Source organism: Ursus arctos, unplaced genomic scaffold (assembly GCF_023065955.2).
Source record: "Ursus arctos isolate Adak ecotype North America unplaced genomic scaffold, UrsArc2.0 scaffold_2, whole genome shotgun sequence".
NCBI lineage: Eukaryota > Metazoa > Chordata > Mammalia > Carnivora > Ursidae > Ursus > Ursus arctos.
In genome coordinates, this window is record NW_026622874.1 from 33,776,619 (window position 1) to 33,846,828 (window position 70,210).

General features: G+C 47.5%; 4 protein-coding genes across 5 annotated transcripts in view; 3 read left to right on the forward strand and 1 right to left on the reverse strand.

Annotated features, from left to right (window-relative positions):
• FCAMR (Fc alpha and mu receptor) overlaps positions 1-2,423 on the forward strand; it is a 10,293-nt gene extending 7,870 nt beyond the window's left edge. Inside the window, exon 6 of the mRNA XM_048225335.2 lies at positions 494-2,423. Within this exon, the coding sequence (XP_048081292.1) occupies positions 494-675 (182 nt within the window). The 3' untranslated portion in view covers positions 676-2,423. The remainder of the gene's footprint in view (positions 1-493) is intronic.
• An 8,849-nt stretch (positions 2,424-11,272) lies between these two features.
• PIGR (polymeric immunoglobulin receptor) lies at positions 11,273-29,479 on the forward strand. The gene is made up of 11 exons (XM_026480734.3): positions 11,273-11,445; positions 18,450-18,544; positions 19,320-19,664; positions 21,279-21,932; positions 23,189-23,521; positions 24,089-24,412; positions 25,290-25,467; positions 25,838-25,959; positions 26,812-26,943; positions 27,069-27,127; positions 28,180-29,479. Exons 2-11 carry the CDS (start codon positions 18,502-18,504, stop codon positions 28,273-28,275), a joined length of 2,286 nt encoding a protein of 761 aa, XP_026336519.1. The 5' UTR covers positions 11,273-11,445; positions 18,450-18,501; the 3' UTR covers positions 28,276-29,479.
• A 5,752-nt stretch (positions 29,480-35,231) lies between these two features.
• On the forward strand, positions 35,232-58,099 carry FCMR (Fc mu receptor). Of its 2 annotated transcripts, XM_026480731.3 has the most exons (9): positions 35,232-35,407; positions 42,004-42,339; positions 43,075-43,206; positions 44,171-44,393; positions 46,250-46,380; positions 46,760-46,915; positions 47,164-47,222; positions 49,494-55,469; positions 56,100-58,099. In XM_026480731.3, the coding sequence occupies exons 1-8, from the start codon at positions 35,371-35,373 to the stop codon at positions 49,668-49,670; spliced, it is 1,251 nt and encodes a 416-aa protein (XP_026336516.1). In that variant the 5' UTR covers positions 35,232-35,370; the 3' UTR covers positions 49,671-55,469; positions 56,100-58,099. The 2 variants fall into 2 exon arrangements, with proteins under 2 accessions (XP_026336516.1, XP_026336517.1); XM_026480732.3 differs by lacking the exon at positions 42,004-42,339 and having other exon boundaries at positions 35,242-35,407.
• On the reverse strand, positions 51,472-56,497 carry IL24 (interleukin 24). Its single transcript, XM_026480733.2, has 7 exons — positions 56,459-56,497; positions 56,048-56,103; positions 55,240-55,438; positions 54,028-54,090; positions 53,011-53,169; positions 52,499-52,573; positions 51,472-51,624 (listed from the first exon to the last, which is right to left on the reverse strand). The coding sequence occupies exons 1-7, from the start codon at positions 56,495-56,497 to the stop codon at positions 51,541-51,543; spliced, it is 675 nt and encodes a 224-aa protein (XP_026336518.2). The 3' UTR covers positions 51,472-51,540.
• Positions 58,100-70,210: the final 12,111 nt, after the last annotated feature.

Genomic DNA, 70,210 nt, shown 5'->3' on the forward strand with positions numbered 1-70,210 from the left:
CTGAGCCGTGTAATCGCTCCTGGCCTTGGTTTATCAATGAAATGGGAGAATCATCTCTGTACTTAGGCCTCAGTGACATCCCAGAGCTGAAGGAGAAGCCCTTGAGAGGATGGCGAGACGCTAACTGTAGGCGTGCGAACCACGTGAGCAATCCCAGCCTCGGATTGCAGGAGTGCTGGGGCTAGAGGTGGGAGCAAACTACGCTTGCGCCCTCTACATGGCCCGGCTGAAAGCCTCTTCTCTTAAAATGAGTGCCCTGTGGTGGTTAGCTCTGATGAAGAGAGGGTGAGATTTGTGGGAGCAGGTGGAAGAGGCTAAGATGATCACACCCAGGACCCCAAAAGCCTGGCCCAATCCGCTTCAGTCAAAGGGCTCCATGGCAATTCTTCTGTGACAGGAAGTTCCCAACGTCTTGTGGGGGTTGAGGGGTGGGATTCTCAGGGAATCAAATTCAGTTCCCGGTCCCTTCACATCATGCTCTGTGTCTGTGCAGCTCAGGAGACAGAAAGGATGGCAGAGGTCACCTTGATTCAGATGACATGTTTCCTAGAACCGAGCCACCCACCAGACCAGCTGGCCCACATGGGAAGGAGTATGCTCCAGGATGACTGTCCTCCCCAGGCCAGTCTGACTGTCCCGGAGACATGCCCTGGACCCCGAGGAATGGAAGCATAAGCCGCTCAGTCACCATGGAAAGACAACCAGGACGAAAACGCCACAACTTCAGCCTTTTCTCATCCTTCCTCCACCTGTATGAAGGGAAGCTAATGGAGCGGGGCTCCATCTGGGGAAGCAGAGGCTGGCCATCCTTGGGCCCAGGAAGGTTAAGCATTTCCCACAGCCAAAGGTGATGCATGATTCAAAGAAGGCTTCAAGAAAGGATTGATTAAACCCTGATGGAGATCACCTAGGAAAGTGTGGAATTGCCCTTCCTGGGGGTAGGAAACTATAAGAGGCTTCCAATTACCATAACTTCTTAGCCATCGTGCTTAGCCCTTGCTAGCTGCCCCCTTTCCTGAAATCTGTTAGCACTCAGCCTGCTGCACACATTTAATCATAATCACATACTTGCCTTCTCAAGTACATTCTAAGCTCCTTTAGGGCAGTAATCATGTTGGATCCACCTCACTAAGTTCCCAGAAAACTTCCAACTCAGTGGGGTCCTCAATAAATATTGAAAGGCTGCCTGGAGGGCATGGGCTCAGTGGCCTCTGAGATGCTCTGAGTCGCCTTCATTTGGGAGTTCCCCTGGTTGACTCCACCGGCAGGTGCATTCTCCATAGAAACCAAAAAGAACAACCCCCATTCTTCAAATTATCCCCCCCATTTGAGCCTATACTTGTTATGCCATAGACCTTTTGACCCAGGCAAGATTTTCTGGGATTTTCCTAAACTCGTGGATGAGGAGGGTATTTTTCAGTAGATTCTCACCTTCTTCATAAAGCTCCTGTTGTTCAACTGCTTATAAATCCTTGATATCAAGGACTGTTGATGAAGCTGGGAAATGGTCATTTTACGGGGAGGGCAGTGTCAACAGAGAAAGTGGCCAGAGGGAATTTTATGTGGATTCTGCTTTATAAACACTTCATTCCATGCCTATCGGGGAACTTTCACTCCACCCTTGGTCCCACTGTCTTTTCAGGGGTCACATCTGCTCTTTTGTTTTGCCAAATCTGTTCACCAGCTGTCTGAACTTCATGTTTGGGCAAAGCAGCCTTTGAGCAATGGGAGAGAAAGAAAGGAAAGACTCCGATGTCAAGTTGAGAATTATCAGGTCAACATTTCCAGAAGGATCAGCCTTGGGTCCTATGCTGTCAGCAACACTAGAAACCCTCCAGCTGGTGCTGGGCACAGACAGTGTTCCCAGAAAATCATGGAGATTTAGTCTTCAAAGTTGGTGAGAGAGACCCCATTGTTTTGGATAAGTAGCGAAGTTGAATGTATCTAGCCAAATGGAATCATAGACTTTCAGAGCTAATAGATCCTTAGAGTCTAGGGTGAAGTAACTGAGGCCCTGTGGGGAGAAGTAATTTGGTTAAACCCAGTTATTAATAGAGTAAGGATCAGAAAAGGGAACTCTTTTTTTTTAATGTTTTTTTAATTATATTATGTTAGTCACCATACAGTACATCCCTGGTTTCTGATGTAAAGTTCCATGATTCATTAGTTGCGTATAACGCCCAGTGCACCATGCAATACGTGCCCTCCTTACTACCCATCACCGGCCTATCCCATTCCCCCACCCCTTCCCCTCTGAAGCCCTCAGTTTGTTTCTCAGAGTCTATAGTTTCTCATGTTTCATTCCCCCTTCTGATTACCCCCCCTCAGAAAAGGGAACTCTTAACCTCGATCTAGTGCTTTCTCCACTCGGCCATTGCTGAACAATGTATCAAATCAAAACTAATAAAAAAAAATCAACGACACCGCAGTCATCTTGCTCCGGACCATTTTCGTGAACACTAGCACAGTGACCGGCCTGAAAAGCCCGTAAGAGAGATAGAGGAGCTAGGACAACCACATTACCCCCTTCGACTAATAAGGAAGAAGGCCCGGGGGTGGATGTCACACCGCCAAGGTCACTTGGCCCATAAGAGCAGGGTCAGGCCGAGGACTCAGTCAGTACAGGATCATTCCACCCAAGTAGTGTTTACCGGGGGCGTCCACAGAATGCGAGCTTCTCAAGATTGTTAAGAGGTGTTCTAAGGGGAAGAAAAAGTTTCGGTAGATCAAACAAGTTTGAGAAACGCTGGTTAAACAATAAACGGGTTCTTAAGTGTACGATATTTTGGAACCTTTAATACACAAAGGTGCCCTGTGACTAGCTCTGGGGTGTGGCGACTCGGTGAGTGTTTCCCCAGCATTTCGGACTGTGGCGTCTTGGTGAAGCAGTCTCACCGGACTGGGCTCCTCAGATGGCTCTTTGTCTGGGAAAGCTGGTACCACTACAGCAGGGGGCTGCAAACCCGTTCTGTCAAAGGCCCGACAGTAAATGTTTTAGACTTTGTGGGACACGTAGCCTCTGTCACCACTACACAGCCCTGCCGTTGTAGCACCAAAGCGACCAAGGACAATACGTAAACGAAGGATGCTGGCTGTGAGCCAACACAATTTTATTTACAGAAGCAGGTGTTAGGCTGGATCTGGCTCTAGAGCTGTGATTTGCCAATCCCTGAGCTAAGCCATGAAAGCATACAAGACTGTCCTGTTCCCACTCTGACATCAAGGATCAGACCCCACTCTTCCTCATAAACTTCCCTGCCTCCCCCTGCCTCCCCAACTACCCCTCTCAGGGACCTCTCCTTCCTCTGAACTCCTGTAACACTTTCTGCTTGGGGTTCAGCAGGAAGGATGCCCAGTCTGACAACCCCATCTTGGGGAAAGAGGGGACCAGCTTGGCAAAGGTGTTGGCCAAGTGGCTGGAGTCAGGGGTGACATCGAAAGTAGAGCCGGCTGCCACGTCATGGTGCGTTAGGGGAAGCTGACGTCTGCCAGGGGGAGGGGCCAGTACAAGTTCAAAGGGTCAGAACAGAGTCAAGATAAGAGTCTGGGGACCTATAGTTTGGAGCTGGGCAGAGATAAGATCTGAGGGAAGGTCTGGAAGGAAATGGGGCAGCCCCAAGTCTTTACAGCTCTCTCCTTTATGGGCTAACGGATGCCCGGAGTAGGGCAGGAGTCAAACAGACAAAGTAGGCCAACTCCATCACTTGGGATGGTCAGGGATTGGTTTTTTGTCTTCCATCCCCAGCTAGCATGGTAGTCACATCCCTGGGACGAGGGGCAGGGGAAACAACCATCACTAGGCTGGAATCGGGGAAGTCTCCGTGGAGATTGCAAATCCAAGATGCAGGAGCCCTGGCTTTCCCATGACCGAGCGGGTCCTGCCCGCGAGGGCGCAGCTCTTGATACCGCTGCTCCTCGCTGCAGTACCTCCACGCAGCAGGCGCTACCCTCGGTTTTCACACTGCATTTGATGCAACCGTTCTGTAAGGCAGACAGGAGAATTCTCGCGTCCCAGACGCAGAAGCCGAGGTCCGAGAAATGCAGTAGACTCCTAGGGAAAGGGCAAGCAGAGACTTGAACGTGAAGCAGTCTGCCTCCGTGGTTAAACCCTTACCAGTGCCCCACGCTGCCTTCCTCCGCACTTGGGCTTATGCCCTGGCGTCCGATCAGGTCCTTCTTTGTTTTCCTCTGTTAGGCCCATGCACAGAAGCTTTTATAATCATTTCCAGTAATTTGTTTTCTTTGGTCACCTAGTGGGCTGATTCCTATCCTGGCTAAGTGAAGTAGAAAAGGTTCACAGAGAGCTAAAAATTTAAGTCACCACCCCCAGGTCCTTACTGGCATTAGCGAGCTCAGATCTTTTATTCCCTGTGGGGATGTCCGTCCATCTCAGGTAACCCAGGGCAAATGCTTGACACCCCCAGCCCCGGAAACTTGTGATTGTTTTCCACTAAGATCTGGGGGGTCTGTTCCTCTCCTCCAGCAGCCAGTGCAGTCTGGGAAATATGGAATCAGCTTCAACACAGCTTCAGTCCGACAAAAGGGAAGGTGTTTCCATGGAACAATCTGTCATGCTCTTAAGCCAAGGAGACAGGAGTTGTGTGGTTATTTTCCACGGCTACAGATACTCCAGGGCTAAGAGCTTGACGAGATGGAGGGTCTACACAAAAGCCAGCGGACCCTCTGGCAGGGCCCAGCACCGCCAAGCTCTCCACTTCCCGTGAAGGGACGCCACTTGGCTCGCGGGCACTGCCCCCACCCCCACCCCCGGGCCAGCCTGCTCCCTTCACTCTCAGCAGAAGGACGAATTGTCACCCCCTGGCCTGCTCCCCAAGGGGTCAGCGGAAACCAGAAGGACAGCAGGGAGGCAAGGGAGGACACTATGCCACACTTCCGGAGGCACGTAGAAATCATCCACACTGGGGCACTGGGCCAATAAGCCACTATTTGTCCCTTGATCCCATTCTGTTGAAGACGCACATTCCCTTGTTAGCATCCGGAGTCTTCTCTGTTCCGCCTTTTCCAACCTCTGGCCGAGTTCCCAACCTTTGCTTATTTGCTGACTCGGTCTAGATCGACCAGTTCTGCTCTGAGAGTAGAAGGTCAAAGAAGGGCCACTTCTTTCCCTAACGTTACAAATTCCTGACTCCTCCAAGGATCTTAGCTAAGAGGAGGAGAGCCAGGACTACCACGACCAAAGGCGTTTTCCACGTTGCCCCGCAAGTGCCGATGTTGCACTTGAGACAAGAGTTCAGGAAAAGGGCTTCGGGGAGTTTTGCTTCCGTAGAGCCTGGGATGGTAAAGGGCAGACCGGTTAATGAATATAACTGGCCTAAACTCTTTCATTTTGCCAGCGCACAACTCCACCTGTGTTGTGCAGACAACTAAAAATTAATGACAGTTTACATCACCTGAAAAAAAGCAGATTGTACACCATTGCACAGATGGGAATGTTGAGGCTCAGAGGGGCATGGGCTGCATTGGATCACAGAGGATATTGTTCCAGTGGCCATCTGACAAGCAAACCGTGGGCTGAAGTCCAGGCCAAGACCAGGAACAAGGAAACGGCACGTCTGCAGAAGGACCCCAGTGGCTTATGAGAGGGGCTGGGCCCTGTTACCTGACACCCTGCCTATTGACTTTGGATGTCCACTCTAAAAATCTTCCTCCTTCCGCTCCTCCCTGGCCAGGGTATGGAGGTAGGAGAGGGCAAGAGAGCAGTTTGGTAACCTCAGAAAAGGCTGGTTCATTTGTTCCTGCCTCTAAAAGTCTCTGGGGCTCTGGGATTGGCCCCGGGGCAATTGAGAGAACCTTTGGACCAAGGCCAATTTTCCAGTCCAGCTTCACTACTCCTTGCTCTTCACAAAAGCCCCTTGGGGCTAGACACCGCCAGTCTTGGGGGGCTCCCCCCAAAGTCTCTGCCTTCACTGCTTCACCTCCCAAATGACAAACGAACCCCCCACCCCCACCCCAGGAGTCCCCGAGGAAGTGTTGTTTTCACTCCCTGATTGGGAGTGAGCAGAACTAGGAAAACAGGTGGGGGGTGGGACATGTGGGCAAAGACACAGGGAGGCAGGTGATCAAGGAGAAGGAGGTGGCTCGGTGAGTTCATGTGGAAAGAAGAAGAGCCCTCAGGCTCTGGTAAGCTGCCCTCCCCGACACTCTCCAGTGACCAGAACCACCTTCTTCCCCACCCTCCACGCATCCACCACCCAGCTGGTCATCCCCCGACTTCTCCCTCATTCGGTTTGTTCCTGACATTGACGTGATACTGCCAGTCCCAGTCCCAGGTGTCAGGCTCCGAGCTCCTTAAGAAGGGCATGGGGAGCCTCTATGAAATCACTCAATAGCCAGGCAAATACAGAGTATTTATAGCTAATTCTCCCCCCTCCTACTCTGTAACAGGAAGGCTCACCTGGGAAAAGGCTCAGGCCTCTGAACATACGTCTGGGCTCAGGAACTCCCCAAAAGCCTACCTGAGCTCAGCCAACTAGACAGTTGTAGTGCCCACTTTCATGGTGGGATTCCAGGCAGTGGCCACACGAGGGACTGCCTTCCCAGCCCCAGCGCTCAGCTGAACACCCACGGCAATAGTCCCCATCCCGTGGCTCTCTCCAGCCCAGGACAAGAAGAGTACACGCTGTGTTCCTGCCAGTGGAAGACAGCTAGGGGCAAGAATTACTAGACTATTACCTGCTGATGGCAAGGGAAGGGCTGCTTGGACATGATAATCCTACATAGTCAATATCTTTAAAAAGGGGAGAGGGGGGCTTGATATTTAGCCTTGGTAGATTCACGGCCACACTTCTATTTTCCAGTGATTGACACTGACATGACTGTATGATTGGTTTGCTGAGGAATGCTGAATTCCGGGGCTGGCTGGCCTGGGATTAAACATTGACTCTAGATGGGGTTAAACATTGACTCAGCCCGAGATCTGCACATGGGAGCAGAGACCTGGTGGTCAAGAGCAGTAATAGGCTGTTTCATCTGTCCGCTCTTATCTCACTCGGCTGGCAAAAGCCGCATTCATAAGCGCCATCTGCAGGGAGGGCTGCCAGAATGCCAGAAGGGCACGGGAGGGCCGGGGAAGGACCCTACATCTCAGGCCGTCCCTTCTCTGTGGGTGGCTGGGCCAACCCAGGGTCTTGGATCACCCAGCTGATGATGCCAGCCTGTAGGGTCGGACCTGAGTAGGCCTGAATGCTTGGTCCTCTCCAATCTTCCCTGAATCAATTGAAGATACAAATTGAAGTCCATTGCTGCCCATGGAAACACAATTCAAAAAATTCATCTGGAGAGTAAAGGCTCTGGGAAGTGGAAGAAACTTCCTAATGCTGGAAGACCTTGGTTCTTGACCCATCTCTGTCATTAACCTCGTCATGTGAACTAGAACAAGTCATTCCACTTCTCCGCCCTTGGCTCCTCATCGATCAGTGGGAATCACTCTTTGTTCTGAAAGTCTATGCTGTCCCATTCATTTGAAACTGAATCATAAGCACCTGTAAGATGCCAGCCACCGCACATGTTATACTTAATATTCGTAACAAACACACAGGGTAAGTATAATTAGCCCCATTTTAAAATGAGAAAGCTGAGGTCCAGAGACCCTAAGAAACTTGTCAAGGGTCCCCTGGGCCAGCAGATGGCCGGGCTTGGATGTGAACCTGGGCATTCTGGGTCTGGAGCCTGTGAGCTTTCCCCAAGACTGCACTGCCTCACCACGCTGACTACTGCCCAGCTGCTGCTGTTCCTTGGCAGTGGTGTGTGGGGTGATGGCTCTTCAATTGGACCATATGCCCTTGGGAAACAGGGAGGCACACTGCTGATCTGGAATCTCCTGGGACCTCACTCAAACTGGTCATGGGCATAGTAGATGCTTGTGGTGGGCTATGAAGTGGCCCCCCCAAAGACATGTTCACCTCCTGATCCCTGGAATCTGTAAATGTTACCTTATTTGGGAAAAGGGTTATAGCGGATGTGATTCAGTCCAGGCACTTGAGAGGAAGAGATCATCCTGGATTATCCAAATGGACCCCAAATGCCATCATAAGTGAATTTGTAAGAGAGAACAGAGAAACATTTGAGGCACACACGGAAGGCAATATGAGCACAGGGACAAGACAGGAGTGATGCAAACACAAGCCAAAGAATGCCCAGGGATCCAGCAGCTGCTGGAAGCTGGAAGAGCGAGAAACAGAGGCCCCCCTAGAGCCTCCAGCAGGAGCACAGCTCTGTCCACTCCTGATTCAGACTCTTGGCCTCCAGAACTGAGAACCCATTTCTCTTGTTTGAAGCCAGCAAAATTACAGTAATGCATTACAGCAGCATAGGGATCAAACATAACGCTCACTCAAAAACACGGAACCCTAACTCCAGAAAAGCCTTGGCGACCCGTGGCCCAGTCCTCCCATTTAACAGAAGAAACAACCGCAGTCCTAAAGAAGGAATCGATTTGGCAAAGGTCACTCAGCAAGTTAGAGGCAGAGCCAGGACCAGGACACGTGTTCCGAGCCCATGTTGAGTCCCAGGGTCATGCAAGTCAAATGAGAAGCCCTAGTTCTTATTATTAGTATATTGTTCTCATATTATTATTTCAAGGGGAGGGAGTTTAAAGTACATGATGTGACATAAGGTAGGTACATTCAGAAGGTATGATTACTGCTCTCATCATCATTATTGCTGAGTTGGGCAGTTGGACCTTCTTAACCAGTCCCTCCCCTCTCGGGACTGCAAGGCAGGGTCTATGCTTTAGGGCCACTGAGTTCCCGATGGGGAAGCCACAGTGAGAGAGGGGAAGTTGGGTGGCTCCAATCACACCACTAGCGTGTGGCTGAGCCCAAAATAAGATGCAGGGTTTTGACTTCCTGACTCCTCCCTGCGCTCTACTTCTTGTTTTCCCTTTCCCCTAAGCTGGATCGGTAGGCCCGGTGGGCTGTGCACATGTGCGTGTCTGCTAAGATAGTTTTGGGGACTCCTGGGAGCCCACACCAGGATGGAATCTAGGAAATTCTCAGTGCAGAATAAGGAAATGGAGTGGGAGATCTCGGGCCCTCGAGGCAGCCAGAGAAGCAACCATTTCATGGGGGTGCTTCCCTCCCTCCCTGCAAACATTTATTAAGTTTCTGTCCTAGTACTCAGTGGACCTCCCTTAAACCCTACCCCAGCACAGACAACTAGATACAGGTTAACCCCTGCCGTGGGGAAAATGAGTTAACATGAAACAAGAGAACAAAACCTACAGATATCTGACGATTGCTTTTGAAAGGAGAGAAGCGTAAGAAGGAAAACCTTTGAAAGGAGCTGTAACCTGGCAGAACCGGGCTTGTCCTACCCCCATCCCCACACCATCTCCATCTCCCGTCCCATCCTCCCACTGATAGCCACCCTGAATCCAGGCAGGAGAAAGACTGCTTAGCTCTTGATGCTCCTGTGTGACCTCCCGCTCCCCACGGGGGGCTTATTCCAGGGTTGCAGTTGGGGCGAGGAGACGGACAATGGTGGAACTATCCAGAACGGTTTGCAGGTTCCAGACCCAGGGGAACTGCACCTTGCTTGTCCTGTATAGCACTTCAGTGGTCTACAGGCTTGTCGACATTCACCGCAGCTCCAGTTACACGGGAACAATGGGGCCCAGAAGGCTACAACGGGTGTTGGGGGAGAATGAGGCTCGGCTGCAGAGGATCTCCCAAAGGTGTTGGAGGATGCTGATGAGCCCAACTTACCCTGTATCCATAAGAAAGGCAACGAAAGGCTGAGAGATTGCAAAAGTCCTACCTGGAGGAGCCCAGAGGTAAGGACAAGGAGAGCACAGAGTGGACCATAGATAGTCTCAGGATGAGCAGAGACAAGGGCCACTGACCAGCAGGACAAGTCACATCTCAGAAGACAAGGCTATTTCCTGCCCCAGGCTGAAGCCAGCATAGAGCCACAACAAAGCAAGGTCAAAATAATAGGGCATTCCTTCTTCCTGCCTCGACAGTAACGTTGACATAAGCCACCCCCTTGTCCGTGCTCCACTTTCCCCAGACTTAACATAAAACCAGAGGAGAGAAAGGAGACAAACAAGAAAGTAAGTCCTGAATGAGACTGAGTTTTAAATCGGGAGTGAAGTGACGGAGAGCTAGTTGAATGGCACCGAGCTTGCCCGGAAGTGACTAGGTAATTTTATTTTCTAACATTAGTCAGATTGTGCATTTAGGGTCTGAAATTAAGTACCACGCGAGAAAATGCATTTTCTTTTCTTGCCATCCACACCAATAGTTGCAGGTTGATATCCACTCCTGAGTGAGTGGTGAACCAAATAAGACTTGGGGCTCTGACCGCCTTGTGTTTTCTGGGACTCTATTTCTCCTTTCCTCCTTCTCCTTCTGGACTTGGCCTGCAGGACGTTGTAGGGAGAGCCTGGGTCGGTCCTGCACAGTAGGATGGGACAGGATTCTGTGGGAGCAGGTGTGTGGTGTGGGGTGGGGGGACATATGAGAGTGTGTGGGGAGTGGGCTTCACTTATGTGACACGGGACTGCTAAGGTCATTTGGGGCACCTCTGGGAGTCCTAACCGGATCATCTCTGGGAGACCACCAAGGACTAACTGAGGTAGGGAAGGAGGTTCCCCACCCAGCTCAGCAGATAAGTGCCGGCTTTGCTATGGCGCAGAGCCCGGGTCCCAACATGGCTCCAAGGTCTGCCATTTTCAGGGGAGCCCAGAAGCAGCCCGTTTTTAATCCCTGTAGGGAGTAAAATGGGACAAGCCATGGTCCCCCAAGTTCCTGGAAGCACTGGGGCTGGTAAAAGGGGGTTCTTCAGAAGACGTGTAAAGGGCGGACTTCATCCAGGCTAAGTATCCTAGAAAGTGGGGGATTCCCAAGTGAGTGGGGAGATGAGGCCAAGGACTGTGAGCCGTTCCTGCCACCTGTGTTCCAGCAAATGCCTACGAACCTCATACCATACCTGGACCGGGGTTTTACATCTAATAACCAGTTATTCCCTCAACCTGTAGGTTTGGGATTACTATCCCTACTCATCAGATGAAAAGAAATATAAAGATGACTTGCCTAGGATCTTGCAGCTAGAGAAAGGCAGAATAGGCTCTTCATGCTTCATACTCTGTCTCTCATCCTGCAGCTGCAATGATGGAGAGTTCCCTGGTAACAGTCTCTCCAAGGTCAAGGGGAGCGAATGGAACCAGTCAGAAAAGCTAAAAGGAAAGGAAAAGAAAGGAAAGCAAGGGATCTGTGAGAGTCACGTGCCCCTGGCCGGCTGCCAGGGCTACGGGAGAATGTCCCTTTAAGAGCCCAGGTGTGGGTCAAGCACTGCACACAGTTTCAGTTTTGGCAGCACCATCCAGTGTCCTGCTGGCAACTTTTGGAAAGCCCCAGGCTGTGGACCGGCCAGCAGGCTGTGCCCCCGAATCTGAGTTGCTGGGAGAGAAGAAAGTGGCTTAAAGTAAGTGTGGCTGCTTTGGGATCTGCAACGGGATGCCATCTGGGAAGGACCTGGGATGGTGGCTCAGGCAACCTTCCATATTTACAGCTCCCAGCCTGCAGACAGTAGGGTGAGGAAGACAAGGGCTGCAACCTGCTTGGCTGAGAATGTAGTTGGGGAGCAGAGGTCCATGGCCCAGAGAGATGAGCAAGCGCGCACGTGTGTGTGGAAGCCCCCACTCCTTTTCTGTGAAATATCAGCCGGTGGGAAGAAGGAATGTCTGTGGTCAGCATGTGCAGTTTTTCTCTAAGTTCATCCCCTGAATTCTCAACTAACTCCTCCATAGTTTAACTGTGTGACCATAGGCGAGTCACCTCATTGCTCTCTGAGCCTCTGTTTCTTGATCTGTAAGATGGAGATCCAAATAATATCTATCACTCAGGTATGTGGGGTTCAAATGAGAAAAGTTGCTTTGCAACCTCCAGAGCAAAATAACAATTGTTTGGTGTTTTTCAATCTAGTTCAGTTACTCAAGGACTTAACTGAGCACCAGACAGACCTGGATAAGATAATGCATACCAAGTCCTCTAGTCTTGGAAGCTTTCCACCTCCAACTTTCTGGTGAGGGCACCTGCAGCCCCTTTTAAGGGCTTCAGGGAGGCTCTGGGATCCTTTCCTGTTTGAACCTAGTTTTGATCCAGTTGATTCCTGCCATAGAGAGGCATAATTTGTACCATCTTATCACCTGCCCTCGCTAAGGAGGGAAACATGAGATCCTCCCGGGATGAGTCAGGTGGGCAGAGCCCCCTCCCAGGCACAGACAGCATTCTGAGTCCTGATGCTCCCCCTGCCTCTGCAGCCAGGAGGCCCCCTTCCCTCCATGCTCTCCCCTTGCCCATCCTGACAGTATCCCCAGCTGGCCACAGGACCCTCGCCCAGAAGTGCAGCGGCTGCACAAGCTCCATTCCCAGGGCTCCCTCGCTTGTGCAACTGTCCCAGGCCTGGGGCCAACTGAGCTGCTGGTGGTTTTGCACCAAAGCCTCCACTATTGCTCTCCCCCTTCACGAGGGGAATTACAGGTTCTTGAACATCTGGAGAGGGGATGCGCCTGCTCATGGGTTAGGGTAGAAGGCAGCTATCTGCCCACCCAGAGCCAGCTCTGGAATTCTTCATCCATCCATCCTTCTCCTTGGCCCTGGATGTGGTGATGTAGCAGAAAGAACAATGAAGCAGGAATCAGGAGAGCCACTACCTCTGTAGTCCTTGCCTGTCTCTTAGAGTCTCTAGACCTCTGTGGCCTTATTTTATCAATAGAGTGAAGACAGCAAATTCCATGCTGTGAATTCACTTACCCCAGGCTTTCACAGCATCATCTCATTCCCGCCTGAACTGAATCTAGGAGGTAGGCAAGGTAGGTGTCACAATCCCATCTGTGGGTGAGGAAGCTAATCCTCCATGGGTTCCTGTGAGTGGTGTAAGGTCACTCAGCAAGTATGGGCGATGACATTTTGGTACAGCCATTTTGACAGGGTCATGGGGACCTTTTGACATCACCTAAAAAACAAAATACCCAACTTTTAAAAAAAGTAATATTATCCATGCCTGTGCTCGGCAGAGACCCTCCTCAACTATGTCTTGCCCTCTCTCTGGGTGGGCTGGGGCTGGGATCCCAAAGTCCCTGGCATTGACCATGTAGAGAGAAGCTTTGGAAGCGTTGTGTCCAGTTACAGGAAACATACATAACATGCCTTCCACGTGGTAGGGGCTACATAAAGAGCAGCTATTATTATTTTTCAGGAAGAAATTTCTCTGTTGGCACCTACTTCTGGGTTCAGGTGTCTCTTTACAGGAATTATCTTTCCTGTGAAAAGTGAAGAGGAGAGAACTGGACTATCTTCTCTAAGAGTGGCTTTCCTGCTCCCTCCTCTCCTGACCACTTCCTTTCAATTTCAAGACCCGCCTAGTACAGCTTATCCTCTGCTCTTGGTTCAGAGTACCTGAGTTGGAATCCCATGGCAGTCACTGATCAGCTTTGTAACCCTGGGCAGATTTCTTACTCCTCTGTGCCTCAATTGTCCTATCAGTGAAATGGGTTTGCCCATTTTATTCTCGCTCCTAGGGTGGCTGTGAAGATTAAGTGAGGTAAATACACATAAAGCACTTGAAAATAACTCCATATGCTCTAACTATAATTATATCTCCCACTTCTAATCTACTCTCCTCTTTCAGATCATGCTGGTCCAATCTGAGTAGCTCACCCCCAGTCTTCAAAGGATGCCCAGTAAACAGATTTCTATTCTCTTCTCACTCTAGGACAGGAAAAAGAGAAGACCGTGCTGATTTCAGAGAGGAGATGGGAAAGGAACTAATATTTTTTTAAGACGACACCATACTAAGGACTTTACATATGTTGCTTCATTTAATCCTTATAGTGATTCTCCATAGTAGGTACAATTGTCTCCAGTTTACAAATGAGGAATTGAGGCTCAAAGAGTTTACATATCCAGCCCCCAAATCACACAGCTCCCAGGTGAGAGAGCTGATAACCAAGCGGCAGAACCCATACTCTGTGCCATTCTCCAAATGCACAACAACCATGAAAGCCAAGTGCACAGACCCCCACTCCCTCGTGCTTAAGAGGGATTGTAGCCTCCTACACTGGAAAGGCACTATATACTATTTAAAGTACTTCCATATGCATATTCCATTATCCCCTCCATATTTTCCCATCCACAGAAGCCCTTCTCTCTAGAGGACTCAAGGATCTGTGATCATTTTACAGATGAAGGAGTTGAGCCAGCATATTTTGCCCAAGTGATAGAGCTCTTCCTCTAGCCTGTGACAGAGAAGGACTTGGGACCTCTGGCTTCTCTTCCATCCTCTGGGCTCCTCTTCATGCAACTGCCCCTTGAATGCCCAAAACTGAGAAGGCATTTGGCAAAGTGAAAAGAAATCAGCTCTGACTGTCCTTCCCAGAGAGGGAAAGGAAATGTAACCGTTTCCAATCCCATTTGACTTTGGTGAGCAGCTGGTCCTTGCCAGATGCTCTCATGTAAGCCCCTCTGGGTTGTAGAGACCGATCTCAGTTGGCCCCTGCCTTCTAGGAGCTAGCCATTTGGTTGAGTGGATGAGATAAGTATCTACGGATCAAGGTAGAATGGGATAGAATCAATAACAAGGTTCAAAGTTTTTGCAGAAAGGTCATCTGGAAATCCACGAAGCTTATTCCCAGAGCTTCATGGAGCTGGTATTTCAAATGCTTAATTTCTGCTTAAATTTTGCATTAATGCAGGCCACTTTTGACAGGGATGGGATTAGAAAGTCTTGGATCTTTCTAGGTCATACATTCTTCAGACCCCTTGACCATTATCTCTCCATCTTCTTGCCCTCTAGAATTCTTACTCCCTTCCCCCAACATTGCCTTTACTTGGAGACACTCCCACACTCTAGGACTTGCATAAACTACATAAACTCTCCTAAGCTCCCACCCGTCATTTCAAGTCTGAGGCCCTTCCAAACCACACAGACTGCTCTCCCTGCCTTAGTGATAATGCAGTTTTCGGGATCACTCTAGTATGTGCTCTGCTCCTGCACCCGAGGGAGATGGAAGGGATAGTCCCAAATGGACTCAGGTGGTGCCTCTCCTCAAAGTAGGGGAAGGTGCCGCTCAGTCCAAACCAAGGAAAGCCCCAACACCAGCCAGGCCAGCCATGTCCCACTCCTCTGAGCTCCAAGTTTCTTGCTCTTCCGAGTTTGCACTCACAGGAAGATGTCAGAAACTGCCAACTTGTCTTCACGTCCCTGTAGTGCATACTCTGTCCTTTTTGAAGCCCTTGGGGCTGTGAGAGCCCTGACTGACCCTCTGCTGTGTACCAAACAGATAAAGAGCTCAGAGTGGCTGAAGGCCATATGGTTCACCAGCAGTCATGCTAGGACCTGGTTCAGGAGATCCCTCTCCCTCTGAATTAAAAAGGAAACTAGAGATTCGATGGACAAGGGTTTGGATTCCAACCTAGTGGAGCTGAAGTTCAGTCACTCTAACCGAAGGGTAGATTAGTTTTATAAGGTAATACACTCTATTCTCCAGCACAACCTACAACCCTGCCCCAATCCACAATTGTGTAGACATATTATAAACGTGTCAGAAATAACACTGGTAACATGAGAGTGATTTAGAATATCCCAGCCTAGCTGGGAAAAAGAACAACTCCTGTTTTAAGGACAAGAAAATGTGCCTTCGTGCATGATACCGCAGCCTATGTAGATTCTAAAAGGACAGGTCCTTCTGCTCATCTAAGGTATGATAATAGAGTGGTGATCTAATTCTGCTGTGGGTCTTGGGGCCAAGAATCTCTCTAACCTTTAGCTCTCTCATTTACAACATGAAGATAATGATATCTACGTCTTGGGTTGCTGTGTGGATGGATGAAGTCATATAAGAAAAGCAGTTAGCAAATCAGCTGGTGCCCTAGTAGCTGCCCAATAAGTATTATGGTCTTTCCTTAAGTGAATCATGTAACCAGCTCCAGCCACCATGGACTGCGACCTCCCAGAGACCTGAATTTGGGAGAAAAGTTTGGTTTTGAGAGAAAGGGATCATTAGTGATTTTCAAAGCCCAGGGTCCTTTCAGCTGCTAGCAGAGAAATTATGCTTCAAATTTAGCTTTGGACAAAGAAGATTTCCTGCTTCCAAGAGTGGGGGTGCCCTTGCCCTCCTGTCCTCTCCCCTGTAGGTAGACTGTGTGTTCCTCACCAAGGTCACTCTCTGCCAGGTTTGCCTTTCCAGCTGAGCATGCCTGATGCTCTCATCCCTGGCCCGAGGCTGTGCAGAGGCTAATGAGTCCATGTGCACATCTTCTCCCCAGGTGGACATTCAGGCCATATATGCTGTCACGAATGAGAGGAAGCCCGGGCCAGAAGTTAGGACCCCCTTGGGAAAGGCAGGCATCTGCCTCTCTATAACCCAGAGTGAATTACTTCTATCAATCCAGAGGAGGTACCCATTCCTGTGTCACAGAAATATTGCGTATCTAAAGGTGAGAATAGGAACCAGAATCAAGGAAAATACTGCTGGTGTGGCTTTTAAAAGCATGTGGCATTTTGTCACTGCACCCAAGGCCCAATTTACCCAAGATAATTTCTTTGGGACTCTGCAGCCAGCCCATCCCCAGTCTGCCAGAGAAGACAGACTTCCCAGCCTTCTGACACCTGGTCCCACCTGGAAGTCTCATGGTGACCCGTAGTGACCACTCAGATGGTTCCTGTATCCAGCATCTCCTGAGTGCATCCAGTTTGGGGCTGACACTGGCATTTGGCTAAGAACCTACCCCGGAAGTTAATCATTGGCCTGGTGTGAAAGGCCTGGGGAAATTAACTGGAATAAAAAGAACCTCAGGCTGCCACCTGACACCCATATCTGTCCCCTCCTTCCCTATCCCACTCCCCTTACTCTTCCAAAGAACTGGAGAAACAGAATACCTTTATCTGTACCAGGAAATAAAAAGGTTCCTTGCTGGGGAATTCCCCCCGGAAAAGAAATAACCAAGATAAACAGCTCTATTGCCTTTGGCTCAAGCTAATGAAGGGAGTCTCTGGGAGCGGAAGCAGGGGCCAAGGTGGTAAGGGGAGCCTGGGAGATCACTCCCTGGGCTCCCTAGTGCTTAACGCTTCCTTATCTTTATAGGTGCTCATTACTGCCCTGTGCTTATTGACATGGCTTTCTCCCTAAATGCTCTCATTGTCAAATCCACTCCAAAGGTTAAAGCCTGCCGAAGAAAGCTCGTGGGAAAGTAGGGCTCCTCTGTCCACCTCTTTCCTCCTCTGGGCTGCAGGTTGGGTCCTAAGGACAGTGGTGGTAAGGCTGAGCCCTGGGACCCTCAAACTGCACCCCCTGCCCCACCCAGCCCCAGCCCAAGGCTATGTGCACAGATGTGACAAAGTTTTCCTGCATCAGGCCCTCCAAGGGGCCCTATTTTGGATTCTCCAGCTCCCTCTGCCCTGAATCACAAGGCAGGATAATAAGCCACAATACCTACATTTTAAACCCTGACCCCATAACCAAGTCTCTGGAAAATCTTGGGCCTATCACTCAGCATCTCAAGACCTTGATTTTCTTATCCATAAAGTGGTTGTAATTATATCGATTCTGTCTTAGTTAAAGGGAAGTTATAGAGCTCCAGTAAAGCATAAATGACAATGCTTTGATAAGCAATGAGGGCCCTACAAGTGACAAGAATGAGCACAGGGGTAAGCCTGCTGCTGTGTTTGAGGTGAGACCCAGGGCACTGGGAGAAGGCGAAGAGCTTGGACTGTGGAGTCAGACAAGTTTGGGTTCAAATCTTGCCCATCTCTCCCCCTCACCCTGCCCACCCACACACTTAATTGCTACATGACCTTGAGGAAAGCACTTAGCTTTAAGCTTTCATTTCATTCTATGTAAAATGTGGGTAAGAACAACCAGTTCAGAGGATGATATTAAGTTTAAATGTGATAACACATGTACATTATTTAACACAGTGCCTGGAAGGAGATCATGGTGAGAGACTATCATAGTGACATTTACAATTTGAATCCTTATCAGGCCTTCTTTATGGGTCTCAGGTTGCTTATAGGAACACACCATAAAGTGTATCAGGGATATAGGAAGGGCAGCTGAAACAGAGAGATGGGGTCACTGGTTGGTATAACCCATCATCCAGTGAGCTGTTCCTGAGATCTTAGAGATCTTGCCTGGGACCATGCCTCCCAGACGGGAACACAGGAAAAATAGCACCTGTGTCCTTACCCCAAAGGAACGTGCGGCTTAGTTGAGAAGATAAATATCTACTTATACCTATTAAGGAATAAAAAAGCACTGCGGAATAATGGGACTTTGAACTGTAATGGGAAAGGCGGAACCATTCATTCTTTCAACAGGCTTTATGTCAGTTACTGGAGCTACAAAACCAAACAGGTGTTACAGGAACTCTAAGCCAACTAGCCTTGGAAAACACAAGAGCTTCATCCTTTCTGCTATTGTCTTTCAGCCTCCCACAAAGAAGTTGGCCTGGGTGGCACAGCCCTCGAGAGCCACTAGCAATGGGGCTCCTCTTCCTTGCCTGCCTGCTGGCTGTCTTCCCAGGTATGTCTACCAGGCTCCAGTCCTCCCCCTCCAGGACCCAGTGCCCTGGGACCACTGAAAATCAGGCCTATTCCCAGGGATGCCCTTCTCAAAACTTACACTGCCTCAAGGAGGAGTCACACAGATGATGCTGAAAGGTCATGTCTGAAAACAACAACACAGTGACCAAATGTTAGGGGTCAGGAACAGGAATGACAATTCCTTGTTTCAAGGCCAGGAGTTTGGTTAAAGGTCTTTACCAGGAGAACAACAAAAACAAAAAAAGACCTTGACCTCAAGCCAGACATCCCTATGAGTTGCTAAGGGTGGTTTTGGGAAAATGACTAATCCTTCTTGGCTCTCAGTATTTTTATCTGGAAAAAAAAAAAAAGAAAAGAATCTTCAAAGTGCTTTTAAAAATATAAGAAAATAAAAAGAAATATAAGAAAATAATAGATAGCAAATGCAATGGTGTAGCACCCCACAAAATGGCTTTTTTTTTTTAATGGACAAGGATTTCATGACATAAGTTTGTCATTCCATTGTCCTTAAAATGATGATCTTTAATGAGTCACAGTTAGAATGTAATAATGATTAGTCAATCATTTTACCCAATCGCAGCAAATCGTGTAGCAGTCTCCAGCAGCAATTGTCCTGCTGCAGTACGTAGCGAATAATCCGCAGAAGGCACATGTGTCGGGGGAAAATGTCATCTCCTCGGGAGAGGCTATTGGGATTCTTTCAGCAGGCTTTACCTGCCAGGGCCTCAGAAAACCTCTGTCTTTTGTCCCCACAGTGGTCTCCATGAAGAGTCCCATATTTGGTCCCCAGGAAGTGAGCAGTGTGGAAGGTGGCTCAGTATCCATCACATGCTACTACCCAGACTCCTCCGTCAACCGGCATACCCGGAAGTACTGGTGCCGGCAGGGAGCCAAGGGCCGCTGCACAACCCTCATCTCTTCAGAGGGCTATGTCGCCAAGGACTATGAGGGCAGAGTCAACCTCACCAACTTCCCAGAGAACAACACGTTTGTGGTGAACATTGGCCATCTCACCCAGGGTGACTCTGGGCGCTACAAGTGTGGTCTGGGCATTAGTAGCCGAGGCCTGTCCTTTGATGTGAGCCTGGAGGTCAGCCCGGGTAAGCACCCAGGCCCCTTGGGCTCCTTTGGCAAAGTGGGAGGGACTCATCTCAGTTGCAGTTGGAGGGCTTGGCTTGAAGAAGAATTTCCTGAGAGGGAAGAGTGTCTGGCATGGGGTAGGGAAGGCTGTGACTTTTCTTTCCGGAGGCAAGGACTTTTCATAATAGAACACGGAAATGAGACTGATGGGACCCTCTTGGGGGTGGTGGGTACACTTTCTAAGTCTTCAGGGCCTATAACATTTGAGGGTTTTACTAAGGCTGTAGCTTGCAAGGACATCAGGAGAACAAGTTCTCTGACTGTGTTTGTTGCAGGTGGGGCAAGAGGTCTTTGAGTTGAGGGAGACAGAAAAGGCAGGGAGAGATATTTATTGGGATCCTTACATTCCTGCCACTAGTGCACCCTTCAGATCAAGACCTTTAGGTCACCAGAAGACTTCTTTCAAAATGCATTTTTTTTAAAGATTTTATTTATTTATTCGACGGAGATAGAGACAGCCAGCGAGAGAGGGAACACAAGCAGGGGGAGTGGGAGAGGAAGAAGCAGGCTTATAGCGGAGGAGCCTGATGTGGGGCTCGATCCCATAACGCCGGGATCACGCCCTGAGCCGAAGGCAGACGCTAAACTGCTGTGCCACCCAGGCGCCCCTCAAAATGCATTTTTGACCTGGGATCCATTATTCCATCGACGCCCTCAGCATAAATGAAATGATCAGTTCTTGCCCAAAGACCAGGGCCCTGGAGGAGTGGGCCACTGAATAAGGCTGTTCTAGTTAAGAGAAGAGAAAAAATAGGAAACCTCTTTCTGACAAGGTTTCAACAACAAAGGGCATTTTAGATAATCAAGGGAAATTAAGAAAGAAAGAGGTCTTAAGGGAGGAAAATTGGAGGGGTTCTTAAAGATATGTCTCAAAGACATTCCCCTTGGATGTGCCTGGGTGTTGTTTATGGACTGAGTAAGGAGTTGATTCAGGTGGTCATGGAGAGTCGTAAGATGGAAGAATTTTAAAAGCCCAGGAGAACTTGTAGCTGACCTTATACAGGATGTCTGAAAGAACACTGGAGACGATGAGCGTACAGCGTCTGGTTAAACACTTTAAATGGCAGAAATTCATTACTTTACAAAGCAGATCATTCCATATTTGGACTATTGTAACTTTTAGAAACTTCTGTCACAATGCACTGAAATCCATCACCCTATATTTATATTTATTTTGTTTATTTCCACACATGTTAATTTGGGCGCCCACTGTGTACAGGCACCGCGCAAAGCACTGCAGGGGAGTCAAACATGTGTAAAGCACGTCTTTGCTCTCAAGGGCCTTCTGGGCTGTGGGGAACATAACTAACTATAGGCAAGACCAGATGTAATAAGAGATACAGATGTAAGTGTCAACAGAGCAGAGGAGGAAGAGATTAGTGTCAGCTGTGGGAGGCCTTCATGGAGGAGACAGCAGTAAGGCTGGGTCTTGGAAGACATATTCTGACAGTGTCCTTCTTGGAAGGAGGGCAGTGAAGGTGATAGGCACACCCAGACCCTCACTGGGAATACTGAGCAGCCCTATGTTGCAAGAAAGAGAAATCACAACTTGCCACCCGCCCCTCATCCTGCAGGTCCTGGTCTCCTAAATGGCACTGAAGTCTACGTAGCGGACTTGGGTGGAACAGTGACCATCAACTGCCATTTCACACTTGAGAATTCTGAGAAGAGGAAGTCCGTGTGCAAGAAGACAGGACAGTCCTGTGTTCTAGTCACTGACTCTAATGAGTACGTGAACCCCAACTATAAAGACAGAGTAGATCTCGTTATTGATGGTACCAACCAATTAAAGTTCAGTTTCATTATCAAGCGACTCCAGCTCAACGATGCTGGGTTGTACGTCTGCCAGACCGGGGATGATGCCAGTGGGGAGAAGAGCAATGTTGACCTCCAAGTGCTAAAGCCTGAACCTGAACTGCTTTATGGAGATCTGAGGGGCTCCGTGACCTTCGAGTGTGCCCTGGACCCCAAGGTGGAAGACACGGCAAAATTTCTGTGCCGGATAAGCAATGGGGAAGACTGCGATGTGGTCATCAACACACTGGGGAACAAGTCTCAGGCTTTTGAGGGCAGGGTCCTGCTCACTCCCAAGACTAACGGCTTCTTCAGTGTGCATATCACCAGCCTGAGGAAAGAGGATGCAGGGAACTACCTGTGTGGAGCCCACTCGGATGGCCAGCCTCACCAAGACTCACCCATCCAGGCCTGGCAACTCTTTGTCAATGAAGGTGAGACCTGAGATGGGGAGGGGAAGTGGTGTGTCAGCCCAGCAGGTGGGCCCTTGGCTCATACCCTGTGAGTCCATCCAATATCCATCAGTCAGTCAATGTCATCTGCTCCCCATTGAGCCCTGAACTGCATGCTATGTGGGCCCCTGGATAGAAGAGCTAGAAAACACAACCTCAACCTTGCCTTATCTACTAATTCTTCTCTGTCAAAGGCCTTTTAATGACTATCCCTGATTAACAAGGAAAGCGAAGCTTCTTATTGAGGCAAGACCTGCAGATTGTTTGGGTCTCAGAGAGCCACAGAGGACTTAGCATGGAATCCCAGTGCCATGGCAGGGCTTGCAGGGCCACCTGTCCCTTCTTCCTGTCTTTTGAGCCGGATGGCACCTCATCCCCCACACTGGGATGGGAGAGGTTTTGGCTTATCTTGGTCTCAGTGCTCTCCCAGGAAAACAATGCCCCAGCCTCTAAATTTCCCCCTCAACATCTCATAGGGGTATTTGTTAATCCAGCAGCTGGCCTACTCAGCTCTAGTTTGGCAAGCCAGCAAGATGGTGAAATCATTAAATCCCTGCTCCCCCTCACCTGGAAGCACCCTGCAGAGAGTTACCCTCATGAGAAACAGCAAACCAGTACTTGCAGTTCAGTGTCACTTGGGACTTTTCCTTAAGGGGCTGACATTCCCTGGGCATCACTTTTATATCCAGCTCAGTCCTCACCACATTCCTCAGCATCTTCAGTCGTCCAGTGTTGCCACTGGATGTCAGCTTTAGTTTTTGGAGAATGGCCATCTTTTGTTTTTTCTGAGATAGTCTTCAGGGTCGCCAAAAAGCAAACCTTCTGTGCTACATAGTTTATATTTTAAATCATACCATCCTAAATATGTTTTCTTAATTTGGAGAAAAACAATCTGACCATTTTTAGGGGATGAGCTAATAAACAGACAAAACTTATACAGAGAGAGATTTTATAAGAAGCCCAAGGAGAAGAACTGATAGTCTCTCCTTAAACTCCTTCCATTCTCTGCCCAGAATAAGGTGGGAAAGGAAACCAGATGTCCAGACTAGTGGTGAAGGTCCCTGGAGCCTGATTTGACATCTCCAGCTATAGGCTCTGTGACATTAGGAGAGTCTTTCTCATTTTCTAAGGAGAATGAGGTAAATAGTCTAAACCTCACTCTCTGCCCTAGCTGAGACCATGCGGAAGAGGCTGCCCAGATCATTTGCTGATGTTCCATTCCTTCTCTGCACTTGTAGAGACCGTAATTCCCCAGAGGTCCTCTGTGGTGAAAGGTGTGGTTGGAGGCTCTGTGGCAGTGTTGTGCCCCTACAACCCTAAGGAAGCAAACAGCCTGAAGTACTGGTGTCGCTGGGCAGACACTCAAAATGGCCGCTGCCAACCGCTGGTGGAGAGTGATGGGCTGGTTAAGGAGCAGTACGAGGGCAGGCTCACCCTGCACGAAGAGCCAGGCAATGGCACCTACACAGTCATACTCAACCAGCTCACCACCGAAGATGCTGGCTTCTACTGGTGTCTAACCAATGGCGATACTCGCTGGAGGTCCACAGTGGAGCTCAAGATTGTCGATGGTAAGAGCTGAACTGGGACAAGAGGGAGGGGAAGCAGCCCCAGGATCCATCAGTCAGCGGTGACATCCCCCTCAACCACTCTTCCTCTTATCTCATCCCACACTGCTGGGACAGACCTCAGGAGAGAGCCCACCTATCAAGACATCATGTTTTCATAACTGTAACAAGCACCCTTTCCTGTGCATACTCCACACTCTCCAAACTACTACATGTAGCACCTTTTCTTATCAAGAACATTGGCCTCTTTTACAGTATATATGCCATCAGCTGAAGTAGACTGCAGCTCTTTGTATTGAGTCTAGAAGAGAAGATCAAGGAAAACAAACTGAGGTCAATATGTAAGAGTCTATGTTTAATGATAGACTAGATTAATGCATGAGGGTCATCAATAATAATTATTACATAGGTACATAATTACGTTCTTTATGTATTCAGTATAATGTATTTGTTTATAATGTTATCCAGAGAGGAAATGCACCGTGGACAAAGTTTCCCACCACAGTCACTTCCCTGCAGTATCACCAATGCCAACTTGTGTGCCTCTCTCTCCCTCCTTCCCTGTTCCAGGAGAACCAGGCCTCAAGGCGCCCAAGACTGCCACTGTTCAGGTGGGAGAGAACTTCAAGCTCTCCTGCCACTTCCCATGCAAATATTACTCCTATGAGAAATACTGGTGCAAGTGGAGTAACAAAGGCTGCAAAACTTTGCCCAGCCAAGATGAAGGGCACAGCCAGGCCCTTGTGGACTGCGACCAGAAGAGCCAAATCATTTCCGTAACCCTGAACCCAGTCTCCAAGACCGACGAAGGCTGGTACTGGTGCGGGGTGAAGGATGGCCTCCGATACGGAGAGACCGTGGCTGTCTACGTGGCAGTCGAGGAGAGGGTGAAAGGTAAGTCTCTGAGGACAAGGTCTATGTCCCCTGGGGACACCAGAGAAGGTTCCTGCCTACCAGCTCCTCCATCAGAGGTGGCCCCCCGGTTTGGCTATAAGAGACTGGAGGCAGGAGATTTAACCTCTATCCAGTCTCATTTAGCCTTCTACAAGGAGCATCTGAAACAAACATACAAATCGAAAAAAAAAAAGTGGATTTGCCATATAACCGCAGCTTCAAGACAAGTCCTATAGTTGCCCCTTCAGGCTCTTTTGAAGCCCTTTCTATAAGAGAGATCTTCTACATAGTGAAATTTCAAAGTCACTATCACATGCAATATACTCTACCAAAGCCTGCTATCAAAAGAGGGCCAGATATCTTCATGTATAAGATCCAATAATGAAAATTAAAGCAAATTCTTCTAGAATGTTTGCATTTTAGGACTCTTTGAAAAATGTCACATGAAATGTTTTATTCCTAATGAGGGTATTAGTCTGTCTAGAAATCTTACTATGCCTAGGTACCAATGGTCTGGTTCACTGAGGGACCTATTGCCACGGTACCACCAGGGGGCAGCACGACTGCACCCAGTCCTTATGTCAGGAGACCTGGGGTAGGATTTCAAAAACTGAGAAAAATCTCCGTCTCCAACTGATGGGTCAGCCCCTATGCAGAGCTGGATCTATGCCATGGAGTCTTGTAGATGGAAATTAACTTGGTCTGAATGGGACAGAGATCATCTACGTCTAGTGTTATCCTGGACTTGACTCTAACAGCCTTCAGATCTCACCCTGACCCTGTGATTGCTAATGAAGTCCCACTTCTCGGATTCCCTAATCTCCAGGAGTGAAAACAGAGAAAGAACAATAATCCAGCTCCACCTGTCTTTCTCCAGGGTCCCAAGATGTCAGCCAAGTGGCTGCTGCTGGTGAAGAGGTGGTAGAGTCAAGTGTCAAGGAGGTTGAGAGCAAAGTCAATCAGAATCCCAGGCTGTTTGTGGATGTGGGTGACAAAACAGTGAAGGATACTGGAGACACCGCAGATGGGAGCAGAGCATCCGCAGACACCAGCAGGTGAGGGAGAATATCCTAGAGGATCAGGACCTGAGCTTGGACCGTGGGGGAGCACAGAGAAGAGCCTGTTCTCCTCTCGCTAGCAGGGCAGCCCTTATTGCCTTGGCTTGTGCTCGGGAGGGGCCAGTGGAGCTCTTTGGCCTTCTCCTGCGGCTGAGGTGGTGTCCACCCTTCAGTTCAATTTCCCAGTCCTGGGATGCAGAAAAGTCCCAGTCCTTGCCTCTGCCATGTCTGGGAAGTCTCCTTAGAAGAGTAGAGCCAGGGGGATGTATCAAGAGGAGGAAAAGAAAGAGCTAGTGGGACCAAACCTGCTGGCCCATGCTGGGACCCCAGGCTTCCCTTCTGGTAACTAACTCAGTCCTTCTTCCAGCCCTGTGGGACAAAGCGGGAGCTCCAAAGTGCTTGTATCTACCCTGGTGCCCCTGGGCCTGGTGCTGGCAGTGGGGGCCGTGGTTGTGGCAGTGCTCAGAGCGCGGCACAGGAAGAACGTTGGTGAGTGCCAGGGATGCCCCTGTCCCCCATCTCCAACCCTGAGCCCTTGGACCTCAGTGGTGGGCTTAGCTGCCCCTAGTGTGGGGCTGCTGTGGTCCCTTCTCTTTCACAGGCTCTGAGAAAGGGTTCTGGGAAAGCAGGGTGGGGAAAGATAACCTCATACTCAAAACTCACATTAAGTACTGCTGTCTCTTAAAGGCCACCTGTAATGGCTCAGGGTCCAATTTCAGAGGGAGGACTGCCAGGACGAGGAGCTCAGTATGCAGGGAGAGCTACACTCCCAGCCTAATTTGAGAACTGGCTGGCTGTGTGATTTTGGATGTCTCCATTTCATGCCTCAGTTCCTCAGGGCTCAAGGCAGGGATAATAATAAATGCCTCACAGGGCTGATGTGAGGACAGGACGAGGCACTGTGCCTTGAAAGGTCAGAGGTTGTTGGAGTGCCTGGCTGGACCAGTTGGTTGAGCATCTGACTCTTGGTTTTGGCTCAGGTCATGATCTCAGGGTCATGAGATTGAGCCCTGCATCAGGTTCCGCTCTCAGGGGGGAATATGCTTCTCTCCCTCTCTCTCCCTCTCCCTGTGTCTCTTCCCCTGCTCTCTCCCAAATAAATAAGTAAATCTTAAAAAGGAAAGAAAGAAAGAAGCATCAGGGGTCGTTGAGTCTTGCTTCTCCATGAGAAGGGATGGGGTAGGAGACTCTGATCATTTCCATTCTGCTCTGGGTCAGAGTCAGAGATGAGGACGTGTCATACTGCCCCCTCCAGCTATCTTGTGGGGCTCCCTCAGAGGCAGCACGTCCTGCTTGCCTATGTCCTCTGTCCCTATGCCAACTCCTCTTTCTCCTGGACAGACCGGATTTCAATTAGAAGCTACAGGACAGACATTAGCATGTCAGACTTTGAGAACTCCAGGGATTTTGGTGCCAATGACAACATGGGAGCCTCACCAGTCACTCAGGAGACAACTCTCGGAGGAAAAGATGGTATGTCCCTCGCTCAAGGGAATGCTCGACCCCCCGGGGAGAACAAGAATTAGACACGACTCTGGCTCTGGGGTGGGATTATAAGGCCAGGGAAGGCTAATCCCCCCACCTTGCTCCTCACACAGAGTGCAGCACCACCACCGAGAATACCGTGGAGACCGAAGAACCCAAGAAGGCAAAACGGGTAAGAGTGAGGAGGGAGAGGGAGGCCTCACTTGTGTGACAAGGAAGTGCAGCAAGAGGGACTGCAGTTAGACCTCAGGAGAAAGCACCGCAGCGAGGGGGCTGATGTCAGAATAGGGAAGGTAATGAAAATAGTAGAACTTTTTGAGGGCAAGACATGTTTTACTGGTTGTGGTGTTGATGTGGCTGAGGCAGAGGCAGGAGGTAAGCTGATAGGCTGTGAGCATGCCGGAGGGAGGGAGACCGAGGGATAAGAAGGAAGTGCACAGAAGCTGCAGACACAGGGTGGGGAAGGTCAAATGTCAAATGCCAGTGATCCTCTTCCTGGGCTGTGGAACCTGTGGACTTCAGGCCACCCAGGCTCTCTTGAGAGTTTGCTCAGGACCAGCCTTCTTCTTGGGTTGGAAAGACATTTGCCGACAGTAGGCAATTTGGTAGTCACCAGAAGTCCTTCCCAACCCCAACCAAGTGCCATATACTTAAAATCTTACCATAGGTGACTCCTAACTCTGGGTCACAATTACCCTCCTCCCATCCCCTGTGCTTCCTTAATCCAGGGTTTTAATGCTTGCTATCTTATCTACTTTCCCTGGAAACAGCAGAACCCCCGAATCTGGAACAAGTAGGGGAGTAAGCGTGCCCTGGAGACAGCCTTCCCCTCTAGCTCTGTGTTGTTGCCGAGCTCCATCTCTGAGCAGGTAGTGAAAGAAAAATGTGAACCACTGTGGCTGACACCAGTTGAGACCACCTTGCCTGAGGACTGTGTGGGTAGAGCTTCTGGGGACAGGCCCAAGCAACAGAGGTGGTTCCACTCCACATGTTGGAAGGCGGTAGTGAGACAGAGGAAGATATTTTTAGAAACTGCAACTTTCCGCTTCTCAAAATTAGTCCTTAGTGAGCATGGGGGGCTAGAATAAGAGCAGCAGGTCAACACAGTCCTGGGTTGCTTAGGCCAAGATTATGAATTCAAGATATTTAGTGCCTAACCCCCCTCTGACCCCCACCACTGAGCCAGTGCCCCAAACACTGACTCCTGTCCTATTGCCCCCTTAGTCCTCCAAGGAGGAAGCTGACATGGCCTACACCGCCTTCCTGCTCCAGACCAACAACATGGCTGCCGAAGCCCAGGAGGGCCCTGGGGAAGCCTAGGCACCAGCTGCTCTCTCCTCTCCCACCACTCATGACAATCGCCTTCAGAATCATGTTGATCCTCAGCGGACCTCAGCTCCAGGGGCTTCACTGAGTGCACTCACACCCCACTTTCTTATCTATGCTCAGAGGGTTTGCTGGTCCCTCCTCAGTGGTATCCAAGCCTGGCCTAACTGTTCCTGGTGGGGTTGAGGGGCCAGGAGGGGTTCCCTCTGCCGCTTATTTTAATGAAAGAACCCAAGATGTGGAAGGAGAATTAAAATCTTAGAGGCACCTCTCAGAAAGAAGAGAGATCACGTGGGTGGGAAGATAATTTCAGAATGCAGGCATTTCCCTACTCTTCTAATGGGATCCTCGATGGGATTCTCCTCTCCACTCCACCCTTCCTTCTCTGCATCTCCCCTCGCTTCCATCTTCTCCTCTTCTTTTCCTTCTTTGAAAATACATATTTGGGTATTCACTAGAATCAAGGCACTCTTCTAGACACTGGGACAGAGAGGCCGCAGACCCAACCAGCAGCCTTTTTGTAAACATCCCTGAATCCTTGGAAGCTGTAGCTCCTCTCAGTATAGTTATATTCACCAAGACACTCACTTCCGTCCATAGTGGGAGAAATCATAAACTGTCTGGAGTCCTAAGGCCTGAGGGATCATGTAACATGGGCATACATACAAGAAATCATAAACACACATGCTAACCATTTCACAGGAGAGAAAATTGAGGTCCTGAGAGGTGAAGAAGTTTGCTCAAGGGTACCACATAGCATAAACTAGTGTCAAGACCAGGGGCGGCATCTCCTCTCCTCTTGGCCAGGAATCTCTCTACAAGAGCCCCTGCACTCCTGATGGAAGCACAGTTCTAGAAAAAGGAGGAGGTGGAGGAAGAGAAAAACATAATGGAGACTGGTCTTTCACAAGCCCCACCTCAGGGGAAGAGGACTCCTTCCCTTTCTGTCGCTCAGATGGACCCAAGGGGATAAAAGAGTGGTCAAACTCTCATAAGCCACTTACGTGAAGAGTTCCCAACTAAAGGGATGGGAAGAAGGTATTTGATGATGCCAGGGAGGAGCCGATCTCCAAAGAGCTAAGGTTTAAGGTCTTTTTCCCTCTGATCTCTGTACTTCAACCAGCACCTACCAGCTGACACTTGCTTACAAATCAAAAATGTGACTTCATTAATAATTAAAGACCATGATTGCCACCAAGGAGGCTCAGACTGTATTTGTCCCCATACTTTCTATTTCCCAGCCAGCCCTTTCAGAGTGTTTTGCTTTAGTCCCACTTTCAGGCACTCCAGGCTGTGGGCCCAAGCCAAGGTTCCCCCCACCTCCAATGCTGGGCTGAGAGGGGGCTAGGAGACTGCCTGCAAGTGGGACCAAGATGATCTTCAGCAAAAGAATAGTTCAGGGTCTACACCAATGGTCCCCAAAGCTCTGTGTTACTGAATGTAATTAAGACTATTTATAATGGAATAAACTGAAAGCAAGTATAACTGCACTCTTCTTCGGCATTAAAAAAAAATCTTGTTTAAGCATCCATGGAATACTTGGCCCTGAATCTCATACCTTCCTGGTGTATCATCCCAGATGGAGAGGCTATTAATCAAAAATCAAGTAACTAAATGAGTAAACTCTCTCCATAGAAATATTAACCAGAAGCTAGTTAAATGATAACTTAGCTTTTAGAATAGTTGACCCGAAGTGTCTTGGGGGATGGTAATTAGATAAAGGACCCCCTTGTCTGCCAAGGCCATTCCTAGGTTTTGGCACTAAACCTTGTCATGTCCTATAAGCCCCCAGCCCATGCCAGACTCATCCTCAGGGACTCTGTGTATGAGAGTTCTCTCTGGGAGGAAGTTCTTCCCAGGCTTCTATCCTGTCTAATGTGGGGCAGAACCTTTGCTTCCACATGGAACTTGAATGTACTATTTCTGATACTTCATGCTTCTAAGCCTGCCCTTGACAAGACTCAGATTTCAGTCCTCCTTGGTCTCCCCTCTACCAATTGCAGTGCCCAGGCTTGATTTCCTGACCATGACCTAGGTCAGAGCCTTGGGCTTCACCCTGGTCCGGAGAGGTGGTCATCAGGAATGTTTATTTCTCTGTCCTCTATAATGGGGGTGAATATCTAGCTTCTTCTGGAATGATGGACCATCATTCCAGAAGAACAAAAACTACAAGGTCGATCAGAAGCAATCACTGTCTTCCCCCTGCAACTGCTCTCTGACCTCCAAAGCATCATTCCTAGGTGAGAAGGATTAAAATGCAGCTTCTATATTAATGCCAATAACCCACAAGCCAATCCTGACCTCAGACAGCCTATCCTGGTCCCTAGAATCAAAGGCCAAGAAATGCCACTAAAGTCGTAGACAGTCTTACATTATTCTTAATCGATATTATAAATAAGTGATAGCAGGTATAATAATGTACTACCCAAAGTCTACCTTAAATCTCTCATGAATAAGGAAGCTGCTCTGTAGCCGAAATGGGATATCTAATAAATTAAAAACTCACCAGTTTGGGAGAGTATATTAATTTCCTAGGGCCGTTGTAACACAGTACCATAAACAGGGTGGCTTAAAATAACCATAATTTAGTCTCTCACCGTTTTGGAGGTTTGAAGTCTGGAATCAAGGTATCCACAAGGGTGGTTCCTTCGAAGGTTTTAAGGGGGAATCTGTGAGGGGGTTGTGCCTCTCTCCTCATTGTCAGGGGCTGCCAGCAATCTTCAGGGATCCTTGGCTCGCAGCCGCACTGCTATAACCTATGCCCCATCTTCCCTTGATCTTCTCCTGCTGTGTCGCTTTGTGTCTTCACATAGCTTTCCTACAAGGACACTTCTCATTGGATTTAGGGCCCACCCTGACCCAGTTTGGCCTCATCTTATTGAATTACATCAGCAAAGTGCCCGTTTCTAAATAAGGTCATATTCTGAAGTTCCAGGAGGACATGAATTTTGGAGGGACACCATTCAGCCCAGTACTAGGGAGTAACAATCAACAGTGGGGTTAATGATAGACCAAATGGCAATGATCAGTGTCCAGCAATCACTCAGAGAACTACTTCAATATTTCTGATGACAAAAAAAATCTTCCTCAAGTCCTTGAATTATCTTGATTTTTTTATTTTTAAAAAATCTACTCTATAATAATGATTACATATTACTAAGGCCCAGTAGTGGCTGAGAATCTGCTTATAGCAGTTCATTTTGGTGTGTAAAGATAAATAAATGATTGATAGATAGATAGATAGATAGATAGATAGATAGATAATCTATCTTATTTATCGAAGACTTTCCCAAGAGTCAGGACAGAACATGTCTCCTAAGAACAGTATATAGCAGGACAGAGAAGAGAAGAGCAGAGAAGAGCTGACTGTAGTAAGGTCTTGAAGCTGGTCCCCAAGGCAGACAAACAAGGATTGTCCCCCCGACCCCACAAGCTTCTCTGAAATGATGAACTCTACCAGGGAGTTTATATGACAAAAATAATGAAAGATCTCCTCAGAAAGACTATCTAAGTAACAGGGGCACACTGCAAGAGGGGATATAAAACTGAGACCAATGGCCCCCAGCTAGCCAGGAAGATGGCCCTATAAGACTCCAGGAGTTTCGCGGGCTTGGTAAGCCCCTCCTAAGGCTGATAAAGAAATGGACAGCCAATCTACCCTCACTAGAGTAAAAGTCTTTGATTAAACATGTGGAGGTGGATACTCTAAATTTCAGATTTTTGCTCATAAGTCACATTAAAATTCATGCAAAATTCTACGTATTTGGATTCTAACCTTAGAATACCAACAGAAGTGTAGCCATATTCAGGTAAGAAGTCTTACCATTTCTTGTAGCAGAAAGCCACAAGTAGGCTTATAATAAAGGTTAACCTCCCCAAAGCCCCGTTGCTGTGCAGTGGCTCACTCTGGGACAGGCAAGCCTGTGATCCAAGTTGTTGGAAAGTGGAAACTACAGCATGCCTGAGCCAGGTACGTCCACCTGAGTGGGCTCCCTGGTCAGTCCAGCAGGTGAGGGGATTCTCATGGTCTGTCTTTGGGGAGAGCAGTGGCAGATCATGGGAAGCACCACCTAGGATCTCAGCACTCGGTCTGGAAAGGCCCAGGAGATGGGCTGTTTGGAGACTGGCGACATGAGGGGTCAAAGTAGGGTGATGCTATGACCAAGCACAACCCATAAGGACGACTTCCACCTTAATGACAAGGGCTAATCTCCACTGTACTTACACTATATTCCAGGCATTGAGCTAAACCCTTTGTAATGCTTACCTCAGGCAATCCTCACAGCAACCTTACGTGAAATTCTTATCCCATCTGTAACTTAGGGAGGTAATAAAACCTAAGTTATTATGGGGACTAAGTGAATTTTCCTGAAGACTTAGAACAGTTTCTGGTGTACCTGGTATTATTTATTCTGTCCACCTGCCTGTCATGAGACTCAGAATCTTTTCCCTGAGGTTCATCCCTCTGGTCAGGCACTGGCCCCAGAGGATATTAGGCCATGGAGTCCCCTGCATGTCAGTGTGCTTCAGCTTCTCAGCCCTTCTCCGGGGAGTGGGAACTCCGGGACACTGCAGCTGCCCTGAGAGGCAGAAAGCAGAGAGAAAATTCAGATGCGGAAAACAAGTGAGGGAGAAGAGAATGGAGACAGTAAACTTCTCCCACTTTGAGGTTAGCCAGGGTTCGGCCTTCCCTGGGGGACCCAGTCCCCGAGACCCTGGGGCAACATCTGGAGGTGGAGACGGGATGGCGCAGGTCTGGGACTTCAAACATTCCTTTCCTGGCAGTCGGGAGATCCCTAATTCTTGCTCTTAACAACCCCAATGTGATGTTTCTAAGGGTCTTATCTGGGCCACACATGATGTGAAAATCACTCGTCCCACACATCCCCAGGCACTGCCCGGTGGGCCTCTGCCACAGCGCATCTAACCCGCATCTTCATAGACACACACGTTCACACATGCAGCATGTTCACACCCACCCACCACACACCCCGCACACATTTGCACACTCACAACCATATGCCACACATTCATACATCACATCACACACGTTCACACATGCAGCACGTTCACAACCACACACCACACACCCACACACCCTGCACACATCTGCACACTCACAACCATAAGCCCACATGCCACGCACACACCATACACATTCACACACTCACAACCATATGCCACACATTCACACATCACATCACACACATTCACCCATCAGCCACACATCACATAACCACACCTCACATGTCACACACACATTGTTATGCCACACATCACACACTCACACACTAACATGTCACACATGACATGTTCCCATGCCATTCCTCACACTGTCCCACATGGTGCGTATTTCACACACAGTCACATATCACGGTCATATATTGCTCATCACACACACTGCACCCATATTTACACACTGACAACCACACAACACATACTCGCATACTACACATTCACACACACACACTCTGACACCCAGCGTCACACACATGTCACATTCACTCATTTATTCTCTCTCTCTCCAAGGCAGTTCCACACCCTGAGCCCAGCAAATGGCAGAGCCCCAGCCGTGGGACAGCTGTGGGGAATTGGGAAGAGCCCTCCAAGTAAGGAAGGGTGGAGGCTGACCAGAACCAAGACGTCTGGTGGTCGCTCACTCTAACCAGACGCCTCAGGCCTGCCCCCTGCCACCTTGGCCCAGTTTGTGGTTGGAGGAAATTAGAATAGCAGCAGGCTGCCCACCCCCACACCCATTTCCTCTGCACCTGCTCTGAGCCTCACATGCGACTTCTACTGCGGATGTTGTCTTTTTGCGTTTTGGAGAGCATGTGAAAAATCTGGTGTGTGGGGGCCAGTGGGGAGCAATGTGCATAGGACCACTGAGAAGCCTTCCCAGAAAGGGGGTAGAAATGGCCTCAGTCCTCCATGTAGCCATCAGGAATGAAGCCCTGGGGATCCCCTCCTAAGGAACAGCCCCATACATCTCCACAACAAAAGGCTCTTCAGCCATCTCTATGACCATGGCTTCTGCTTGGTCTCATGAAAGCCCTGTGATGTACACAGAGCAGGAACTATCCTTATTTATCAATGAGAAAACTGAGGCCCAAAGCTAGCAAGCACCAAGCCGGGACCAGAACCCACATCTTCTGACTGGAGCCCAAAGCTCTTTCTGTGATACCTCATGACTGAGGGCCTCAGCATTTCTTTCTTCTCCATCAGCCACTGGACCTCCCCCCATGGTCCTTCAGGGGCTTGAAGGCTAGCTCTGCCAGGCTGTGTGACATCATCTTCTGGCTTGCACCTGTGGTCACTGAGAGGTGACCTGGGCCCCTGCCAGAAGGAAACACCTTTAGGGGCATAGCTGGGAGAAATGAGGGGTGGTTGATACGAGGTGCTCATATCAAGTGGGGCTAATTAGGACTCCAGGAACAATGACCTGCTGGTGGGGGGAGGTGCCAGGCTCATCTAGTCCCACCTTCATTTTCTAGATAAAGAGATCTAGGTTTAGAGAAAGGGAGTGAATTCCTCAAAACCTATGGTTAGTAGTCCCATATAGTAGTGCTCAAAATAACTTATCAAATAAATTCAAGGGCTAAAACCAGCATCTTCTGACATCAGGCCTAAGCTTCTAACCACACGGTCTTCTCCAGATGGAGAAAATTGATGATAAGCCTCTTTTGTCCTGAAGACAGGGATAAAGCAAGTGCCTCTGACTCAGAAAGAATATACATAAAGCATGGAGGACCCTTCAAGAAAAAGTGCCCAAGGCAGAGAAATATCATGCCTGTTTCTAATAGTTTTTAGGTGCTGCCTAGAAGCCCTTTGAACCCCGGTGACCCATTCGCACTCAACATAACATGTTTTCTTAATTCCTAGCTTCCGCTGTGGTTTGCTGGTATTTTCTTTTTTAGTCTAAAACTAGTTAGCAAACAAGACAAGTTGCCATTTCCTCATTTTCAAGCCTTGCTCCTCGTGGGGCCAGAAATCTCTTTCAAGCTCCAGATTGTAAAGGTTTCCTGGGTGAGCAGTGGGTCTCTGCTCCAGTTTCCAGGGGCTCTTGGATGGGACCTTGCTCTAGAAGGAGCCATGGACCTCTGGCTTTGGTCACTTTGCTTCCTGCCAGGTAAGTGCCATGGGAAAGCATCCCACACATATTATGAGGTTCGAACTGGCCACAGGTAGGGGAGTTGTGGGCCATCTCTAGCTCTGCTGTTTCTGGATGGATTTAGATGCAGACCAGTGCCTAGGATAAGGATGGAGACCATGTGAAGATTGGGAAACCCTCCCCACTCTCGGCTTGTGCCCCTCTCTCCACTCCAGATACATCTCTTGTGGGGCTCAGGTGTTGACTCATGAGGGCTGAAGGTGTCACCTCTCCTAGACATATTAGCCTGATAATGGGGGATCTTAAAACAAGTGCCTCCAAATTCCTTTCGTCCTACCTCTGCATTCTCTTTCTTTGGGTCTCTTTCACTGCTAATTTTCAACTTCAGCTTTAAATGATGACTCCCTCATCCATTCAGTAACCCTAATCCATTCCCCAAGTTCCACATCTCAATTTACAGCTGCTTTTGGGAACTCTTGTTTCAATATCCCACCAAGATCTGAAATTAAACATGCCTAATACCTTACTTCAGGTTCCTCATTGGTCCCCATCAAACCAGCTAGCTACTCTATCCATTTTAACTTTCTCTGATATCAGCTTCAAAATGCAAATGGTTTTTTAACCACTTCTTCCCATTTATCCCCACCCAGACTTTGACCCAATCAATGGCCAATTCATATAGTTTCTGGACTAGTATTACCAGAATGAGCAGCCATGGCAGTCTCTACTAGAGAGGTAACAGAGGGAATGGAAAGGAAGAGAACACACAGTCATCCCATAACTATCTTTCCCACTTCCTCCAACCTGACCAGCCTGCAGCTCCAGACTACTCTTTCTAATGCTTGACTCTAATCATAGGATCGCCCTTCGCAGCAACCTTCAATGCTCCCACTACCTACAAACTCATCCCCTGGGCTCCCCTTTTACCCTCTGAGCTTACCACACTCCCCTGCACTTCCCTAACCTCCAGCCAAAGAGGACTCCTCCTTGAACATGTGCTAGACATTCTTGCCACCATGTTCTTTCTCATGCCATTCCTTCTCCTAGGAACATCCTTCCTTTCACCTCTACCTTTTATCCTTCAAAGTCCACCTCAGCCTCCACCCCCTTCATACAACACTTTCCAGAGCTCATCTTCTGAATCCCCATAACTGACCTCATTCTGCTTTATATTGTGACTTGGCATATACTCACTTCATTTTGTTTATTTTATTTTTTTCTAAAGATTTTATTTATTTATTTGACAGAGATAGAGACAGCCAGTGAGAGAGGGAACACAAGCAGGGGGAGCGGGAGAGGAAGAAGCAGGCTCATAGCTGAAGAGCCTGATGTGGGGCTCGATCCCATAACGCCGGGATCATGCCCTGAGGAGAAAGCAGGCGCTTAACCGCTGTGCCACCCAGGCGCCCCCATTTTGTTTATTAAATGATAAGCTCTTGAGGCTCAAAATTATTTTTTATTCATATTTGCTTTCTTCCTAATAGCTTGAATATGGAAGAAAGTCAAATATTTATTGAGTTGAAGATTAAAAAGCCCTAAAAGTCTAAGGAAATGCAACTTAATGAAATGTCAGACTCCATGAGAGGTAGTAGGGCTTGTGTGAACCCAGTGGATGGTTAACTAGACTTAGGCCTGAGAGGAGAGAGGGGTTGGGTCAGGATAGAAGATCTCTAGGAGTGAAGGTTACTTAAATTGTACCACTGCAGTCTGTCCTGAGCAATACCACCATTCTAGCCTGGGCCAGAGGGATCCTTGCTCTGGGTCTGGTCCTTCTCCATTTGTGCCTTTCCCCACCGTGTGAGGAGTTCACAGAACCAAGGAGATTGGCCACCTCAAGCCCCCACCCGTGTCCCCTCTTTTAGACCTCAAGTTCCCAGTCCAAATAACTTGGGGCCCACTTTTAATGACTGTGTGAGCCTCTATCCTGGGTCTTCTATCCTAGTGTTCTAATTCTATAAAAGAGTGGCCACAGGTGACAGTTCGGAATGAGATGGGTGGAACTAATACATATAAGCTGGGTTATCTGTCATGTACATACCAGGACACTTATGGTATGGGCAGGAGCCAGGGATGAGAAAAGATGGGAGACGGGGCAGAGGCTAGGAATGTGGGGAACATTCTTCTCACATTGAAATGATTTGGAGTGGACATCTAAAGAGTATGTGAATTTGCCAAGATGGGGTATAGAGCACACTTTATTCAACAGTTCATTAACTTGATTTATAACTTTAAAATACCTAGACATATGAAATATTTGGACCTTTATTTCCACCCCAGGTTGTACAAATGTTGGGGTGGTCCTGGTTCCCAGGAACCAATGCATGGGGCCCAAGCCATAGGCCACGTTGCCTGGAGCCCTAGATGAAGTTCCATAATAAAGCAAGGCAGTATTACATGGTGTAGGCTTTCAAATCTTTTTTTACCTTGACCCCCAAAATAATAATACATACACTTGATGTCGTGACCCAATGCACACACACACATGCACACACGCACCCTTAAAATTTATTCTTGATTTTTAAACATAATATGAGAATGAGTTTTGGACTTCAGTGGTTGGATGGATGTTGGTGCCATCTTCTGAAACAGGAAGAGCTTAGAAGGAATAAGTTTTGGAAGAGAAATCAAGAACTCTCTTTTTGTTGTTGTTTGTCTATTTGTTTTGCATCGTAAGTTTGAAATACGTCTTAGATATTCAAGTAGAGTCCAAGTGGAGATATCAGAAAGGTGATTCTAGAGCTCAGAGGTATGGACAAGCCTGGAGATGTATGTTCTGCTGAAATCTACATCGAGTTGGCATTATGAGCCTTGGGAGTAAATGAGCTAGTGTGGGGAGAGTAAGCAAAGACCGAGAAGAAAACTGGCCCAAGTTCCAGGTTCTGGGGCAGCCCAGCATTGAGAGGTGGATAGAGAAGGAGAAGAAAGTAAGGGAATTGAAAAGGAGCCATCATTGAGAGAGTGGTGTCAGGGAAGCCACAGGATATAAGCATTTTAAGGTGGGAAGGCTCAGTTCCCTCAAATGCTCCCAAGAGGCAAGTAAATGAAGACAAAGACACCAAATGTAAGGAAATTTGGAGAAAAAAGGAAATTTGGAAAAAAAGAAAATTTTTGTTGACCTTGACCAGATGTTCTAGTGGAATGTTGGAGACAAAATTCTGACAGATGTAGGTGGAAGAGGAAGTGGGAGGCGTGGAAGTGGATTCCATGATTTCTCGTTTGAGAAAGAGAACAGAAGAGGGATGGCCCCTAAAGAGGAGGCAAAAAGTAAATGGAGGGCTTTTTCAACACGGGCAATATCAAAGCAAGTGTGTAAGCCATGGCAATGGCAGCAGAGAAGAGACCAATGGTCCAGGGAGGAGAAAGGGACAGCTGCACCAGAGAAGTTCTAAAGAAGGTGAGCAGGATGAAGTCAGGACACAGGAGGAGGGACTGGCTTTTGGGAGGAGAGTGGACACTCCATTCCTTGTGACAGGACAAAGAGCAGATGTCCAGCCCGGACACACATGTTGGCGTATGTGGAGATGGGAAGTTGAGTTGGATGTTTCTCATCGACGAAAAAATTCACACTCCATCTGACAAACATAAAAATCACAGCCTCTATAAAATACCGATATTAAGCAGGGTGAGTCCTTTAGGCACCTCTTCCACCCCTCCCTTTAGTCCCCAGAATCATTTGGAAATATAGCTATATAGTTCAGAATTGCAAAAATTCAAGGGCACCCAGGATGCTTATTTTAAAATGCAGGTCCACAGCTCCCCCATCCCCAATAGATGTAACCACCATGCCAAAAGGGAAGATCAGATCATCATCAACCTAGTAAGTTCCTCCAACATGAATCTTACACACACTGTGCGTAAGTTCTATTTTTTTAAAAGATTTTATTTATTTATTAGAGAGAGAGAGAACGAGCAGGGGGTGGGTAGAGGCAGAGGGAGAAGACTCCCCACTGAGCGGGAAGCTCGATGCGGGACTCAATCCCAGGACCCTAAGATGATGACCCAAGCTAAAGGCAAACGCTTAACCGGCTGAACCACCCAGGTGCCCTTGTGCCTAAGTTCTAAACCAGGAGGTTATATCAGTCTTTTCTCTCTTTGGGAAATGTGTTTTTCTAAGCCTTGAGTGCGGGTTAGAAGCTATTATGAACTCCAAGGACAGCTGGGGTCTGGTCATTTCACATTTCACCAACTCGTGCTTCCTTGGGACCAGAGTTCAATGTACCCAGAAGATTTTCTTGTGTTTCATCCATTCAGAGTTTGCACAGTAAGGATGCCTTAGTCTGTTCTGGCTGCCTCAAAAAAATACCACAGACAATGTGACTTAAACAATAGATACTCATTTCTCACAGTCCTGGAAACTAGAAACCCAAGATCAAAGTGCCGGCAAATATTGCCCTTGGTGGGAGTCCTCTTCCTGCCTTACAGACAGCCACCGTCTCCCTGGGTTCTCAGATGGCTTCTTCTTGTGTCCATGGAGGGAATAAGGACACTAATCCCATTTTGAGGGCTCCACTAACATCATCTAACGCTGATTACTTCCCAAAGACCCCACCTCCTACTACCATCACATTGAAGGTTAGGGCTTCAAACCATGAATTCTAGCAGGACACAAACATGCAGCCCATAACAGAGGATCTGGGTAAGCCAAGACTTTACCAGAAGCTCATCCCTGAGCAAAGTGAGGTCACTGGAGGTGTCTGCATAGGTGATGGCCCCCCTCTGACCACATTGTAGCATCTTGCTCTTGGGAAAGCAGCATTCACTCTCCTTTGTGGCTGGGTTGGTCCAAAAATACTTGTTCACTGGCAGGTGCTGGGCCCCACACACAGGTGCGGGCTGTCTGGTCACACAGGGTAATTCCCCCACCCCCATGATTGGGTCTTTGTCTTTTGAATGGGTCACCCTTCCATTGCCATGTTCCAGTCATGAGACTGCCTCACACACCTCAGTTTCCAGCAGATTGGAAGCAGCATTGGATTACTTGTGTGAGGGTTCCCATGGCAGCTATTATGTGTCTGGCTAGCCCCCCTGCTTCTCCTCACCACATTAGCACCAGCTATGTTCCTACATTTGAACGTGCTCCTGTAAATGATCCCCTCCCAGCCCCTCTTCCCCACCTCACACTCCCATGGTTGTTTCTACCTCTTCACTGTTACCCACACTCTCTCCTCTCTCCGGAACGTCCTCCTCAGCATTCTCTGCTCATCCAGAAACCTTAAGCCCTGCTTCTTTCCTTGACTCTCCTCACGTTACTAAACTCGTTGGACCTCTTCTTAATGTATGGTCAGTGGATGAATTTCAAGAAATTTGTCACCTCCTCTCTGCCCCACGAACATGCCATGTTCTCTCTCCTATCCCAGCCTCTTTGGGGGTCGTACACACTGCCTGGAAGAGTCTTTCCGCCTCCACCCAGTCCCCTGGCCCCACGCCAACACACACATTTCACCCTATGCCCCTCTTCCCAGAAACATGTGGACACTTATTGGGACCCACTTAGTTGATACTTAATCATACTTGGACTTACCCTCTTCTCCAGCTGACTCAACTGCATTAGACCTGTCTTCTCTCAGCCAAAGCATAAGCTTTTTGATTTCAGGGACTCATGAACCATGTATTCCTCCCTGCTTCACACCCTCCCCCTCACACAAACAATGTGCGTACACCTGTGCACAGATGCACGCACACAAACACCCTTGGGTTCCATCTGTGTTCCCTACTTCAGGGAGGATGATCATCATTCTCTCAGCTGCCCTCTACACCCAGCCTCTCAGGTCACAACTGAGACATCACTTCTTTTAGAAGCCCTTCCTCCAACGACACCATCCCTCTACAACAACCTGGGTCTGGTGTCTCAGCTCATTGCCTCCAAGGAATGCTGTGAATCTCTGCCATGGGATTGATTACACTGTGCTGGGGCCATAGTGACTGGCCATTTGTATCACCCACTAAATGAGTCATTCTGTGCATGGAGGGATGCCAGCTACCTTCCTGCCACATGAAAGGCATTTGATAAATGCTTGGGTTTGTGTGTGTGTGTGTTTTAATGATTTAACAAATGAAACCAAGGGTGAACAGTCGTTTTGGCTGAGTGGATCTGAGCAAAACAAAACTAGACAGAAAACCTCTGGCAGCAAAATCACACTGTGCCTCCCAACACCGCCCTGAAGTCATTTAGGCACTATGTGCTGTCTGAGGTCACCATGGCATAGCATCTCTCCTTGGCGTGGGGCAGTAGTTTGACTGTATTCTTAGGGGATTGGTGTCTGGGATCTTATGGGTTTGGGTTTGAATGAGGTTGAGGGTTATGTTAAGGCTTAGGCTGGGAGAGGTCTGGCTGGGGACCAGGCTTGGGCCAAAGGGACCAGGGCGTAGAGCTGGGCTGAGGACATACATAGGGTTAGGGATGAGAGGAGGTGGAGGATGAGGCCAAGACTATAGAGATCAGGAGAGGGCCAAGGCTAAGTGCCGGCTGAGGCTTGGTCTGATGATGGAAATGGGGCTGGAGCTAGGGATGAGTGTGAGGCTGGGCTGGGGCCTGGGTTGGAAATAGGGCTGGAGTTGGGGATGTGCTTGGGAATGAGGCTTCCTCTACATACATTAACTCCCTCTCCCTGCAGTGGCTGGGGCTCTGAGGATCCTCCCAGAAGTAAAGTTGGAGGGAATGCTGGGTGGATCCATTACCATTGAGTGTCCGCTTCCTCAAATGCATGTGAGGCTCTATCTGTGCCGGGAAATGGCCGAGTCTGGAGGATGTGCCACCGTGGTGTCCAACAAGAACTTTGTCAAGGAAGAATACAAGCACCGAGTCACCCTGAAGCCTTGTCCAGATAAGAATCTGTTCCTAGTAGAGGTGACAGAGCTGACCAAGAGTGACAGTGGAGTCTATGCCTGTGGGACAGGCATGAAGACAGACCGAGGCAAGACCCAACTAGTCACCCTGACTGTCTACAGTGGTAGGTGCCCCCAGCTCAGTGCACCCAGCAAATGTCTCCACCCAGGAAGGCTGGGACAACCATCGAACTATAGCAGTCCGCCAGACTCTCGTGCTATTACGATGTTAGCCAGTCCAAAGATAATTGGGATTTGTATAGTTGAAATCTCACAGTCCCCCAAATTTCCTGTCCAAACCATATGAAAGGAACAAGATAAGCACTCTTCTTGTGTTGTACTGTATCCATCCTACCCAAGGCCTGAGGGGAGTGGGGGTTTAACATTGAGGAGAGGCTCTGAGGCAGGCGGAAATTAGAAGCAAAAGGACATTACTGTCCTACATAGTTGTCCCATGAGAAATATCAGGGATAACTATAAAGGAAAGACAGTCATTTTTCAAGCCACATTTGTAGGCCAAACTTGGTACTTTATAATCTAATCCTTTCTGTATGTCTTCTCCCGAATCCCACCTTTCTCCATGCCTCCACTGACTTCCTAACTCAAATGCAGCACTAATTCCACAGCCTAGAATCCCAGTGGTGGCTAGTGCAAAGGTTGGTTGAGTGAAGGTGAAAGCGCATTTCTTTCAGGGAAGTCTCCAGCCCATTTCTTTTTCTGCTCTTCCTGGTAGACTCTGCCCTCATCCCCTCATTGCCATATCCACCCTACCTGGGTCAGCTTCAACTCCTACCAACATCCCTTCCCCCGTTCTCAGGCTGCTCTCAGAGCCCACTAATGTATTCCCCTTGCCTCCATAGAGTATGAGCTATTCTGGGAAGAGGAGCCGATGCCTGAGCCTCCACGTTGGCTTCATAAATTTCTGCACATGCCGGTGCCCCCTTGGCTCCAGATGCCTGTGCATGACAGTTCTTTTGAATTCATACCTAAAGGTCAGTTCACCAAAGCTAGGGTAGGAGAGAAAGTGGGAGAGATGATGTGGCATTGTGACAGTGGAGGAGGCGGGATGTGTTCAGTTCATCGAATGGTTGGCGAAACACAGCTGAGTCTCAGATGGGTATTTCCCTGTCTTGGGAGAGGGTACCTCCCTGAGATTAGCGGCCTATGTCCTTCAAGCCCACCCTGAAGTCTTGTCGCTTGGAACTAGTTGCGGGACTTACACATCACCACCAGGTGGCACCACAAGTAATGGAGTTTGTGCTCCATTCACAAAATCTTAGCTCTTTTATGAATGACTTGTGGAAACCAAGACTGGGCAGACCTTTTCCAGCCAGAGGTCCTCAGGCCTCCTGTTCCCCATAGGGCTGTCTACATTTGCTGGAATACAGCGATTTTAACAATTCTATTTTGCAATGAAAAGACTGATGATTATACTAATGGTACCTTTACATTCCTATAACTTTTTCCTGTTTTAAATGCATTTTGACGTGCAATATTTCCATCACATCCTCACATCTATCTTGTGAGGTAGATACATTAATCGAACAATTGTTACACTAGAGGACTTTGCTGGGTTCCAAGAGGGATAGTATAACTCAGTGTACCATATACTCAAGGTTGTGACTGATGGATGTGGGGTGGAGGAGAACAGGCAAGCATAAAGCAGAGTGGGGATGGAACTATAAACAGGGTTTTCTCCATGCTCAGAGGAGGGCAAGCTCTTGTGCCTGGGAAGTCAGAGAAGGCTTCCTGGAGGAAATGGCATTTTGAAGCACATATACATAGAATTTACTAGGTGTAGAGGACATGCTAAGAAGGCATTTCAGGCCATGAGGACTACAAGTGCAGAGTCTAGGTAAAGGGAAAGAGTATGTTTAGGAAAGAGAGGGTGACCCATTCCTGCTGGAGACTACAGTATGTATAGGGAATGTCACTTTTTTCTGCTATCTCCTGCAGTTACCACACCAGCTGAAAGGACTAAGGCCCCTCCAGAAATCCACTCTTCCCCCACCACCCCAACCCCTCACCACCTTCGAGTTTCCAGAGCGTCTTCAGTAGCAGCTGCCAAGTCCCCAACCTTCCTGCCATCCACCACAGCCTCAAAGACCTCAGCTCCGGAGGGGCTGCTTAGGCCCCAGACAGCCAGCTACAACTACCACACCAGGCTTCACAGGCAGAGGTAAGCGGTCTCCACCATCCAGGATGGGCTAGAGGTCAGGCAAAGTAGGCTAGAGTTAGGAGATCTGCTGAACTCTTCCAGCAATATCTGCCAGTGGAGACCCTTCTTGTCTCTAGGCCGCTGTGGACTATACTACCTGTGAGTGTAGCACATTAGCTCATTAGTCCAATGACAAGAATGAACTTGTCCATGTCACAGCAGGAGATCCTGTAGAAATGAGACCCAAATCTTTAAGTCACTGTCAGATCTGCTTTGATGGGGAACTAAATAAGAATAAAATAACTATGAAACTATTAACTATTAAAATTAATTTCATCTGTTTTCTCTTACCTTTTCAATGTGGCTACTAGGAAATTTAAAATTACTGTGACATTGTATTTCTACTGGACAGCGCTGGTCTAGAGGCTGGGGCACTCCCAGGAAAGTGGTGCAATGGACCACTAGGGGGCAGCATTAGAGCAGTCTCTAAAGAAAACCTACAAGAATTGGAATTATTTTTGCCTAAGCAAAGGAAGCATGTTAGTGAGGAAAAGGACCTCCAACATCATTTGGGTTTATAGATGAGGAACTGGGTCATGAAAACTATGTGTTTTCTTTTTTTTTTTTTTTAAGATTTTATTTATTTATTTGACAGAGATAGAGACAGCCAGCGAGAGAGGGAACACAACAGGGGAGTGGGAGAGGAAGAAGCAGGCTCCTAGCGGAGGAGCCTGATGTGGGGCTCGATCCCATAACGCCGGGATCACGCCCTGAGCCGAAGGCAGACGCTTAACCGCGGTGCCACCCAGGCGCCCTGAAAACTATGTGTTTTCAAATAGAACCAGGACTCCTGATTCCTCGCTCAATAGACTACACCAGCCTGCCAGTGGAGAAGAATTCAAGTCAATTCAACCAACATTTTCTTTTTCTTTTAAAAGATTTATTTGAGAGAGAGAGAGAGCACAAATGGGAGGAGCAAAGAGAGAGGGAGAGAAAATTTCAAGCAGACTCTGTGCTGAGCACTGAGCCATCTGGGGGCTCACTCTCACGTCCCTGAGATCATGACCTGAGCCAAAACCAAGAGTCAGAAGCTTAACTGACTGCGCCACCCAGGTGTCCCTCGACCAACATTTTCTTAGTTTCTACTATCCGCCAGGCATTGTGCTCTGTCCTGAAAATGTAAGAAAGATGAAAACATGCAATATTCAGGTCTTCTTTTACTAATGCAAGTCTGACTGTGATAAGGGTTGTAACCTGTATAAACACAAGAACTGAGGACAGTGAGAAAAAATTGATTCTAGTTTGCCATGATTGCAGAAGAAAAGAGAATGTATTGACCCTTTAAGGAAAGTAAAATTTCAATCTGTAGAGAAAATGGAGGGTAGACCTTCTAAGCAGAGGGCACTCCATGAGAGAAACATCTTTCCCACAGTTATAAGAAACTTAACTTGTTTGGTATTTGCACTAATCTTGTAAAGAAATGAGCTGCAAACAGAAGGGGAACTGACCTTTACTGATTGCTGCTTGGACCAGGTACTTTCACTTCTTTATACCTACAATTTTGTTTCATTCTTGAACAGTTCTGTGAAATAGGCATTACTAAACCCATTTCCCCAGAAATGAGGCATAGCGAGGTTTGGAGACTGATTCAAGATCACACAGCCAGTAGAAAGCTGAACCTGAATTCGGATCCAGTTTTCAGGATTCCATAGACAAGGCTCCTTGGGGGCGGGGGGTGGTGGGGGAGGATTTTGTTAACAAATGGACAAACCTCTGAGCCATCTCCAAAAAAGTTGGGCCTGGGAGTGCTACCTTAAACCTCCCTCCCTCCCTTCCTCAGATCTCTTCCTTCCCTCTCCCTCTCCTTCCTTCCTCAGAGCCTTCCACCAGGACCCCGTGCCTGGGTTGGAAGACCAAGGATTTCACATCCTGGTCCCGACCACCCTGGCCCTCATCCTGCTGGCACTGCTGGGGCTGTTGATGAAAAGGGTCATTCAAAGGAGGAAAGGTGAGCGGCTGCGGGCTCACGGCGAGGTGAGCTGTGAGAAGGGCCCAGAACATTCAGACTCCACGGGAACCTCCCTCTTACCCCTCCCCCATCAACCCTCCCAAGGGAAACTCAGGAGCTCCAGATGAGCAGACTGGGGCACTAGAAACGTGGGAGGCTGGTCAACCGTCTGGAAATGGGGACGAGGAGGGCGGCCTGGGCCCTTTGGTCTTCGGTGGAGGGCGAGGCTGTGCCTCATACATTCAGAGCATCTCCACTGCAGACCCGGCCACGCCCCGGGGAGAGAGACAGCCTGTAGTTTCCTGGGACCCGAGGGCAGCGACGGTGGCCATGAGCCCCCGACGCCTCTCTCCTCTTTCCCCGCGGCTTTGCCGGGCAGCCCTCTCCAGGCGGGTCCGCGGAGTGGCCGTGAGGATGCGCGCCCTGGAGGCATCCCAGCGGCCTCCGCTGCATCGGCCCCGCGCGTCGCAGCCGCCGCGCATCCAGAACGTCTACAGCGCCTGCCCGCGGCGGGCACGGGCGGCGGACGCTGAGGGTGAGCCGGAGGCTGGGCGAGCCAGGGACTGCGGGCCGGGCCGGAGGGGGCGGGGGCCGGGCCGAGCGGGACCCGTGAGCACGGACACCGAGGCTGCACCCGAGCTCCGCGCCTCCAGGAACGCCCCGCGCCTCCGCTCCCGCTCCGCCTCGCCAAGACTTCCGGCGGGCCAGGGGCAGGCCCAGGGGCAGGCCGGGGGCGGGCCAGGCCGCGGCCACGCCCTCACCTCCGTCTCCCTGTCCCCTTAGGTCAGGCGGAGGTACCTCTCCCAGGCCCCCGAGCGACGGCGCCCTCTGCCGCTCCGCAGGTAAGCTCCGCCCCGCCCCTGATTGGCAGCCGCGTCCTGAAGGGCGGCCCTAGACCTGGGCTGGGCCCGGGGGCGGTTCCTGGAGCTGCCCATTAGCCGGAGGGCAAGGCTTTCCCAGCACCTCCTGGGCCCCGAGTCTGGGAAGAGGTTGTGTCAGTTTCCTCCTTTGAGGGTGTCGGTAGACTGAGTGCCCAACAATTGTGGTAGACTTCGTTACCTGGCTTCTAGCCAAGCATTACCGTGGGATAAATAGGCGCTCATTAGAGGCGATGGATGGCAACTCTACAAACAGAGAAGGACTTTCTTGTGAAAGAACGTCGATTTCCAGGAGGTGTTAAGGCATTGGAAGCTACCCGGCTTTACCTTAATATGAGGGAGAACTTTCTAGTAAACTCTGTAGGATGAGAGGAGGTACTTGCCCATCACTGGAGGTAGTAAGCCTGGCCTAGAGGATGACTTGGCAGACAGATGTCAAGATGTAGATAGGATTCAACGCTTGGGTGAGGAGGATTCCCCTGGAAATCTATGAGTGGACATAGGGAGCTCCTGTGTCTATGGATGGCCATTGGCAGATGGGTTAAAAGTATTTAAACTGTCCATTCATTTTTGTTTATCCAAATTAAGAAGAGAAACTATTTTATTCTCTAAAGTAGCGCACAGTAGTTAAAAACTACTACTACTATTGCCTCAGGAACCAGGAAAAGACTAAGTGTGGTGAATGCTCTTGTTTTAATTAGGGTGTAGACAAAGCTAACGCAACAGACCCTAAACCATAGGGCTCACAAGATGGAAGCCTGTTTTCCTCCCAAGTTAAGGCAGGGAGCCAGGAAGAGGTGGCCAAAGCCATCTGGTCATCCAGGGACTCAGACACCTGTTTTGGAGTCTCTGGAGTCTCACCTGGTCCACCGCCAATGCTTGATCACCAGCACCATGTCTCCATTCCAGCCCATAAGAGAAAGTGAAAGGTGCTTCTTTAAGACCATGACCCTGGGGTTTCACACATACCTCCCAGTCACATCCCACTGGCCATAACTTAGTCATGTAACCACACCTGTCTTCAAGGGAGACTGAGAAATGGAGCCTCTCACTAGGTAATTGTGTGCCTTGCTAAACAGGGACGGTGATACCCAGTAACAAGTGACAGCTCTGCCACAGTCACCTCCAGCTTCTTGACCTTGCCGTTACCCGCCTCTGCTAGAGAAGGTTCATAGTTGTGTAGGAACGGTCCAGCAGCACCATCTACCTTTACACCAGCCCTTTCCTCTTGAACTTTGCTGCTGCCACTCCCACCCTCACCTGAGCCTGTACCTTGCTCAAATCTTACTCTTCGTCCCTGCTTGAAATTCTCATTCCCACCATTAGAGACAAAAATCTTGACCGAACCAGTCCACCACAAGGGGTGTATTGTTAATGGCTCAATATTTTAGCTTTCACAGGGAGCCTCTTGATTTTTCAAGCAGAATAAGTTAATCTTAAATGATGAACTGTAACAAGTAGTAGGAGATATATTTTTGAAGCGAATTGCAGCTCATTCCCTCTCTGCTAAAGTTCACAAAGTAATAGCTCCTTTCCATGACTGAGCACTTCCTGAGTGCCTACTATGTTTGTGGGGCTGGACCTGTAGTTCTCAGCACTTGTATTTCAATAGGTGACTCTCCCTACGGAAGCTTTCTTGGGTAGATGTTATGATAATTGTGCAGTGTTGGAATCATGGCACAGTCCTGTCCTCCCAAGAACTGACCCATTCTGAAGGCGGATGATCCTGAGGTTACTTTCCAGGGAAGAGGAACACCACTGTGCCCAAGTGGCCTACCACCTTCCTCCTCTTCCCTACCCAGCGCCTTCCTGGAATGTACTGTTATGCCACATCGCAGCCTCTCTTAGTCCTTACAGAGGTGCAGGGGATGACTCATGCTGCTTCTGAATATCTCCCTAAGAACATGCATATTTATTCCACAAGTCATACCATCTAATCCCAGAGGGGAAACTCCTCTGGCAGCTGAGTCTCCTTTAGACCCATGCTTAGCCACATGACTTAAGCCTGAGCCTCATTTAAGGCATTTCCTGCCCACATTAGATCTAAGTGGTTTTCAGTTATCTGGGGTGAGACGCTATCCTGAAACTGCCCAAGGCTGAGCCACTTCTGCGTCTTTGCCTTCTAGAAACCTGCAACCATGCACATACCCGCCATTGCCCACTGTGGAAATTTATCTGGAGAGGTACTAAAATCACCCTACCCAGATCCAGTGATGCTTCTTTGGTTATTCCCAGGTGCCTGAAGCTCTCTGGCTCCATGCCCCATCTCTGAAGACCAGCTGTGAATATGTGAGCCTTTACTACAAGCCTGCTGCCAAAGCGGAGGACACTGATTCAGATGATTATGTCAATATTCCCTGCCTGACTCACCTATCCAGCTGTCCCCCTGGGCCCAGACCTTGGTGCCAATGAGTCCTGTCTAGCTGCTGGTTTCCAATACTTGCTCTGTTTTCAGAGCCCTCATTACCTCCCACGCCAACCTCAAGTCTCATTCCTGTCTCTCTTGAGAATAGCTCAGTAAACCCTCCCAGCTCTTCTTGCACACCTCTGCAGCCCCCTGTGGTTTCAGGTGGGCTCTGGGCATGCAGAACATTTGTCCCAGTGCTGCCTGCTTCTTCCCAAGCCATGGGATTTGCAGAGTGTCTTCGATCTTAGGGTCTCCACTGCCCTGGCTCTAGACTCACGGCATCAGGCTGGAGCATAGGCATAGTGTTGCTTCAGGAGACTTCCTCAGGCTTGGGTGTCACACCAATAGAAAGCCCCTAGACCTCATAGTGAAGGCATGCCTCAGTCCTGTGAGTTAGGAAGGAACCAGGAATGAAATGCCCCTGGCAACCTCTTTGCCCTGATCTTGAGGCTGGCTCTTACTAGTGAGCTTCTATTCATCTTGAGTCCTATGGTAAGGACTTTTTTTTTTTTTTGATATGACGAAAGGTTGTAGATTTTCAGAACCATGCTTATTAGTGTTAGTGATTATATATATATATATATATATATATATATATATATATATATATATTTCTAAATCCTCCTTACTGTATCCCTCCCTTGATGTACATAAGTACCTTGACCCCAGTGTCTCCCCTCTTTTAAAAATAGGATACTTTGCGTCATCTCTTCATCTCCTTCCATGGCTTAGCAGTGATATTTGTGCACTTAATGTTGGTCTGTTTTGGCCATCCCAAACCATTACATCTCTCTGCATTCAGAAATGCCCCTTCATCTCTTTACCAGGTAACTTCTGGCAAGGTAGGGGAAGAAAGTGGCTTCTGGGCAGGCCAGGTGATCTGCAATAGCACTTATGTCGTGAAAGGAGAGATACCCCCTGCCCCCTACATATACCTTCTCTTAAGTTTTCTGGGCAAGGGCATAGGCAGACATTACATCTTTGGACTGAAGTCAACTACAAAGTTCAGCCAGAGCTTGAGAATGGAGAACACCCAGTCTTGCTATTAAAAAGAAGACCTTTCCTGGATGCATAACTCAGCCTTACTGCGCACTTCCCCACACTTAGGAAGAAGAGGCTGCCAGAATTGAGTTCCCTGCTTCTTATCAGCAGGGAGTATCATCGAAGATTGGAAAGTAGTATGATGACACCATTAGCAATGTCAGCTTGACAATGGCACCTCTCGAGCTGCGGATAAGAAAGGAGGGCCCCAAGCAGAAGGGATGATAAGAATGGGGTGGGGAGAAATGAAATGTTTAGTGAGCCTGCTTTGTGCTGGGCACTTATCTTGCATTGTATCTTCTATCATTTACATTCCAAACTCATGCCCCTTGCCTCCACCCCAATGCTGTGTTCCTGCAGATCTCATGGCAATATGGTTTCTATGCTCTGAAGTGCAACTTCATATCCCAGCACCCCTCATTGTTCCTCAATAATTCAAAGACAGACAAAAAATCCAGTTTATTAAGCATTTACTGAGCACTCATCCACTGCCCCACATGGTGTCAAGCATTGTGGAGGATGAAAAAGAAGCGTGGGGCACTGTCCCTGCTGCCTACACAGAACTTACAGTCTGACAAATAAATACAGCATCAGTTAAAACACTGACAGGAATTAAATAGAGTTGTAATAAATATAGAAATCTACTTTGTAGATTATTCACAGCATCCAAGAGAACTTTCCATGACTGTCTTTGGGGCCACTTAAACAATGAAGTCTTTGAGGATAAGCCTGGCCAAGAACGAAATCCATTGTCAAGGGCGAGAACATCACAGGAAGGGATATGGAACATTTGAAATGACATGGAGAACAAGGAGGGTATCCTGGACTCAGCATTCAGAACTGGTAGAATTTCTCCATCCAGGTCAAGAGAATGTCCACTTCTCCAAAGGCTTTGGTCTGGGCTGCTTGTATGTCCAACTAAAGAGAAAGGAGTGTTGAAGATCTACCATATTAGCCACGAGAATAGGTTTCCTTGCCACCTACCACTCCTGGAGCTGGCTGTATCACCTCTGGGATGGCCTCTGATGAGCGTACCCACCCATCACTCGTTGCTTCACAGAGGCAGGGGAGGCAGTGAGGACAGTGAGTAGCAGTGGGTAAGGAGCAAGGGAAAAATATCTGGAGTTCCTGATAGCAAGAACTATAGAATCCCTGTGCGGGGTGGATTTTGCCACCTCCTGAGTCTATTATGCAGATGAAGAAACTGAGGTCCAGTTGGCCCCCTTCCTCTGTATACTCTTCACCATTTATTTTTAGGCTGATGTATCTGTTCCTCAAAAAAGTGATCAAAATCATGTATTTTTTGTAGGGGGTCTGTGGATGAAATTTGGATTTTCTTTGTTGTCTTTACTTGGGAGACAGTAATATATTTTCCCATGCTTTTTTTTTCCTCATAAAATAGACCATTTCAGCATTATGAAAATTACTGCAGATAGGTAATGCGTGTTTGGGGTAGTGGGCCCACCCCAGACTCCAACTGCCTAGCTCAAGTATTCATTAAACTTCCACAGGGAAAGTCCTTAATAATGAAATCATCTCGTAGGGAAATAGAAAAGCATTTTAATATGAAAACTGGCACAAAAATGGACTGTGTAGTTTGTGGAGCTTGTGCAAAGTAGATGATAATTGATGCAAATATACCTGTGCTTGTGCAAAATTTGGTGGCTTTGGGGCACGCCTGATGGAGTCACCTGCAGAGAGTTCTGCATGAGGCGTCTGAGGCACCCTCGTGTGACAGTTCAGGCTAGTCTACTGGTGGATAGGCAAGCTCTTGAACCCTGGCCTTGATTACCTGTTTAAATGCTCTCTGGAACAGCAGAAACCGCCTGCGTGCACTCTCACTGATAGAAAACATCTCATTTTCCTGCTGGATAATAGAAAAAAAATTGTGCCAGGTGTTGGGTAGCAGCAGAGGCAAGCCCCCATCACTTCTTCCTAGTGATGCCGGAGGGGTTCCCCAGGCCAGCTCTGAATCCCACATTCTCAAGGTAGCTGCTGCCAGTGGTGGGGGCTGACTCCTTTCATTTTCACAGCAATCTGGCCACGTAGGGGTGATTATCTACATTTTATAGATAAGAAAAATGAAGCTCAGAGAGGTTGCTTTGCAAAGGGTGATCCCGCTGGTTAGAAGCAGAGCTAAACTTGAATCTGGAACTGCTAGTGTCCAGAGCCTGTGGTCTTTCCCATGACAGCACTGAATCCCTGTCATGGAATAAAAGCCAGAACTGGATAAGGGGAGGGAGGACATCTTCTCAAAATACATCATTTCCTGTGGTCCGCTGGTCATAGCGTTGTTCTACTCACACTGGGTTGTAGTTTTGACACGATGACAAAAAAGTTGTTGGCCAGAGTAGAGAATGACTTCCGGATCCTGGAGTCAGCTGCCTTATCCAGATAGTTTTTGAAAACGGTAGTCAAGTAGAACTTCAGCAGGGCACGGATGAGGTAACAGCTCTCGGCATCCTGGGGAGGATCTGGGTTACTGCAGAGCCAAGCCCTCTGCCCACCCTGGCCCCAGATGAACAACCCACATGCCATGTGAGGCAAGATAAGCACACAGAGAAAGAGATCTTCTAGAAGATGTTGATAAACATTAGCTCTGAAGGAGCCTTCCGGGGCACGCAGAGCGGCATCTTTGGGTTGCGGGAAGAACCACAGACCCAGAGAGCAGAGACACACAGCCAGTCAATGGCAGACACAGACCTAGGTCCCAGGAGTCCTGATTCCCCATCTGTTTAATGTTCTTTCGTCTACACTACATGGCCTCTCTAATAGCTGTGTGGGGGTGTGGGGGTGTGATAGACCCTGGGAAGCACCCGACACTAGGTGGTTCAGAGTTGAGAGTCCAGGGAAAGAACTGGAAAGAGAAAAGAGAAAAGAAAACTAACACCCTGGAACACAGGGGTTGCACTTGAGCCCCCGTTGAGTGCCAGAGTGAAGCTCAGTGCCTTGCAGGGCTCAGGGCTCAGTACATGTGCTTGCTGACTGCCTAGTTGGGTGAGGGGACAACAGTAATGAGTGAGAAAGAAGAATGGGAACCAATGAGACCTAAGCAGATGTTGAATCCTAGAAACTCTGCCTAATGGAGAAAGGTGCTTACGAGCCTCAATCCACGCCACCCTCCATGCCCCCATACACACATACCCACGTAACCCAGACACTGGGGTAATGACCCAGACGTTGACTTCTCTGGCTCACTGCCCAGTGCTGTCCTGTGTCGGCTCAGTCTGGGTAGAAGTGGTCTCTATCAGCCTCCCCTAGACCACCCGTAGAAACCAAGCCACCGGAGAAAGGCATAGTCCTTCCCCAAAGTCAGATTACCGAGACGTTCTGCAGAACCTCCTTCCGTAGCAGCCGGACACTCGTGATGTTATCCTTGGCTTGCTTTGGGAACAGAAAGAAAGATGTGTCCAGCTTGAGGGGCAGTATAGAAACCAACCCTGCAAATACATGCTGGCCCCCAAATCTATCCAGTCTGAGATCTCAGAAGCCAGAAGAACCAATGGAGGACCCAGGAAGGGCCGAGCTGAGGTAGCCCCAGGGATGAGGGTACAAGTTTCCAGCCACAGAAATCACTAAGCTTAATGACCAGAGGCAGATGGAATCCAGGAGCTCTGAGAGCCCTGATGGGGGACCTGTTTGGTTCCTTTGGTCAGGAGGAAATAAGCCTATTTGGCTTAAGAACGACTCAGGGCAGGGTTTTGCCTCCATATTCCATGGGGTTTGGCGTGGGGTGGGGGCTCCACCTCCGAGCTGCCTTTTGCCCTTGGAGCTTCCCCTTGCCCTTGGAGCTTCCCCTGCAACCAGCCATATCCTCCAATTCTCAGTTTATCGTCAAAGCATCCATGACCTTTAGAGCTCATTTTCCCACCTCCTCAATGTGAAAACAAGGAAAGTGATGGGGGAAGGGTTTTGTGCCTGGTTTCAAGGTCAAGATCACACCTAGGTGTCCTGTCCCCAGTCCAGCACTCTCCCCTCCCCCAGGCCACCTCACTAAGCTCCCTCTTTCTGCCCAAATCTGAATCATTGTTTGAGGAGTGCATTTGCCAGTGTGAGTACTGGGTCACCTTCAGGACCCAAGGAAGTTCTCCGTCACATTTCACTAGCTGCCCCCTCCCACCTCAACATTAGCCATCCTTTTTACCATTAGCTAAAGCTTTGGCAGGTGGGAACGGACTAGCAGGAGCCTGGCAAAGCGTTGGTGAAAACTCCAGCGGGTCTCAAAGCAGTTCCCATGACTTCTGGTTGGTGGAGTGTCATGCCCCCGCCCCCCACACATAGATGAAACCCAGATGAATCAGGCCCCCTTCTTTATTCCCCTTAGGCTAATTTATTTTTCTGGAGATTGACCATATCCTTCTGAGCCTCTGTCTCCTCATGTGCAAGAGGAAATGTGTGCTTGTGATGCCTCTGACATCGTAAAGTTACCATATAGGAAAATAATTAGTGAGTTGAAAGGGCTCCCTAATCATAAAATAGTCTCCTGCACTCACGGAACCCCCGCAGCCGGGTCCAGAACAACACTTCACTCACCACAATGTCCTTCATGGCCGAGAAGGCCTCCCACAGTTCCTGGAGAACTACTCCCTCCACTCGGCAGGGTCCGAACTGGAACTCTTGGCCCTGGACCCCTGGCGCCTGGCTCCAGAGAAGCAGGATCAGATTCAGGCAGAGGAGGGCAGTTGTCTGCCGTGAAAAGCCCATCTGCAGCAAAGGAAGGACCAGGAGGATCCTGCTGGAAGAAAGAGAGGCATCCCACTGAGGTAGGTCTTCTGCCCCAGCAGTAGCATACCCAGAATAATGTTCCTTGGCTCTCCCTCAGCCACCTTCGGGGACACACTGATGTGAAACCTGAGACGAGGGGAAGTTCCCAGTTTAGAATATTGCGAACATGTGGCCTTGCTGGTGTGTGCTGGGGTGGGGTGCGGGTCTTTCTGCCCCTCCATCTCATACCCGCTGGTCTCGTGTCTCTCTACCCTTCCCCACCATGCCTACCCACATCCCCCACACCCAACACCTCCTTCCTTGCTCCATGACAGTGCTCTCCAGCCGACAACTGGCCAGTCAGAATTTAACCAAGACGAGTGAAGAAATTGGGAGGGGGGCTGTTAAAGTGCCAAAGAACATGTGTAGAACATTCTCCAAACTCAGGAGGAGAGGGACTTTAACCAGGCGTTTGCTTGTCTGAGCTCTGCCCTGAAGTCACCAGGCACCCACCCTTGGGCAGGTCTTTTCTTCTCCCCCAGGAGAAGACCGTCCCAATTCCTCATCACAAGGGAGCCCAGGGGTCAGTCCTGGCCCACGGGGGGGCCCAGACAGTAGGTTAGGGTCACACACTCACTTTGCCACCTCAACTGCCGACTCACCCCTGACTCGAAGAATTAACTTTTCAGGGAGCTAAACAAGAGGGAAGAATCAGATTTCCAGGTGAATCACCTTTAAAACCTCCCACTGAAGCACCAGCAGGATGACTGAAGAGGCCCCAAGCTGGGGGATGGTAACCCATTATCTGTTTGTCACACCCGTATGCAGAGTTTGTTCTCCCTGCTTTCTTTTCCCTTTGCTTTTCTTCTTTCCTTCTTTCCTTTCTCCCTCCCTCCTTCCCTCTCTTTCTTACTTCCTTCCACAAACATTTAAGAACCTGTCTTACTCTGGGCCCTGGTCTCACACCTGAAGCCACTCAGTTCCAGCCCTAGCCTGGGCAGGAAGGCGGGAGAAGACCTGTCTCTGGAATGGCTGCCAACACACGGGCCAGAGGGGTGCAGGACGAGCGCCCAATAGTCTCCGTCATGTACGCAGCTCCATGCCTCAGTGTCTCCCTCAGAGCCTTTTCATTCTGTTCCTTTAAATGCCACAGTGTTTGCAGCCTCTCTTGAAGATTCATCTCTGGGCCTCATAATCCTGCCAGCCTTCCTTCCGTCCAGCCCAGATCCTTCTTGGTGTTAAAGCGGAGGACGCAGCTCCTCATCTATCCCCCTGGCTCCCATTCCCATAAGGAAGCGGTCTAGTGCTTCGAAGCAAAGTACTCCTGCATCTCCCATCACTCACCTCGGGTCCTGCAACGGATGCTTGAGGGCTTGCTGTTCAGGGGTGGCTGGCTCCTGTTATGCAGGGGCAAGTTGGACAGACACCCTCACCACTCACTGATCAGGGGTGTAACCGTGGGTGGAAGGTTCTTCTCCCAGCTATGAAAGCCGTTTCAAAGGTAAAGAAGTGCAGGCTGGCAAGGCTTTGTGGAGATCATATATATGGGGGCTGGGGGAGGGGCGGAGGGAGGGGGGAGGTGGAGAAAGGGAAATTGGTCATGCTTTCCTAGAGAATTACTTCACTGCCTACTCACCCTTCACTTAAAGACAATGGGGCAATGGTGAGCTGAGGTGAGCTTAGGCCTTGAGCTGAATTCTGGCTGTGCCACCAGGTCTGTGACTGGGGCAAGTCTCCCGGCTACCCTGAGCCTCAGTTCCTGCATCTATGAAATGAAAACAAACAAACAGAAAACCGCCCCACGTCCCCCAAAGGGCAGGTGCACAGAGCAAATGGGAAAATGACACAGAGTGCTTTATAAACTCTGTACACATGTGAATACATGACTGCTATGCAGAGTACGCCAGTCTGCTTACTCCATCATTCAATAATTATGCCGTATTAACGATGGGACAGTGACCTGGAGACTCAGGATAGCCCACACGTACTTCTGCGATGGCTCAGGGCCAGGAATTCTTGAGTGTTTCCTCACACGCAGCTGCCGATGGCCCCATCTCAGGCTCAGGAAGAATAAGGCAGTGTGTGCACGTCCAGGCCTGGAAAGCTGAAGGGCCCTGGTGTCTTGGTGGGCTAGCCTTGGCCTGTGCCGCTCGGCCGGGGATCACCCAGAGGATGGAGCATGTCAGGAGCCAAGGTGAAGACACCCACCCAGGTGTCCAGCTAGCAAGGCACTCAGGCTTCGATTGCCCCGTGTGTAAAATGAAGGGTAGACCCAGGCCGTGCTCCCACAGCATGTTGCACAGAACCCATTCCTGAGGGACAAGAGACTTCCTAGTCAGTAGATTCCAAAAGGCTGGCACGTGCCAGCTCCTCTTGGGAACGTGTAATTCTCCTGAGAATAATGAAGACTGAGAAGTCCCATGAGGGCCAAGGGAACATGTGTCTGACTTTGTTTAATGCAGCATTTCCCACGAGTATTTGACCATGTCCCTGGGATACATTGTGGGAAACGCCTGACCCTGAATCAGGGATTGACAAACTATAGGCCAAGAATAAGCTAAGAATGGCTCACCCAGAGACCTAAGAATGGTTTTTACATTTGTTAATGACTTAAAAAAATTAAAAAAACGAAAAGTATATGAAATTCAAATTTCAGTGTCCATGAATAAAGTTTTACTGGGACACAGCCACACCCAATTTGTTTATATATTGTCTATGGCTGCTTTTGTGCTATAATGAAGGAGACCAGGATTTATGGCTGAGACCGTATGGCCCACACAGCCCAAAATACTTACTCTCTGCCCTTTACAGAGACAGGCTACTGAGCCCTGTTCTGAATTACCTTCCTACACAAACATCTGGGTTCAGGCAAGAGACATGGGAGTAGAATGTGATGTGAGGGGTGGAATCATTTTCTCCAGCTCAGTGTAGAAGGAAGAACAGGGGACCCTGGAAGGAACTGGCCCTTCTTAGTCTCTCCAGCTGGCAGACTCTTCTCAATCTCTCTGGCGCCAGCACTCCTTCCCTTCATCGCACGTTCAATGGTGTTTATTTCCTTAAGCAGACAAAATATTTGCTACAGTCCCCAGCCAACAGCCTGGTCTGCTGCCACCACCTGAATGAAAACCAAGCTTGAGTCCTTCGCTCCAGGAGGACCTACATATTGCCCTCCAGTCCTTGGCAGGAGACCACACCACACCCTTTCCTCCCCCTTCAGGATCCAGGGCATTACTAAAATCCCTAAGTACTACGGGAAGAAGATGCCCAGAGGCATTCATGAGATAAAAAGAACATAAAAAGAATGTAGCAGCAGTAGACCAGGGAGACAGGAGAGGACTGGACAGACAGACCGCTGAGGCAGGAAGCTGAGAGAAAGTGAGCCCCAGGGCAGCTGCAGTGCTAGACAACTGCCTACTGATAGGCAGGAGGGCAGGAGGGATGAGCTGTTAGCAGGGCAGGCTAGAACAGAGGCATGAGGTCATGGATGTAGCTCAATAGGTTCCAGGATACCCACCTGGGGTCACAAGTAGCTCATTCTGTCTAAGGAAGACATAATATAATAAGGATTTTTCCAGGCAAACATGTGCCTGAGCTTAACATAGCATGATTACCTGGGAAGAGAGGGCAAGGAAAGAACTCAAGGACCTTGGCCCAACATCAACTGACATTGCCGGTGATAAGCACAAGCTTTGTGCACAGGCAGACTCGGGTTCAAAACGTGATTGAGTTGCCCATGAGCCGTCTGCATCTCAGCTTTTTTATCTGTGAAGTCACGTCCCACAGGCTCACAAGGACATGATGACACAGAGCCTGCTACTCAAAATGTGGTCTGTGGACCAGCAGCAACAGCACTATCTGGGAGCTCATTAGAAATGCAGAATCTCAAACCCTTTCCCCAAAACTACTGGACCAGAATGTGCATTTTAAGAAACTCCAAGGTGATTCTTAAGTATATTTAAATTTGAGAGGCACTACATAAAACACATGAAGGATAGCCCAGTGTCTCCATGTGGTGAATGTATAACAAATGAGCACTTCAAGTGAAAGTGGAAGGACTAGAGCAGTGATTCTCAATGGGGCAATTTCCCCAGGGGACATTGACAATGTCTGGAGATATTTTTGGGTGTCCTAACTGGGGAGTGTGGAAGGTGGAGGTGCTACAGACACAGAGTGGAATGGGCCAGAGCTGCTGTTGGACATCCTACAGTGCACAGGACAGCCCCTCACCACAAAGAATGATGTGACCCCAAATGCCAACAGTGCTGAGGCTAAGAAACTCTGGGCTAGAAGAAAGTAGTGGCTGTGAGGGAAAAAGCTGAAATAACATCAAAGATGGATAAGAAGGGAGCCCTTACTGGGGAAGGGGGCAGTGGACAGATAACATGGTCAGGGAAGTGGAAAAAGCAAGATGGCAGCTTGGAAGGCAGAACCCAAAGGCTCCTCGGAGGGAGCAGATGGGCAAGGCCTGGCCCACCCCACTGGCTCACCCCTGGGGAAGGTCCGAGTCTCTGACTTTGAAAGGTTAGAAAAATTGGGGCTGGTCCTTCAGGCTATATCCACATATTTTTACACAAACTCCATCCTAGATGAGACTAAGACCAGAGGTTCTTCTAACCTCTCTCATCCAGAACTTGGGGAATTTCCTTTACAAAAATATTGGGTGGCAGAAAAGCTCCTCTGAGAATAAAATTTGATTTACAAAACCACTTTCTCCCCAAAATATTCTTTATTAGATTTGGGGGGTTACTCTGTTAATCTCATACCACCTGTCATGTATATCTCTCTACAGAGTTTGAGTTTTATGTATGAGAAGTAAATCTACTCCTACCCCACATCTCCTATAAATCTCCCTAAATCTATAGGGAGAGAAAGGGACTGAATCAGGATGGAGAGAGGTCCCATCTGCACTCTCAGGTGAAGCAATAAAGAGCTCACTCTTAGAACTAAATACCCCCTCTTTCTGACCGATGGAAACTCCCTGCAGGAGAGAAGCAATAAGCTAATTAACTAGGATTTCCTGATAGCCAGGGAAGAAAAGAAAGTTACATCATCATTTTTCTTCCCGCGAATTGACTTTAATCTTCACTCTAAAAAGGATGGTTATCTCCCTGTTTGGCTAAGAAATTTATGCAGTAATAGATGTGGGTTACCTGGGCATTTTGTCAGCCTTTTCCCTGTCTTAGCTGGTATCATTCTAGGAGCAGAGATGAAACGTGTGTGTCTACTGGTTGGCGCCCTTAGACTGGCACTCTGCCATCCTACCTTCTCTTGTTATTGGTATAACAAATAATTTATTATTACAGGCATTTCATAAGACGAAAGTAAAAACAAACAAATTCTTTTTACATTTGTACAGCATGCTTAGATATACGGAACACTTCCAAAGAAATGTTCCTATTTGACATATACCACAACCTTTTGAAATAATGGGGACAGATATTATTTCTTTGCAGATTAGAAAGCTGAGAGTCAGAAGAGTCAAACGATTTTCCCTCGGACACATAAATAAAAGAGAGAACCAGAACTGGAGCGCGGGTCTCCTGGGTTTTAGTCTAGTATTCTTTGCCCTGTACCGCCCTTTCCCTGACACTTCTCAGTAGAGCGGACGTGCATTCAGTTACTGAACAAACATTTCCTAAGCACTACTGAGTGCCAGAAGAGGCTATACCAAAAAATGAATCACTATAATAACATTTGTGTAAAAATGTCCAGAAAAGACAAATCTATAGAGACAGAAAATGGAATTGTAGTTCCCTAAGGCTTGGAGTTGGGGTCTGGGTGGGTAGGGGAATAGGTGTGACTGCTAATGAGTTCAAGGTTTCTTTTGGGGCAGTAAGAAAATGTTCTAAAATTAGATTATGGTGATGTACTCTGTGAACATTCTAAAAGCCATGAAATTGTACACTTTAAACAAGTGAACACTATGGTGTGTAAATTATATCTCAATAAAACTGTTAAGAAATAAATTAGGATGCAATCTTCTGGGCTCTAATGCATCAGTAAAGTGGAGATACACTTGCAAACAGATAAATTGTCACACTGTGTCATGGGTGTTCTTAACAGAAGGATAGCGTTCATGGGAACATGGAGGTGAAACAGGATCTCCCCGCATCTTGGGACAGTACTGGAAGCGGTAGAGAGGCTTTGCAGTAGAGGTGATGTTTGATCTGAGGCTTGAAGCCTGAGCAGGAGTTTATCAGCAAAAACAAAGGGAGGGGGCACCTGCCTGAGACCACTGTGACCCTCACAAATTCCATGACCATACAACTACTGTAGGGGACCAAGGAAAAGAAGGATCTGGAAGCCGCTAGGAGAGGGACCACCACTGATTGTTCTTTTGCTTAATGATTCATGGAAACCAATGGGGAACAGCAGTTTAAATACAACTTAAGAGCATGACAAGGGACCTAGGGTGCTGCTGATCCCTCAGAGCTGTAGGCAGGAATGGAGAAGTGGGAGGAAGAGCCATGGTCCTCACTTTCCAAGCCAAGTGGAAATCAATCTGGGAATCAGAACCATACGAGACATCCAGTTCTGAGAACTGCCCGTGCTCCCCAGAAGTCAGGCTCCTGTACCCTCCCAAAACCCGCAATGCACCAGCTTTGAGTCCCAAAGACATGAATATTTTAAATACCTGACAATATACAGGTTGGAGAAAAATGATAGTTATAGTCTCCTGAGTAGATCCAGGATTGTGGTCCTTTTTCCTGTGTCTCTCTGTCTCACATATTCCAGATTGCTTTTCCAATGGAGACTTTCTTTTTTTAAAGGAGGGAGGAAGAAGGGAGGGATGAAGGGAAGGGGGAAAGAAAGGGAGGAAAAAGGAAGGAGAATCTTCTTGTCTCATCCCTCTTTAAAACAGAAACCACACTACTTTGAAAAAAGAAACTTCTAAATGCACAACTCAATTGTATTACTCCTCAGCCACCAAATCATTTTTGGTTTCTGGTGAGAATGCTCTCCCTTCCCCACTCCCACCCATCACTCTTCTTTTCTGTTTCTGTATCCCAGCAGTGCCTAGCACAGAACCTTCTGCTTATTGGGTGTTCAGTAAATGTGGCTGTTCTCTAATGAATTGTTAATTTCAAAATTGGGTAAATGGAATGCACTTAAAGGGGAGATAAAGTAAATTAAACTGATTTTTACCTTTGTGTGATTCTTGATTATTTATGGGTAAAATCTACGTAATGGATTGCTATTTGACCACTAATAATTTATATTTAAATTCTTAAAAAATTATAATATTTTAGGCTTAAAAAGAGGTTACAGAATGACATATGCAGTATGATATGATTTTTATACTAAAAAGAGTGGGCATATATGTTGAAAATGATCAAGAACTATAAATACCAAGATGTTAACAGAATTTCGTTGAGTGGTAAGACAATGGATGTTTTTCTCCTCTATAGCTTTTCTTCATTTTCTAAGTTTATACAAGTTGAATATAAATGCAAGTTTATATATTTATATTTGAATATAAATGCAAGTTTGCTCACTCTCAATCTTTCTTAAATAAATAAATAAACACAATCTTTTTAAAAGTTATTTTTAATTTAAGCAAATCATTAGTTTCACCATTGCTCACTGAAATTGTTCAAATTCCCTGACCTGGAAATGCACAGTCTCTGAGACTTGGTCCATTCATTTCCCCAGCTTTATCTCTTCCCCACACCTCTGCACATTGTGCTCCCAGCCCAACTGAGCTGCTCATCTCCACCTCCTGCCTCTGTGCCTCTGTTCACAATCTGGGATGTCCTTACTACCTGCCAAACACTAACCACCTGTTGCCTCGACATAGAAAGATGGTCGTGATATATTGTTCACTGTCAAAAGCAGATTGCATATATATGCATATACATGCATGCGCGCGCGCGCGCACACACACACACACACACACACCCTATTAAGGATACTTATTTTGAAGAAGTAAGAGTACAGGCTGAGTAGAATTTCATTTTTGTCTTTAAATGATTTTGTATAATTGGCATAACAACAAACACCTACTACTTTTTCATTAAAAATGTACCTGCTCTTCAAGTTCTTTTCCTTGAAACCATTTCCAAAAGCTGCAAAGAATTTCTATCACCCCTAAGCACTGTAACAATTTGAACCTTTTTTTGCAGTACTGAATCCCCTCCCCTTCCCTCTCATTCCCTTCCCTTCCCTCCCCTCCCCTCCCCCTCCCTCTCCTGGACTAAGATCTTGGGAGGGCAAAGGGATAGATATTGTATCCTTCTCTTTTCCTTACACTGTTCAGCACAGAAGATTAGGCTATTGAATAAATAGTGAGTTAGATACTCAATATGAAAGTATTCAGAATGATTTGAGATCTGTGTTTTGTTGGGTTAATCTCAGCACGTGAATTAAGATTTTAAATCTCCCAACGTACTCTAGGTCGGACACGCACTTTCATGTATGGCAGACACTGCCGTTACTCCTCACATTCACGGCTTCCTTCTTCCCACAACATGGGAAAATCACACTTCCCTTCCCCGTTGAAGTTAAATGGGCCATGTGGCTATTTTGAAGTGGAAGAAACATGTCATTTTGGGTGGAAGAATTAGTAGCCAGTGCATCCTTTTCCATGCTCTCTTATGTCCCACTTGTGTTGAGATAGCAGCGTTACAGGAGAGAAGCATGTCCTTCAGCCTGGGCCCTTGAGTATCCGTGATGGGCAGAGACTCTTGTTAACATGTCTTGGCTGTGTGAAATAAATGAGAAATCACTTCAGTTGTACTAAGCCACTGAGAGAGATGAAGGTCTTGTTTACTACTGCAGCATAACTTATCCTAACCTGGCTAATGTTAGACGGGGTAAGAATGTAAATGTCTTTAAAGATCCTTTCAACCCTCAGGAAATGAATTTAGACCTTGATTTAGGAAGAACTGTTAGTCTAGATGCTATTTAGACAACTCATTATAAGTCAGAGATTCTCAAAAATCCTCTTTGATGGAAAGCACTGCTTTCTCCTGAAGCACAATGCAAGCAACGCACTCAGCAGGTTCTGGCCTGATGCTCACCGCTTTGGGATCCAACTGGCTGCTCAGTCATTTAGGAGTCACACAATGGGACAATAGGCCCAGAATGCAAGATGGATGGAGTCCGAAAGCCTGCCTGCAATCAAGAGCCTTGTGATCCTGGCAGGAGTGATGGAGAGGACCCTTCTACTGGTAGGCGCCAGTAAAAAGCTTTGGACAAGCCAACAACAACAAGAACACACACACGCGCACACACACACACACACACACACACACACATACTTCTCCCACATATTTCCTTATTACATGGATTTTAAAACTGGCAAAGAAAGGCAGGTCTGAGCTTGCCCCAGAATATAACAAACTAGAGACTGTGTCCCTGAAAAGCCTTGCACATGATGATTGAAATGCAAAATAACTTGGGTTCTTAAACCAAAAATTTTGTGTATGTGGTTCCTTATCTCCAGCCTTTTCCCACAGATAAATTATCAAATCCAGGGAATCATCAAAAGTCGAAGGACTGACGAAGAGTAGTCGCTACTTCCAGCAACAGTGGGTGGGGTTCATTGTCCATTCTGCCTTCAACTTCCGAAAAATATCCTTTTAGAAAATGTATTACTCATGGAAATGAAGAGAGGGTATTTCCCTCTGTGAAGTATTTCCTGCCTTGAAAAGTCACCATGCTTTTTCCCAGGCCAGACAGATGGCCCTCCAAGAATGAAGATGTAATGGATCTAATTGCTTAATCCTGGTTGAGTGAATTCTTCTTTCCCACAATAAAATAATAATAAAAATAATGTGTAATAGCATAACCTGAATGTTCATGTTTCATTAACCTGTGATTAAAAATTAGAAATTAAATATCTCAAAGTGCTATAGTCCCGTATAGTCATGTAAACATAGCAGATTCTTACAAAGTCCCACTCTCCAGGGTGTTTTGAGAATCTCAAAGGAGTGTCTCTCATAGGCACATCCATGCACAAGTCTGTACCATCAGGGCTGGCCGAGCCAGCTATTGTAAGCTCCAGCTGCTGCCCCAGGGATTGTGAGAATGAGATTCTCCTCACCAGGCTTTCAGTGCCAATTTGCTCCAGCCAAAAAAATGTCGCAAGGTCTCATTCACCCCTAATAAGATGTTGGGCCCGAAGTATTACAGAGTTCAGTGAAACAGCTTTCCCAATTTATATTGCAAGCCCTTTTTGGCCACATACCAGGACACCTACCAGGATGATTGGTTTGGGTACGAATTCTGGTAGCATGGGACTAGAATTCATCATTTCTTTGGCGAGGCGGGGGTTGGGGGTAGGTCTCAGCTGTAGACCAATAAGCCAGCCTGTTGTGTTGTACCTTATAAAGTACTTCCACAATTTGACATTCCTGAAAACTCAGAGCAGATGTCGTCTCCATTTTATGGATTAGAAAGTCAAGGCAAAGAGAAGTTTCATGATTTGCCCAAGCTCATAGGGCTAGCAAATGGAGCTACCTAGACTTGACTCTGGGATTCTGACTCCAAGCCTGAGTGTATGAAAGGCAGTAAACACAGTGCACCGGAAAACATGCAGCCATGGAGTCACACTTTGTGTTTGGGTTCCTGGCTCTGCAATTTACTAGCTGTGTGACCTTGGATAAGTCTCTTAATTCCTCTGTTCTTCAGTTTCCTCCTCTTTGAAGTGAGAATAACAATGCACCTCATAGGTATTTGTGAAGGTTAAATGAGAAAGTACATGCAAAATACGTGGAAGAGAGAGTCTGACACGTTATTAAGCACAGGAAGGAGTTAGCTGCTATTAAAATATTACTAATATTATTTTTATATATTACCATGACACACTTAATGCTTTTTATTAATAAAAAGAGCTTGAGATGGCTACAAATAACTTCTTACCCTTTATCTATATGCTCTTCCATTTAGGAAGAATAAAAATAGTGCTTATAATAGTACCTCATAGAGAAACAGTAGAATAGACTATGGCTAATTGCAGCTTCTATCATCCGCTTAGAGTGTCTGCAAAGTTGCTTTAAAATGATAATAGTTCAGCCCCAAGAGAAGTCATATGAGAATATTATATGAAAACCTCAAGATCAGAATTTGTGGAGTGGGCTCTTTTTTGATTAACATTTATAATGAAAGCATACGAGAACAAAGTCATTTCCTAATAAGCCAGATCATCTTGCCCTGAAATCATTATGCCTTCAATAACTATTTGTAATTTCTGCTAAAGTTTGTTAGTCTGAAAACGTTGTTATCTCATGTTTGTTTTTAAAACAATAGCTTTACTGAGATATAATTCCCATACTACAAAGTTCGCCCTTTAAAAGTGGTTTTGGGTATATTCCCAGAGTTGTGCAACCAGCACTGTTAATCTAATTCCAGAACATTTTCATCACCTTTTCAAAAAGCAAACTCCTTCCCATTCTCAGGCACTCCCTATTCCCCCTGCCTTTAGCCCCTGGAAACCACTGGTTTATTTTCTGCCTCTATGCATTTGCCTATTCTGAACATTTCCAGATATTGTATATGAAAAATTATAAAGATAATTTCAAGCTTAGAATATCATTTTCCTCTGAGGTGGATATATATTTGCTTCTGAAAGGAGAGTAGGGGGTTAGTTATCTCAGATTACTTTAATTACTCAGATGACTTTAATAGATTGAGATGATTCAAAGCTGATTTTTCTGTCCCTGTTAGGGCCAGTCTATGGAGTACCATGACTCCTGGGGCAGCTCTTTGGGGTCTCAACCCTAAGCTTGCAGGGAGTTAGTAGGGCCCCTCTTCAGCAGGCTCTGAGTGCCTATTTTTGTTGCCCCAATCCTATAAATTTGTGTTAAATTCTACACATCTTCTCAGTCTCCCAACCTTTCCTTAACTTTTCTCAATTTAGATGACTTCCCTGAGGGAAAAGCCATCCCCAGTACCAACCCCAGCACTGACTGGATTTCCATCTTCCACATCTTGGCGCTGTAATTCTGCCTGTCTTGTTACCTCTCCAATACCTCCAGGTTTTGTTTCCGTATTTCCTGATTTTTCCAAATTTTCTTGAATTTTTCTCAGTGAGAAGTTTCATTTAGAAGCCAACAGCTATTTCCTCCTTCATACAGAACAGATGAAGAGGGAAATACTTCCACATATCCACCAGCTCCCACCAGCTTCAGAAAAATCTCTGTGCTCTACCATTGGGAGGAGAGACACCCCCCCCTGTGCGGAGTCTGTGAGGGTTCAATGAGATAACCTAGAGCAAGTGCTTAGTGAGTTTGTAATAATTGTTTCCCAATTTGTTCCAGCCTGTATAAAGCACAAAGCCAAATTTTGATCCTTCTAGCAATTTATGATTCAGAATCTTATGATACATCCTTTGTGGAAAAATCTTAGCTCAACTTCATTGTATTGTCTGCATTCCAGGTGTTTCATCCATTTTCCTTAAATCTTGGATTGCGTGTATCTTTATAAGCCACTCTAAATCACTTCAGTAGGCGGTGGGACATAGATAAGTAAATAAAATGAGTTAAATAAAGGTATTTTAAACTGCTATATGCTATACATGCAGAAGGAGATATTGCTATTAGCACAAGACTGAGCCAGTTGCCTGAGGTAGCAGGACTTTGAGGTCCTTTGTCTTCTCATGCCACTTGCTGATATCCTTGCTCATCCTTCAAGGCCTAATCTAAGGATTTTTCCTTTGGAAAGCTTTCTCTGGTCTCACCTCCACACAAGTTTCTTTCTTTAATCATATTGGGCCGTCTATTGCTGGACAGTGACTTGCTCTACCAACCTCACTCTCTTTATATGCCTATAACCTCCATAATGCCTAGAAAGAGAAACTGCCTTAAATTGAATTATTTTGTAACAGCTTTACTGATATATTATTGTCATGCAATAAGCTGCACATATTTAAAATGTGCAATTTCATAAGTTTTGGCATTTGTATACATCTGTAAAACCATCACTGCCGTCAAGATAATAAACACATCCACCATATTAACCATTCATTTATTGGTGGACATTTAGGTTGTTTCAAAATTTTATTTAAAAGAATGCTGCTCCAAGCATTCCTGTATAAGTCTTTATATGGGCATATGGCTTCTTTTCTCTGGATAAATATATAGGAATGGAAGGGCTAGGTCATTCAGCAGATGTTTACTTACCTTTTTACAAAGTGCTAAACTGTTTTCAAAGTGGTTTTATCATTTTACATCCCCAGTAGCAGTATATGAGAGTTTCAGTTCCCCCACATCCTCCCCAACACCTGGTATGGCCAATCTTTATACTTCTAGCCATTCTAGTTTGTATGATGTGGTATCTCATCGTGGTTTTAATTTGCATTTACTTAATGACAAATGATGTTGAGCATCTTTTCATGTGCTTTTTGTTTCGTTCATTTTCTTTAGCGTCTGCTCAAATCTTTCGCACATTTTTTTTTTATAGAGTCTATTCTTGGATCTATGGTCCATTTTGAGTTAACTTTTATATATGGAATAAGGTATGGGGTCCAAGTTCATTTTTTTCCATACAATATCCAATTACTTTGACACCATTTCCTGAAAAGGCTATTCTACCTCCACTGAACTGCCTCTATAACTTTGTTAAAAATCAATTGCCCATGAATGTGTGGGTCTTTTTCTAGACTTTCTCTTCTGTTCCATTGATCGAGTTTTACACCAATACCACACTGTCGTAATTGCCATAGCTTTATATAAGTCTTGAGATTAGATAATATTAATTCTCCAACTTCGTTTTCTTTCAGAAGGCTATTTTTGGTCTGTAGTATTTTAGTGGGAATTTTAAAGCGAATTTATTTCTACCTTTAAAAAAGGCTGCTGAAAATTTTATAGTGCTTGCATTGAATTTATAGATCAATTTGGGGAGAATTGACATTTTAATAATATTGAGATTTCCAATCCTTGGATATGATATGTCTTCCCATTATTTAGATCATCTTTTATTTCTCCCAGCAATGGTTTGTAGTTTTTAATGCAGAAATCTTTTTTTAATTTAATTTAATTTTTTTATTTTTTTATTTTTATTTTTTTTAAAGATTTTATTTATTTATTTGACAGAGAGACAGCCAGCGAGAGAGGGAACACAAGCAGGGGGAGTGGGAAAGGAAAAAGCAGGCTCCCAGCAGAGGAGCCTGATGCGGGGCTCGATCCCAGAACGCTGAGATCACGCCCTGAGCCGAAAGGCAGACGCTTAACGACTGAGCCACCCAGGTGCCCCAGAAATCTTTTTTTAAAAGATATATTTATTTGAAAGAGAAAGAGAGCAAGTGCAAGTGGGGGAAGGGGCAGAGAGAGAGACTCTTCAAGCAGATTCCCCACTGCTGAGTGCAGAGCCTGATGCAGGTCTCCATCTAATGACCCTGAGATCATGACCTGAGTCAAAACTAAGAATCAGACCCTTAACAAACTGAGCCACCCAGGTGGGTGCCCCAATGAAGAAATCTTTTACATCTGTAGCCTGATTTATCCCCAAGCATTTCAAAATTTTTTATGTTGTTGTCAATAGTGTGTGTGTATCATATATACACATATTATTTACATATATTATTTAATTATATTATTTGCATTATAATAATATATTATTTTTTCAACTTCCAATTGTGTGTTATTGGTATATGAAAATATAATTGATCTTTGTATATTGAATCTTATATTCTGCTACCAAATGAAACTTTCTTCTTAGTTTTAGGAGCTTTTTGCAGATTCCATCAGATATTTCTACCCAGACAAGCATGTCCTCTATGTATAAAGACAGTTTTACTTCATTTCTACTATGGATGACTTATTTCTTCTTGAACTGAGTTGAGGTTTAGTAATGTTGGAAG

Bases quoted from the DNA above. Each gene is read 5' to 3' on its own strand.
- FCMR (XM_026480731.3), top strand. From the start codon at position 35,371: ATGGACCTCTGGCTTTGGTCACTTTGCTTCCTGCCAG. The intron at 42,340-43,074 runs GTAGGTGCCCCC...TTGCCTCCATAG, and splicing joins CACCCTGACTGTCTACAGTG to AGTATGAGCTATTCTGGGAA. The intron at 43,207-44,170 runs GTCAGTTCACCA...TATCTCCTGCAG, and splicing joins TTTTGAATTCATACCTAAAG to TTACCACACCAGCTGAAAGG.
- IL24 (XM_026480733.2), bottom strand. From the start codon at position 56,497: ATGACGGAGACTATTGGGCGCTCGTCCTGCACCCCTCTG. The intron at 56,104-56,458 runs GCCCGTGTGTTG...CCTCTTGTTTAG, and splicing joins GCTCGTCCTGCACCCCTCTG to CTCCCTGAAAAGTTAATTCT. The intron at 52,574-53,010 runs GTGAGTAGAACA...TCTATTATCCAG, and splicing joins TGTCAAAACTACAACCCAGT to CAGGAAAATGAGATGTTTTC.
- PIGR (XM_026480734.3), top strand. From the start codon at position 18,502: ATGGGGCTCCTCTTCCTTGCCTGCCTGCTGGCTGTCTTCCCAG. The intron at 18,545-19,319 runs GTATGTCTACCA...TTGTCCCCACAG, and splicing joins CCTGCTGGCTGTCTTCCCAG to TGGTCTCCATGAAGAGTCCC. The intron at 27,128-28,179 runs GTAAGAGTGAGG...TTGCCCCCTTAG, and splicing joins AACCCAAGAAGGCAAAACGG to TCCTCCAAGGAGGAAGCTGA.